At 42.7% G+C, this 68,428-nt stretch overlaps 1 protein-coding gene across 1 annotated transcript; it reads left to right on the top strand.

Annotated features, from left to right (window-relative positions):
• The first annotated feature begins 7,691 nt into the window (after positions 1–7,691).
• On the top strand, positions 7,692–48,755 carry LOC111956158 (potassium channel, subfamily K, member 9). Its single transcript, XM_023976608.2, has 2 exons — positions 7,692–8,343; positions 47,745–48,755. The coding sequence occupies exons 1-2, from the start codon at positions 7,743–7,745 to the stop codon at positions 48,665–48,667; spliced, it is 1,524 nt and encodes a 507-aa protein (XP_023832376.2). The 5' UTR covers positions 7,692–7,742; the 3' UTR covers positions 48,668–48,755.
• The last annotated feature ends 19,673 nt before the right edge of the window (positions 48,756–68,428 follow it).

Raw genomic sequence — 68,428 nt, 5'->3', positions numbered from 1 at the left:
AGGGGGTCGAGATTACATTATACTTATGTGGTTTAATGCAGTTTTGGGATGTATTGGAAATTTCCAAATAATAAAGCCTCTGTGTGTTAAATACAATATACTGTACTACTATGGACAAAAAACAATTATTTAATTTTGGTAAGATTCTAAAAATAAATTGCATTATGTGAAATATATGATAAATCATGCTATGTGCACATAGTGTAAATATCTTTCAACCCTTTTTCTCTCTCTCATCTCTCTTCCCTCTTTCTGTTAGTTTCATTCACCTTTTTCTCTCTCCTGTTCGTTTTATTCACTCTGTCTCTCGATCTCTTCCACTCTCGCTCCCTCTCTATTTCTGTTTGTTCATTCACTCGCCCGTCTCTCTCTCTCTTTCTCTCTCTGTTCGTCTCTCTCTCTCTCTCTCTCTCCTCTTTCTCCTCTCTGTTCGTTTTCCTCTCTCTCTCTCTCTCTCCCTCTTTCCATTCGTTTTTCACTCACTTTGGTAGTTCATTCACCTTTTCTCTTTTTTATCTCTCCTCCCCTCTCTACCCCTTTTCTTTCCCGTACAGTCTCACTAACTTGTCACCTTCAGGCACTTTGCGTAAATCTCCAAGAACCAGACTGCTGTGAGCGTCCTCTCACAATTTTTCTCTTTCCGCTCTTTTTGCCGAGCTTGCGTCTGATTTCTTTGATTTTTCCATGATGTCAAGCCAAAGTATGCACTGTAGTTTAGAATCTAAGCCTTGTAAACATCCAACAGGCTACACCTCCACACATCTTTCCTTGCTGGTTTAAAGAAACAGTCAACTTAGTGTATGTTCAGTACTTTCTGAGCCCAGGAATTTTGTTAAGTATTTCAGTGTGAGTTTTCAAAATATTAACAAACTCTCTTTGTCTTTAAAAACAATGTGTACATAAATCCCCCCCCCCCATGCCCTTTCTAGCTCTGGCTTTGCTGATAGCTACTCTATTGAGGAAGATATTCACCCTCATCTAGTGATTCACTTTGTCTTTACCATGGAGACTTCCTCTAAAGTACTGGAGGCTCCTGCTGCTGTTATCCAACTTCATTTTGACTCTTCTCCAGGAATATGTACAGCTCTGTAGGTGGGAGGAGAGCAGAGACACGAGAGATGAGTAGAAAATATGGAGTTATATATAAATGGTAGAACACTGGGGCTCCCGAGTGGCGCAGCATCTCAGTGCTAGAGACGTCACTACAGACACCTTGGTTTGAATCCAGGCTGTATCACAACAGGCCGTGATTGGGAGTCACATAGGGAAGCGCACAATTGGCCCGGCGTCGTCCGGGTTTGGCCGGTGTTGGTCGTCATCGGAAATAAGAATTTGTTCCTAACTGACTTGCCTAGTTAAATAAAGGTTAAATAAAATAAAGAACCATCCAGACAGTGTTGATTGAAGTAGCTATTCAGACTCCAAATGGTTTCGGTTATGCACGGCTTGAAACTTGATTTATGCATTACAGTGTAGAAACGTCGTTATTTTCCATTGAATGTACCCCATCACCACCCCTCTCTCTTCCTAAAATTAATTCAGATGGGAGATTCGTTTTTTTCTGAGTGCAGTGTTTGTATGTGTACATGTACAGTGAGGAGAACAAGTATTTGATACACTGCCGATATTGCAGGTTTTCCTACTTACAAAGCATGTAGAGGTCTGTAATTTTTAGCATAGGTACACTTCAACTGTGAGAGACGGAATCTATAACAAAAATCCAGAAAATCACATTGTATGATTTTTAAGTAATTACTACTCACTAACGAGTTCCAAATTACCTCTGGAACCAACGTCAGCACAAGAACTGTTCGTCGTGAGCTTCATGAAATGGGTTTCCATGGCCGAGCAGCCACACACAAGCCTAAGATCACCATGTGCAATGCCAAGCGTCGGCTAGAGTGGTGTAAAGCTCACCTGTTTATATAAGGTCCCACAGTTGACAGTGCATGTCAGAGCAAAAACCAAGCCATGAGGATGAAGGAATTGTCCGTAATTCTCCGAGACAGGATTGTGTGAAGGCACCGATCTGGGGAAGGGCACCAAAAGATTTCTGCAGCATTGAATGTCCCCAAGAACACAGTGGCCTCCACCATTCTTAAATGGAAGAAGTTTGGAACCACCAAGAATTCTTCCTAGAGTTGGTCGCCCGGCCAAACTGAGCAGTCGGGGGAGAAGAGCCTTGGTCAGGGAGGTGACCAAGAACACGACGGTCACTCTTGACAGAGCTCCAAAGTTCCTCTGTGGAGATGGGATAATCTTCCAGAAGGACAACCATCTCTGCAGCACTCCACCAATCAGGCCTTTATAGCAGAGTGGCCTGGCGGAATCCACTCCTCAGTAAAAGGCATATGAAAGTCCGCTTTGAGTTTTCCAAAAGGCAAACTCTTGATGAAACCAAGATTGAATTGTTTGGCCTGAATGCTAAGCCTCACGTCTGGAGGAAACCAGGCACCCTCCCTATGGTGAAGCATACTGGTGGCAGCATCATGCTGTGGGGATGTTTTTCAGTGGCAGGGACTGGGAGACTAGTCAGAATCAAGGGAAAGATGAACGGAGCAAAGTACAGAGAGATATTTGATGAAAACCTGCTCCAGAGCTTTCAGGACCTCAGACTGGGGCAAAGGTTCACCGTCCAACAGGACAAAGACCCTAAGCACACAGCCAAGACAACGCATGAGTGGCTACAGGACACATCTCTGAATGACCTAGAGTGGCCCAGCCAGAGCCCGAACTTGAACCCGATCAAACATCTCTGGAGAGACCTGGAAATAGCTGTGCAGTGACCCTCCCCATCCGACCTGACAGAGCTTGAGAGGATCTGCAGAGAAGAATGTAGAAACTCCCCAAATACTGGTGTGCCAAGCTTGTAGCATCATACCCAAGAGTACTCGAGGCTGTAATCGCTGCCAAAGGTTCTTCAACAAAGTACTGAGTAAAGGGTCTGAATACTTATGTAAATGTTATGTTTTTGCTTAGTCTTGATGGGGTGTTGTGTGTAGCTTGATGAGGAACGTTTTTTAAATACATTTTAGAATAAGGCTGTAACATAAAATGTGGAAAAAGTCAAGGGGTATGAATACTTTCCGAACGCACTGTACATATAAATTGGTTAAAACAGTATGTAAATGTTATTAAAGTGACCAGTGTTCAGTCTACGGTGCAGGGTAGAGTATCGGGTGGTAGCTGGTTAGTAACATTGACTAAGGTTCAGGTCAGGGTACTCGGCGGAGGCCGGCTAGGATCCGAGCTTTGATGCACATGTACTGTCTCTGCTTTCTAGATGGTAGCGGGTTGAACAGGCCTTGGCTCAGATGGCTGAGGTCCTTGATCCTCTTCTTGGCCTTCCTGTGACACCGGGTGCTGTAAATGTCCTGGAGCGCAGGCATTTTTCCCCTGATGATGGGTTGGGAGGCTCTTAATGGTGCATCGGTAGAAGTTTGTGAGGGTCTTAAGGGCCGAGCGGAATTTATTCGGCCTCCTGAGGTTGAATAGGTGCTATTGCTCCTTCTTCACCACAATGTCTGTGTGAAGGGACCATTTCAGGTCGTCAGTGTTGTGCACACCAAGGAACTTGAAGCTTTTGACCCTCTCCTCTGTGGCCCCATCAATGTGGATGGGGGCGTGCTCTCTCTGCTGTCCATGATCCTTAATTTTGTTGAGATAGCTGTGCTACCCATCAGTAACTTACAACAGAAAGCACTCTTGGATAATTAAAATGTGAAGGGCACTTCACTTAATAAACTTGGAGGGACTCATTGATCGTTTTCATCCCAGTAACTCTCAAATGATGGTAAAAATGTACTAGGGGGTAGCCAGTCACCCTATTCCTGGGGATCTATAGTACAGCCCTCCTGTAGGTTTTTGCTCCAATCCTATTTTAACGCACCTGATTCTACAAATTAGCTGTTTGTTTTTTTACCTTTAATTAACTAGGAAAGTCATTTAAGAACAAATTCTTAATTACAATGACGGCCTAGGAACAGTGGGTTAACTGCCTTGTTCAGGGGCAGAATGACAGATTTTTACCTTGTCAGCTCGGGGATTCGATTTTGCAACCTTTCGGTTACTAGTCCAACGCTCTAACCACTAGGCTACCTGCCGCCCCTGCTGCTTGTCAGGACCTTGATTTTCTGAATCAGATGGGAGTTGGACTAGATCAAACCCCTACACACTCAGTATCTCTCTAGGAGGAGGGCTGGCCATCTGGCATAGACTAATATCCAGTACGACCCTTCTCAGAAAGGACCAAATGTTTTGTTTTCTGATTAGCCATGGTTAACATTAGATCATGTGAGCCTTCCTTAGGGATGAGTTTTCCCTATGGCCCCTTAGAAGGCAGAGAACTGACAGTTGAGCGTATTTAAGTGTGCTATCATGAAGTTCAAGGGGATTTTAAGTTCACACTTCCCTCAAAAGACAAAAGACAAAATTATAGAGTCAGAGTGTATTGAAGGATTGGCACTACATTGCCTTGATTACAGTGAGTGGATTGGGTGCACTCTGAGGCCTGTCTTCCATACAAATGAAACTGACATCAGACCAGAGAATAGCTGTTTTTAATTTCTGACAAAATATTGATCCTGAGAATGTGAAAGCTGTGATCTTATGTAAATCCTGTAGATCATTCATTTTGATACTTGGATTTCAAACTGTGGAAATCTTAAGGTTTTGTTTTTGTTGGATAAGGAGGGGCATGTGAGCGGGATGGTTGATAGGTCTATCTACCCCTTGGAATGATCAGTTCACCATGTTAAAAGAGATGCTGAACAAAAATATCAATGCAGCATGTAAGTAAAGTGTTGGTCCCATGTTTCATCAGCTGAAATAAAAGATCCAAGAGATGTTTCATACACACAAAAAGCTGATTTCTTTCAAATCTTGGCACAAATGTGTTTACATCCCTGTTAGAGCATTTCTCCTTTGCCAAAATAATCCATCCACCTGACAGGTTTGAAGAGAGCTGATTAAATGGCATGATTATCCCACAGGTGCACCTTGTGCTGGGGACAATAAAAGGCCAGTCTAAAATGTGCAGTTTTGTCACACAACACAATGCCACAGATGTCTCAAGTGTTGAAGGAGTTTGCAATTGGCATGCTGACTGCATAAATGTTCACCGGAGCTGTTGCCAGATAATTTAATGTTCATTTCTCTACCATAATCCGCCTCCAAAGTTGTTTTAGAGAATTTGACAGTACATCAAACCAGCGTCACAAACGCAGACCATGCATAACCACACCAGCCCAGGCCACTGGCACACTGGTGTGCTCTTCATGGATTAATCCTGGTTTCAACTGTACCGGGCAGATTGCATTGTGTGGGTGAGCATTTTGCTGATGTCAATGTTGTGAACAGAGTGCCCCATGGTGGCGGTGGGGTTATGGTATGGGCAGGCATAAACTACGGACAACGAGCACAATTGCATTTTATGTAAATTTGAGATAATGTGATGAGATCCTGAGGCCCATTGCCGTGCCATTCATCGGCCACCATGACCTCATGTTTCAGCGCGATAATGCACGGCCCCATGTCGCAAGGATCTGTACTCATTGAGCATGTTTGGGATGCTCTGGGTCGAGGTGTACAACAGCATGTTCCAGATCCCGCCAATATCCAGCAACTTCGCACAGCCATTGAAGAGGAGTGTGACAACATTCCACAGGTCACAAACAACAGCCTGATCAACTCTATGTAAAGGAGATGTGTAGCGTTGCATGAGGGAAATGGTGGTCACACCAGATACTGACTGGTTTTCCGATTCACCCCATCTATTTTCATTAAGATGTCTGTGACCAATAGATGAATATCTGTATTCCCAGTCATGTGAAATCCATAGATTAGGGCCTAATTATTTTATTTAAATTGACTGATTTCCAAATTTGAACTGTAACTCAATAAAGTCTTTGAAGTTGTTGCATGTTACATTTATATTTTTCTTCACTGTAATTCATTTAAACTGAAATTCGGAATTTTGCAATGTTACAATATTTGAGTTGTTAATTACACAATCAAGGAAATACAGACTTATATCATATCTAATTACAGAAAAAGAACAGGAGGAATTGACACAGATACCGTTTCTTTGAACACCCATCTTCATAGATGGATGCGTTCTTCTGCCGCAACACGGTGCTTCCTAGTCCTTCCATTGCACATGCTTGCGAACTCGGACTGTAAACTAGCACCATGGACAGCAGCTACTGGCTACCGGCACAAACAACGATTTAGCGTTTCATTAGATTTGGGCTAAGCAGAGCAATCATATGTGAGGCAGTCATGTATTTGAAAGTAAACTCGTAATGAGTGGTAGTGGTCGCTGCCGGAGGTGTGGTGAGGAGAGGGGTGGGGTGACAAGTGGGGAGGGATATTAAGAGATCTCCCTGGGGAGGAAGACGGATTGAAGTAAACATGTTCAACAATTGGAATGTCTTCAAATAGAGTGTACTAAAATAGAACAGATGGATAATCAGATCGCAACGGTCTCTTAAATGATCTAGCCTGCCACACTTCTCACAGGAGATAACTTTGATGCAGAGAGAATCCACACACTCAGCATCAGTAGCCTGTGAGGACACGCAGTGTTCGGCATCATCATCTCTGTCTCTCTATCCTCTGAAAGTAGCGTTCATTCATGGCCTCAAGTAACTTCTACTAACGAGGAAAAAACGATGTTTTTTCTAATTCAACTCCAGTTGATTGGAAGCCCGCGGAGAATTCAGCTCAAGCCTCGAGGGCACTTGGACGCTCGCAGCTGAGCCGGTAGTCACCGCGCGCCTAATGGGAGACATGCACCAAGATCATTCGTTATTTGGATTTTGTGACATTTCCAATTCTGTCATTTATCAGTTAGGCTATACCGATATTTTGGGTTCTCCTGCTCCTGGTTGCTAAAGTAGGCTACACAGTGACAATGCACTTTTGGTCCTGAGGCAGAACACCGCGTCAATATTCTAGGAAAGGAACATTTGAAACTGAACCTGTTGTCAATGTTGATTTATTGATCACGAGGTGGTTCTTCGAGTCACGGTTTTGATCACGAGGTGGTTCTTCGAGTCACGGTTTTGGGATAGTTTTATCTTTACAATAAAGCATGGCAATATGATCCGATATAAGGAAAGGAATCTGTAGTAAATAATTGCGCAATGGACACGAATTATGCTGTGCACAGTGTTACATCTCTGTTTGGTTAAATTTGTTGATCATTGCCTGGGTTCAGATCCCCACAGCGCGAATCAATTGGGTGAGTAGCCTTTTTTCTCCCGGATCCTCAGTTGTGTTGCTCTCCTCATTTACCTATTTGTCTTATCGACGACTCAACACAGCACATTGTGAATCAAATGGAAATAACTTCGAGCGATGTCTTCTATTTCTGAGCTGTATTTCTGGATTCCACACAGTCAATTGATTATGTGCGAATGGGGGGATGGTTCGTTGTTAAAAATAGCCTGCCACTTGAGGATGAGGCGCCGAAATGAACAGGTTGCTGCTTACTGAAACTTACTGGGAGCAAATGCGAAAAGATGCTTCACCCTCATCTGACCTCTCGTGGATCTGTTCACTTCTCTTTAAATCTTCCAGGAATGCATGATACACAACCTGAAAATACCGCATCAAACATTTACAGATTCACAACGAAAATAACCGATCATTCATTTGCCATATGTGTTTCATTGAATTCGTTATAAAAACGTTGACTCTTGGATAAGAAGACAACAGAGGAATCTAGCAGCTGCTTGTTGATGGCACTACGCGCCGGGAGGACTTGGTTTGGGCAGGTTTTGCGCAGAGTTTCTAGGCTGCAGGGCTCGTGGTCCCGGCGATCGAGCAGTCTCCTGTGTCTCTCTGCGAACCCGGAGCAAGATCTGGGGACCTGTTACAGGGATCACACAGATAGCAGTCTCCACTACTGCTCCTCCGTCCAGCGCACCCACCGTCACCAACACGCGCCAGTCTGTCCCTCCTCTTCCAGCCGCTGCCAACGCTTTCCCGATTGCTGCGCAGCCTTCCCGGGGGATACGAGGGGACATGAGCCCCTCACTCGCCGGTTCCTGGTGGTCATGAAGCGGCAGAACGTGCGGACCTTGTCCCTGATCATCTGCACGTTCACGTACCTGCTGGTCGGGGCCGCGGTGTTCGATGCCCTGGAGTCAGATTTCGAGATGCGGGAGAAAGAACAGCTGGAGGCAGAGGAGAAGCGTCTCCAAGGGAAATATAACATTAGCGAGGACGACTACCGCAAACTGGAGACCATCATTATGGAGGCCGAGCCCCACAGGGCTGGGGTTCAGTGGAAATTTGCTGGATCTTTTTACTTTGCCATCACAGTCATCACCACCATAGGTGAGTCTGCAGTCTACACTCCATGGAGGTTTAATTGCGTAACAGCATTACGCACAACCACTGTGTCAAGATAATGCTAGTTATGCGGTGATATACAGTCTATAGCCTAATCACAGTCAGGGTCGTGGTGGTAGGTGGAGAAAAGGCTCAATTTTAAATAGCTACATAACTTATAACCACTATACAGCACAAGGAATTAAAGTCGACACAGCATTGTGCAGACAAGTGTTTCACTAAACTTAGTCCAGCAACATGTAGTCAGTCTATACCCACTACCCGCTATTAACCCTTAAAACCTGTTCATTATGCAACATATATTGTTTTAGAAAAGTAGGTCAAATGTCGTTTTAGCTAAATAACTCTGGTATGTTAACAGGCGAAACAGAATGATGATGCAATAACAGTAAAATGCCACCTGTGCATGGCAATATTTCTGCACATCAACTTTATAGATAATAAAAACATATTTACTACCATCAGTAGCATCAAAATAATGCGTCTGCATAGATAAACGGACCATTTCCGTTATACATTTCAGCAGATAATCAATTTAATCAGAAAGGATAAGTAGCCTACACAAAATTTGACCTATAGGTTACTGTATGCAATCATTCCCTCGAGTACCACATTGCACCATCAGCCTATCACGCCACTGAGATAGGTTAGAACACATTTTTGGAAACCAAATAATGACAGGCCTACATGTCTAATAATTTCAACTGCACGACTGTTGCTGCATCTGCATTGCCCCTGTAGAAGACAGGTTTGAGTCCTTTACATTTCCGTCATGATTTAATGACAGATCATGCAAGTGGTAGGTTACAAGATGTTGTGATTGATAAAGCGTCAACACAAAAAAAAACTGTGGAGGCATCAATACGTTGACATTCACACTAAAAATTCGATATTAAACTGATTATGGCATGAGTCATGTTAACACCTTACTCTGCTTATTTTAATAGTCGGTGTAAGCATACACCGATAACACACCTGGTTTTCTGAGCAATATTTCTACGCATGTGCAAGTGGATAGTTTTCACATACAAACTTTACATGTCCGAACTCAGAATCAAATAGTCTTCACAAAAATAATGGTCACTGTGGTAGAACGTTTATTTTGATTGGCGATTTTCTGCATTTCCCATCAGCCTGATTTCAGATGTGTCCATGTAAACATATTATTAGGGAAGTCGTTCTTCTTGCAAAGTATGTAAACCTATTAAACGTACTATTATATTAACCAGCCTATCCACAACAATCGCATTATTGTGTGAACGTAACTTTATCTGAAGTTCATTCTGTCAGTTGTTGCTGCAGCTTGAACATGAGCTGAGCTGCTGAAAGGACAGATCCTCGAGCTCCTGCAGGCTGCGCTGCCTACAGCCACGTCATGAGGGAGGATCTGCAGCTGGCCATGTACGAGCTGCCTGAATAAAACGCAGATAACCTTTTCTCAGCCAAATGATCAGGTCCTTCCTTTTCCTACAACGAATTTTAGCCTGATGTCACTATATCCAATTTGATAGAAGATAACAGATGTATATTCTCTAGGATATACGGTAAGGCCTACAAGTTTAGCACATAGCGAGCAGGCCTTTCTAATCGACCTGGAAGGATATTGACCTCATCCAGTCAGTAGAGGATGCCTGGTTATTCTTTAAAAGTGCTTTCCTCACCATCTTAAATAAGCATGCCCCATTCAAAAAATGTAGAACCAGGAACAGATATAGCCCTTGGTTCACTCCAGACCCGACTGTCCTTGACCAGCACAAAAACATCCTGTTTTTACTGCATTAGCATCGAATAGCCCCTGCGATATGCAACTTTTCAGGGAAGTTAGGAACCAATATACACAGGCAGTTAGGAAAGCAAAGGCTAGCTTTTTCAAACAGAAATTTGCATCCTGTAGCACAAACTCCCAAAAGTTCTGGGACACTGTAAAGTCCATGGAGAATAAGAGCACCTCCTCCTCCCAGCTGCCCACTGCACTGAGGATAGGAAACACTGTCACCACCGATAAATCCACGATAATTAAGAATTTCAATAATTATTTTTCTACGGCTGGCCATGCTTTCCACCTGGCTACCCCTACCCCGGTCAACAGCCCTGCACACCCCACAGCAACTTGCCAAAGCCTCCCCATTTCTTCTTCACCCAAATCCAGATAGCTGATGTTCTGAAAGAGCGGCAAAATCTGGACCCCTACAAATCACCCGGGCTAGACAATCTGGACCCTCTCTTTCTAAAATGATCTGCCGAAATTGTTGCAACCCCTATTACTAGCCTGTTCAACCTCTCTTTCGTATCGTCTGAGATCCCCAAAGATTGGAAAGCTGCCGCGGTCATCCCCCTCTTCAAAGGGGAAGACACTCTAGAAACCCAACTGATTACAGCTATATCTTCCTACCCTGCGCTTTCCAAAGGTCTTCGAAAGCCAAGATAACAAACAGTATCACCGAACCATTTCGAATCCACCGTACTTCTTCCTCTATGCAATCTGTTTCAGAGCTGGTCATGGGTGCACTCAGCCATGCTCAAGGTCCTAAACGAATTCAATAACCGCCATCCGATAGAGACAATACTGTGCAGCTGTATTCATCAACCTGGCAAGGCTCGACTCTGTCAATCACCAATTCTTATCGGCAGACTCAACAGCCTTGGTTTTCTCAAATGACTGCCTCGCCTGTTCACCAACTACTTCTCAGATAGAGTTCAGTGTGTCAAATCGGTGGGCCTTTGTCCGGACCTCTGGCAGTCTCTATGGGGGTGCCACAGGGTTCAATTCTCGGGCCGACTCTCTTCTCTTGTATACATCAATGATTCGCTCCTTGCTGCTGTATTCTCGATCCACCTCTACGCAGACACACCATTCTGTATACTCTGGCCCTTCTTGGACACTGTTTAACTTCTCATGGCGCAGGGGCAGTAATTGAGTAGCTTGATGAAAGGTGCACAGAGTCGCCAGAGTAAACGCCTCTCCTCAGTCATGGTGCTAATATTTGCATATTGTTATTAGTATTGGATAGAAACCACTCTGAAGTTTCTAAAACGTTTGAATTATGTCTCTGAGTATAAACAAACTCATATGCAGGCAAAAACCTGAGAAGTTCCACTTCCTTTATTGGATTTCTTCTGAGGTGTGCAATTTCAACCAAGCTCTGATTGAAATTACAGCGAATATATGATGAAATTCACTTCCTACGCTTCCCACTAGATGTCAACAGTCAATAAACTTGTCTGATGACTCTAATGTGAAGGGGGGCCGAAGGAGACAGGAATTAGTCACCACTTGCAACAGCTGACATGCATTGACCACGCGCGTTCACGTGATAGAGCAGCTCCGTTCCATCGCTCAACTGAAGTCAATCTAATTCTCGGTTGGAACGTATTCAAGATGTATGTTAACAACTTCTAAAGATTGGTTCAGTACATCGTTTGACATGTGTTTACTGACTGGATATGGAACTTATTGGACATTTCGTCACGTTATAGTGACGCCTTTGAACTTTGGAATTGTTTCCAAAACGTGCTAACCAAGTAGCTAATTGGAGCATAAATAAACGCGACATTATCGAACAAAATCAAACATTTATTGGACCTGGATTCTAGCGACTCTATTCTGATGAAGTTCATCAAAGCTAAGGAAACAATTTATCAATGTATTTTCTGTTCTCTGTTGACTCCAACATGGCGGCTAAATTGGCTTTTTTCTGACTCCGTCCAGCAATATTGCCATGGTTTGCTTTTCCTTAAAGTTGTTCGAAATCTGACAACAGTGTGCATTAAGGAGAGTTATATCTAAATCTCCAATGTGTTATAACTTGGTATTATCAGTCTACATATTATGATGATTTTCCTGTTAAACCGATGTGCTAATGCAAATCACTTTGTTTTGTAACTATGTGAATGTAACGCGCACGAAGTGTAAACTCCGATTTTTGATATACAGTGGGGAGAAACAAGTATGATACACTGCCGATTTTGCAGTTTTTCCTACTTACAAAGCATGTAGAGGTCTGTAATTTTTATCATGGTACACTTCAACTATGAAACGGAATCTAAAACAAAAATCCAGAAAATCACATTGATGATTTTATTAATTTAATTTCGCATTTATTCATGACATATAATTATGATACATCAGAAAAGCAGAATCTTAATATTTGGTACAGAACCTTTGTTTGCAATTACAGAGATCATACGTTTCCTGTAGTTCTTACCAGGTTTGCACACACTGCAGCAGGAATTTTGGCCCACTCCTCCATACAGATCTCTTCTTCTAGATCCTTTCAGGTTTCGAGCTGTCGCTGCGGCAATACGACTCTTTCAGCCTCCCTCCAAAGATTTTCATATTGGGTCAGGTCTGGAACTGGCTAGGCCACTCCAGACCTTGAGATGCTTCTTACGGCGCCACTCCTTAGTGCCCTGGCTGTGTGTTTCGGGTCGTTGTCATGCTGGAAAAGACCCACCACGACCCATCTTCAATGCTCCTTACTGAGGGAAGAGGTTGTTGGCCCAAATCTCGGCGATACATGGCCCCATCCATCCTCCCCTCAATACGTGCAGTCATCCTGTCCTTTGCAGAAAGCATCCCCAAAGAATATGTTTCCACCTCCATGCTTCACGGTGGGATATTGTCTTGGGGTTACTCATCCTTCTTCTTCCTCCAAACACGGCGAGTGAGCTTTAGACACAAAAGCTCTATTTTTGTCTCATCAGACCACATGACCTTCTCCCATTCCTCCTCTGGATCATCCAGATGGTCATGCAAACTTCAAGACGGGCTGGACATCGCTGGCTTGAGCAGGGACCTTGCGTGCGCTGCTGGATTTTAATCCATGACGGTGTAGTGTGTTACTAATGTTTTCTTGGACTGTGGTCCCAGCTTCTCTCCAGGTCATGACCCAGGTCCTGCCGTGTAGTTCTGGGCTATAACTCACCTTCTATGATCATTGATGCCCCACGAGGTGAATCTTGCATGGAGCCCCAGACCGAGGTGATTGACCGTCATCTTGAACTTCTTCCATTTTCTAATAATTGCGCCAACAGTTGTTGCCTTCTCACCAAGCTGCTTCTGCTATTGTCCTGTAGCCCATCCCAGCCTGTTGCAGTCTACAATTTTATCCTGATGTCCTTATACAGTCTCTGGTCTTGGCCATTGTGGAGAGGTTGGAGTCTTGTTATTGAGTGTGTGGACAGGTGTCTTTTATACAGGTAACGAGTTCAACAGGTGCCAGTTAATACAGGTAATGAGGAACAGGAGGGCTTCTTAAAGAAAAACTAACAGGTCTGTGAGAGCCGAATTCTTACTGGTTGGTAGGTGATCAAATACTTATGTCATGCCAATAAATGCAAATTAATTACTTAAAAATCATACAATGTGATTTTGGATTTTTGGTTTTAGATTCCGTCTCTCACAGTTGAAGTGTAACTATGATAAAAATTACAGACCTCTACATGCTTGTAAGTAGGAAAACCTGCAAAATCGGCAGTGTATCAAAATACTTGTTCTCCCCACTGTAAATATGAACTTTATCAAACAAAACATGCATGTATTGTGTAACATGAATCCTATGAGTGTCATCTGATGAAGATCATCAAAAGTTAGTGATTCATTTTATCTCTATTTATGCTTTTTGTGACTGCTATATTTCGCTGGGAAAATGGCTGTGCTTTTTGTGTTTGGTGGTGACCTAACATAATCGTTTGTAGTGCTTTCGCTGAAAAGATATTTGAAATCGGACACTTTGTGGGATTAACAACAAGATTACCTTTAAAATTATATAAGACACATGTATGTTTGAGGAATTTAATTATGAATTTTCTGTTTGTTTGAATTTGGTGCCCTTGCAACTTTCACTGCTGTTGTCATATCGATCCCGTTAGCGGGATTGCAGCCATAAGAAGTGTTAACTAACCTCTAGACGAGCTTCAATGCCATACAACTCCCCTTCCGTGGCCTCCAACTGCTCTTAAACACAAGTAAAACTAAATGCATGCTCTTCAACCGATAGCTGCACACACCAGACCGCCCGTCCAGCATCACTACTCTGGACGGTTCTGACTTAGAATATGTGGACAACTACAAATACCTAGGTGTCTGGTTACACTGTAAACTCTCCTTCCAGACTCACATTAAGCATCTCCAATCCAAAATTAAATCTAGAATCGGCTTTCTATTTCGCAACAAAGTATCCTTCACTCATGCTGGCAACATATCCTCGTAAAACTGACTATCCTACCGATCCTTGACTTCGGCGATGTCATTTACAAAATAGCCTCCAACACTACTCAGCAAATAGGCTGCAGTCTATCAAAGTGCCATCCGTTTTGTCACCAAAGCCCCATATACTACCCACCACTGCGACCTGTATGCTCTCGTTGGCTGGCCCTTGCTTCATATTTGCCGCCAAACCCACTGGCTCCAGGTCATCTACAGTGGGGAGAACAAGTATTTGATACACTGCCGATTTTGCAGGTTTTCCTACTTACAAAGCATGTAGAGGTCTGTAATTTTGCATGACATAAGTATTTGAACACCTACCAACCAGTAAGAATTCCGGCTCTCACAAACCTGTTCATTTTTCTTTAAGAAGCCCTCCTGTTCTCCACTCATTACCTGTATTAACTGCACCTGTTTGAACTCGTTACCTGTATAAAAGACACCTGTCCACACACTCTATCAAACAGACTCCAACCTCTCCACAATGGCCAAGACCAGAGAGCTGTGTAAGGACATCAGGGATAACATTGTAGACCTGCACAAGGCTGGGATGGGCTACAGGACAATAGGCAAGCAACTTGGTGAGAAGGCAACAACTGTTGGCGCAATTATTCGAAAATGGAAGAAGTTCAAGATGACGGTCAATCACCCTCGGTCTGGGGCTCCATGCAAGATCTCACCTCGTGGGGCATCAATGATCATGAGGAAGGTGAGGGATCAGCCCAGAACTACACGGCAGGACCTGGTCAATGACCTGAAGAGAGCTGGGACCACAGTCTCAAAGAAAACCATTAGTAACACACTACACCGTCATGGATTAAAATCCTGCAGCGTACGCAAGGTCCCCCTGCTCAAGCCAGCGCATGTCCAGGCCCGTCTGAAGTTTGCCAATGACCATCTGGATGATCCAGAGGAGGAATGGGAGAAGGTCATGTGGTCTGATGAGACAAAAATAGAGCTTTTTGGTCTAAAGTCCACTCGCCGTGTTTGGAGGAAGAAGAAGGATGAGTACAACCCTAAGAACACCATCCCAACCGTGAAGCATGGAGGTGGAAACATAATTCTTTGGGGATGCTTTTCTGCAAAGGGAACAGGACGACTGCACCGTATTGAGGGGAGGATGGATGGGGCCATGTATCGCGAGATCTTGGCCAACAACCTCCTTCCCTCAGTAAGAGCATTGAAGATGGGTCGTGGATGGGTCTTCCAGCATGACAACGACCCGAAACACACAGCCAGGGCAACTAAGGAGTGGCTCCGTAAGAAGCATCTCAAGGTCCTGGAGTGGCCTAGCCAGTCTCCAGACCTGAACCCAATAGAAAATCTTTGGAGGGAGCTGAAAGTCCGTATTGCCCAGCGACAGCCCCGAAACCTGAAGGATCTGGAGGAGTGGGCCAAAATCCCTGCTGCAGTGTGTGCAAACCTGGTCAAGAACTACAGGAAACGTATGATCTCTGTAATTGCAAACAAAGGTTTCTGTACCAAATATTAAGTTCTGCTTTTCTGATGTATCAAATACTTATGTCATGCAATAAAATGCAAATTAATTACTTAAAAATCATACAATGTGATTTTCTGGATTTTTGTTTTAGATTCCGTCTCTCACAGTTGAAGTGTACCTATGATAAAAATTACAGACCTCTACATGCTTTGTAAGTAGGAAAACCTGCAAAATCGGCAGTGTTTCAAATACTTGTTCTCCCCACTGTGTAAGTCTTTGATAGGTAAAGGCCCGCCTTATCTCAGCTCACTGGCCACCATAGTAGCACCCACCCGTAGCACGCGCTCCAGCAGGTATATTTCACTGGTCACCCCCAAAGCCAATTACTTCCAGTTCACTGCTGCCAATGACTGGAACGAACTGCAAAAATCACTGAAGCTGGAGACTCATATCTCTCTCCCTAACTTTAAGCACTAGCTGTCAGAACAGCTCACAGATCACTGCACCTGTACATAGCCCATCTGTAAATAGCCCATCCAACTACCTCATCCCAATACTGTTATTTATTTTATTTATTTTGCTCCTTTGCACCCCAGTATCTACTTGCACATTAATCTCCTGCACATCTATCACTCCATTGTTTAATTGCCATATTGTAATTATTTCGCCACTATGGCCTATTTATTGCCTTACCTCCCTTATCCTACCTAATTTGCACACACTGTATATAGACCTTTTTCTATTGTATTATTGACTGTATGTTTGTTTATTCCATGTGTAACTCTGTGTTGTTGTTTGTGACGCATGGCTTGGCTTTATCTTGGCCAGGTCACAGTTGTAAATGAGAACTTGTTCTCAACTAGCCTACCTGGTTAAATAAAGGTGAAATAAAGAAAATAAAACAAAACATATTCAGAGTAGTCTGGTTCCTTTTATGTACAGATTTGCATGGCCTATAGTTACCTTAGGGCCTATAATGAACATGTTTGTTAATTGATTGAAGTGGTATTGCCAACCTTAAAGTGAAAGGTTCAGCCTCCTTTGATCTTTGCCACAATATGGACATCTCTTTAAGCAGCTCTCATCCCCAAAACAATGGATTTTAAGGTGAATCAGCATTTCTATTAAACAAGACAAACTCATAATGGTTTTTGTAGAGGGCCAAGAAAAGACAGACAGTAGATTAGATAGCATTGTTTCTACACTGAGAGTAGGCCTACATTTTAACCTATTTTCATTTATTTTATTTGTTTACATTTATTTAAAGCAATAACTCCCCTCAATGTATACTGATCATTTAATGATTCTAGGACCAAGAAAATATTTTCTAAATTGCTTCTGAAGTTTCATAATTGTATTTTCGTTAATGGGAAAATATAGTCATTTTTTCAAATTCCTGAAAAGTTTCTGTTTTGGAGAGAAGAGGTTTTCATCAGACAGAAATCAATATCAATAATTAATTTCCCCCAAACAATATTTGATTAAACTGTATCGAAGATCAGAGCAGGTGGGCTTTAGGCCTACATTAGGGAAAAGGGATACCTAGTCAGTTGCGCAACGGAATGCATTCAACCGAAATGTGTCTTCTGCATTTAACCCAACCCCTCTGAAGCATAGAGGTGCAGGGGGACACCATCTACGTTATGGACACCATCTACGTATTATATTATTCAACACGGGCACTTAACGGTGCAAAGGAAACTAATGCACTAAGCACGTCTTCAGATAAGCCTAGCAAAACTTATTAACTGGCTACTGGAGAGTGTAAATTCAGGTAGTACACTTCCATTGTATTTTATAAGTTACAGCGGCTAAAGAACATTCAAATGAATGGGCTTTAGAGTTGTATCTACATGTAGAATGAGCTGGTTAGATCTATTTGAATGTGAAACGATCCCTTTAGAGTTTGGCCATATTTCCGTTGTTGAATGTAAACCACAGGAAATTGGTGGCACCTTAATTGGTGAGGATGGGCTCCTGGTAATGGCTGGAGTGGAATAGGTGGAATGTTATCTTATTTACATGTGTTTGATGGCACTCAAGGACATTCAGAGACTTGTCCCGAAGCCACTGCTTCGTTGTCTTGGCTGTGTGCTTAGGGTCGCTGTCCTGTTGGACGGTGAACCTTCACCTCAGTCTGAGGTCCTGAGCTCTCTGGAGCAGGCTTTCATCAAGAATCTCTCTATACTTTGCTCTGTTCATCTTTCCCTCGATCCTGACTAGTCTCCCAGTCCCTGCCGCTGAAAAACATCCCCACAGCATGATGCTGCCACCACCATGCTTCACCGTAGGGTTGGTGCCAGATTGCCTCCAGACGTGACACTTGGCGTTCAGGCCAAAGAGTTCAATCTTGGTTACATCAGACCAGAGAATCTTGTTTCTCGTGGTCTGAGTGCTTTAGGTGGGTTTTGGCAAACTCCAAGCGGGCTGTCAAGTGCATTATTATAAAATAAATGTATTTCACCCCCAATTTTGATTTTGTCTCATCGCTGCAACTCCCCAACAGGAATTAAATTGTTTTCTTTCCCTCATCGAGCTACACACAATACCACAAAATGACAAAGCAAAAACAGGTTTTTAGAAATTTTTGCAAATGTATTCAAAAGAAAAAATGGAAATAACACATTTACATAAGTATTCAGACCCTTTACCTAGTACTTTGTTGAAGCATCTTTGGCAGCGATTTCAGCCTTGAGATTTCTTGGGTATGACGCTACAAACTTGGCACACCTGTATTTGGAGAGTTTCTCCCATTCTTCTCTGCAGATCCTGTCAAGCTCTGTCAGCTTGGATGGGGAGCGTCGCTGCACAGCTATTTTCAAGTCTCTCCAGAGATGTTCGATCGAGTTCAAGTCTGGGCTCTGGTTGGGCCACTCTAGGACACTCAGAGACTTGTTCCGAAGCCACTCCTGAGGTGTCTTGGCTGTGTGCTTAGGGTCGTTCTCCTGTTGGAAGGTGAACCTTCACCTCAGTCTGAGGTCCTGAGCTCTCTGGAGCAGGCTTTCATCAAGAATCTCTCTGTACTTTGCTCTGTTAATCTTTCCCTCAATCCTGCGTGTCTCCCAGTCCCTGCCGCTGAAAAACATCCCCACAGCATGATGCTGCCACCACCATGCTTCACCGTAGGGATGGTGCCAGGTTTCCTCCAGACGTGACGCTTGGCATTCAGGCCAAAGAGTTCAATCTTGGTTACATCAGACCAGAGAATCTTGTTTCTCATGATCTGAGAGTGCTTTAGGTGCCTTTTGGCAAACTCCAAGCATGCCGTGTGCCTTATTCATTTTCTCCCCAATTTCGATCTTGTCTCATTGCTGCAACTCCCCAACGGGCTCGGGAGAGGCGAAGGTGGAGTCATGTGTCCTCCAAAACATGACCCACCTGACCGTGCTCCTTAACACCCGCCAGCTTAACCCGGAAGCCAGCTTCACCAATGTGTCGAAGGAAACACCGTTCAACTGCCGACCGGGGTCAGCTTGCAGGCACCTGGCCCGCCGGAAGGAGTTGCTAGGGCGCGATGAGCAAAGTAAAGCCCCTCCGGCCAAACCAAACCCTACCCGGCCAAACCAAACCCTACCCTAAGCCGGACGACGCTGAGCCAATTGTGCGCTGTCCTATTGGACTTGTGGCACAGCCCGGGAATTAAGCATCTGTAGTAATGCCTCTAGCACTGCGATGCTGTGCCTTAGTCCGCTGCGCAACTCGGGAGGCCTGTCATGTGCCTTTTACTGAGGAGTGGCTTCCGCCTGGCCACTCTACCATAAAGGTCTGATTGGTGGGGTGCTGCATAGATGGTTATCCTTCTGGAAGGTTATCTCATCTCCACAGAGGAAGTTTGGAGCTCTGTCGGAGTGACCATCGGGTTCTTGGTCACCTCCCTGACCAAGGCCCTTCTCCCCCGATTGCTTAGTTTGGCCGGGCGGCCAACTCTAGGAAGAGTCTTGGTGCTTCCAAACTTCTTCCATTGATGAATGATGGAGGCCACTGTGTTTTTGGGGACCTTCAATGCTGCAGAGATGTTTTGCCTCGACACAATCCTGTCTTGAAGCTCTACGGACAATTCCTTGGACCTCATGGCTTTGTTTTTGCTCTGACATGCACTGTCATCTGTGGGACCTTATATAGACAAGTGTGTGCCTTTCCAAATCATGTTCAATCAATTTAATTTACCACAGGTGGACTCCAGTCAAGTTCTAGAAACATCAAGGAGGATCAATGGAAATAGGATGCACGTGAGCTCTATTTCGAGTCCCATAGCAAAGGGTCTGAGTACTTATGTAAATAAGAAGAAATTTGTTAAATTCAAAAAACCTGTTTTCGCTTAATCATTCTGGGTTAATGTGTGTAGATTGGTTGGGATTTTTTTGGGATCAATTTTAGAATAAGGCTGTAACGTAACAGATTATGCAAAAGGGAAGGGGTCTGAATTCTTTCAGAATGCATTGTAAATACACAATGAGTAACGATAACATGGCTATATACATGGGGTACCAGCACCGAGTCGATGTGCAGGGGTACGAGGTAATTGAGGTGCCTGGTATAGAGGTCCTGGATGGCAGGGAGCTCGGCCCTAGTTATGTACTGTGCCGTACGCACAAACCTCTGTAGCACCTTGCGGTCGGATGCCAAGCAGTTGCCATACCAAGCGGTGATGCAGCCAGTCATGATGCTCTCAATGCAGTTGCCAAATCTTTCCAGCCTCCTGAGGGGGAAGAGGCGTTGTCGTGCCCTCTTCATGGCTGCGTTGGTGTGTGTGGACCATGATAATTCCTTAGTGATGTGGACATGTGAAACATGGGACACGTTTAGAACCTAAATGTCAGTGTTTAAAACTTAACCATTAGCTATATAGATTTGCCAGTAAGCATTCTCATCTTAAACACAGGCGTTTAGAATGCAAGACTAAACATGACAGTCAGCTGTTTCCAGTCAGTTTCCAACCAGGAGAACACCTATATCTCCTTAGTGTTCAGATTTTAAACACTAGTGTTTACTTTCCCATCGTGGAACACATTTAGTCATTAGAAATTGGTGTGACTTTCCCTGTCTTTAATTCAGATGAGGGTTAGGAACGTCTGTCCCCTTACCTACGTTTCAGCACAACTGAACAGGACATTTGATTCAAGAAATCTTGGTGTTGTTGTTACTCGACCATGTTGACTTAATTTCCGTTAACTCTCTCAGAGTGAGAATATATGGGAAGGGCCTCATCATATTTCCCAGCATGATTTTTTTGCAGGTAGATTTTTTGAAAAAGTTTCTTTGAATATCTGTTTCCTCATGCACATTGACTGATGAATTGATCTTATACTATACAGAGACAAATAACTTCTATTGTTCTAAACTAATCCAATCGGTAAGGGGTTGGATTTATTGCACCTGCTGCTGAGATGGTTGTTCCAGTTTAGATGGTTTAGGTAGTCTGGTTTTGTTAAGTCCTTCACCATAGCAGTCACTCAGTGCAGCTTGTGGTTGATAAAATATTCTAATTGTTGGGTGTCCTCCCTCAAATCACTTCACAAACCAACGTATTGTGACTGGCACGTCTGATGTGGCCCATGAGCCAGGATTTTCAGACCACAATGTTGAGGATAACTAGGCCATCACTAAAGGCCTTATGAAATGTATAATACAGTATGTGGTTAGAAAAGGTTCACTTTTAATTGAAACACATTCACTTAGGCAGTCACTTTGTGAAGGCCTCAGGGATATCATTTATTGAACGCAGCAATCTATTTCACTAACAAACACGGTCATGGGTGGGTCTCGCTCACATTCACTTGAAAGGCATGCTTGGAAATACGCAAACAACTTTAACCCTGTTAAAACAACATCCCCAGTTTTAGTGTTGAATAAACGTGTTCATGTGTTTAAAAAGTGTTACAGCGTATAAACATGTTCTGGTCTTTACAATCGAAACATTGTGACACGTTTTCATTGAAACTCTAAATACATTGGCGCGTTTAAAAAGTGTTACAGAAAAGTGTTTAGTTATGTGTTCAGATCTTAAACACTTGGTTTTATCTAGATAGGTATGGAAACTCAAATTATATACAAGTGTTATTACATTGTAATGAATCTGTACGAGATACGTTCCATGAATAAAGAGTTCATATGGATGTAAGCCACAACGTAGCAGTTTTGACTAACTATTTGATTTTCCATAAAAACATTCTAGCCATCTGTTACATCACGTTCCAGGTCCAGTGAAACCTGTTCAAAGACACGCAACACAGCCTGCTGTACAGAGGCTAGAGAAAGCAGCTCCACTTGCTGATTCATTACAGATTATGTCATAACCCATGAGCCTTTCACAAAGTATGTTGTCGTACAATCCAGGAGAAATAGAAAATATTCCTGGGCTGCATTCCAAATGTGGAGGCGTGGTAAAATTAAGGTAACAGCCTACAAACACCTACAAGCACGCATGTATTCACACACACACACGGATAGACGGACAGGCGGACAGGCGGACAGACGGACGGACGGACGGACGGACGGACGGACGGACGGACGGACGGACAGACGGACAGACGGACAGACGGACAGACGGACAGACGGAACAGAACGACAGACAGACAGACAGACAGACAGACAGACAGACAGACAGACAGACAGACAGACAGACAGACAGACAGACATCACCTATGGCCTAGGTAATGATAATGATTATGCATAGGTAATGGTGACAATAATGCTGTAATGCATTTGGAGTAAAGCTGAAACAAATAACATTTAGTAAACCCTAGACCTTTAACGAGGTCCGGAGGGCCACACTGATTTCAAATATATATTTCCTCGCGGCCCAAATTTGCGAAAGATAGTCCTCTGTCTATGGTTTTTATAAAGTGTATAAATGTAGGTCCATTATCATTTCTACACAGTTTCCATTTTGGTTTTAGTCATTTAAAGTATATATATATATATATTTTGTTTTTACTCGATCCAGCCGTTGACCTGATTGGACCCCCTCATGGGCTGGATCCAGTGTCTCAGTGCAGACTGAGACATCCCATAGGGAAGTGAATGATAGGAGGAGCACTGAGCCTCTCATGATAACAGAGAGGTCAGCAGTATGAACACAATTTCCTTTTCTTAGAATTTGATAAAGGACCAGGGCCACTACAGGGAGAGTACATGTATAACCTATAGATATAGTATTGTACACTGTGTTTTATAAGTGGGTCAGCCCATGGCTATGCATGGCTGTAGAGTGTATTGATGGCTTGCCTTATAATGAGTTTACCTGACCTGGCTCATACTCAGCCCATGGCTCATGCGTTTCTGGTTTCCAGATGGAGAAGGGGTTAGGAGCCAGTTATGTTTGAATAATACGAACATGTTTAAAATATTATCCAATGATTCAAAGTCTTGCTATAGCCTATCTACATGAGCTGGATAGTTATGGAAATGATATTGTAGTTATTACATTATAATTACACTGTAAGAGACACGTTCCATATACAGATGAAGAAAGAGTTTATGTGGCCACAGCGTAGCAGTTTTGCCTAACCATTTTCCCCCCCATCAAAACATTCCGCAGGAGGATGTGTCACTTGACTTGACACTAACGGCTTGCCATGTGAGGGGTACACGTTACGAACGGTACACGTTATGTACACAAGGCTGATAATACTGTATCCATAGGCTGATAATATTGGCTGTAGTTGTTAGTGCTAGCTGGATAGACAGACATCAGAAGGGCAGAATGAACCTTGGGAACCTCTCAGGGTGCCTGTGTGTGTGTGTGTGTGTGTGTGTGTGTGTGTGTGTGTGTGTGTGTGTGTGTGTGTGTGTGTGTGTGTGTGTGTGTGTGTGTGTGTGTGTGTGTGTGTGTGTGTGTGTGTGTGTGTGTGTGTGTGTGTGTGTGTGTGTGTGTGTGTGTGTGTGCACTGTAAAAACAATAGTTTAAACTAAATATTATTAAGTACCTGATTCCACAGCCTTTTTTTTGTTTACTCAACTTTTCGGTCAAAGTGTCACCTGAATTTAACATTTTTAGTCGGCCCAAACTTAGCTCCAACATGAGGAAACGTAGACAAAAATTAAGTCAACTTTAGAAAAATTGTTTTCTCAATTCAAATAGAATGATTATTTTTGGCATTTTACCAGAAAGGAGGCTGTGGAACTAGTTTCAAACACAGTGCTTTTAACATACAACGTATTCAACATACATGATTACATTGTGCACATTCATGGATATTTATACATGAATTAGTATTCAACATGTTGTCCCCTGGGATTTGAACTCACAACCTCTGGGTTCACAGCATTTCAATCTTCCTGCTACACAACTATGTCTGTGTCAATAACTGATTTCAATGGTATTGCTACACTTTTCACTTCAAAGTAAACCTCTGCTATGTTAAAAGTACACTCAAGAAAAACGATTTTATTTATCATAGTGATTAAGGAGTAACATTAAAACAAAGAAATATGCCCCACCAACATTAGACAACTATACAGAAAAACTTCAAATTGATTAAATAAGTAAATCAAATCAATGATGAGAGAATAGTCAGATGAACTGGTATTTGACACAGACATGGTGGTGTAGCAGGAAGTTAAGAATGTCATGAAACAAGAGGTTGTGATTTCAAATCCCAGGTGAGGACATGTTGAATAATAATTACTGTATAAATGAACATGTACAATGTGTGTCAAACATTGTATGTTACAATCTGTTTGTGTAACTAGATACAGTACACAGACTTTTCTTTAGTTAAGATACCAAAAATAAAAATTGGGGTTGAATGAACATATACAGTTGAGAAAATAAATTATTTTAAGTGGACAGAATTGTTTCCTACATTTTCTCAAGTTGGAACCAACTAAAAATGTTAAGTTCAGGGAACACTTTGACCGTAAATTTGAGTAAACAAAAAAAAGTCTGTGGAACCAGTTACTTAATTATAATGAGTTGAAACAACTAGATTTGTGGGTGTTTTTGTAACTGTGCCTGCACAGCATATGTGAACAAAGAAGTCGATATTCACAAGTCTGGACACAGAACTGTCATAATGATTTTGAGAAGTCATACAAGAGAGAACAACTACAGACTCCAGTAAACATTTTGGCTGTGCTTGTTGTGTGTAAAAAGAAACCAAAACTGTAGAATTATTTCCTGAATTTGACTATAGTTGATTTTCAAATCAAATCCTCATCGTCATCATCATCATCATCACCATGGCCACCAACACTGCCAACTGCTTGTAATCTATAAGTAGCGTGTGATCGTCCTGATTTAGGAGGGGAGATGAGCACATGCGCGAACAGCTGTAGCGACGTGGCTGTTGCCGTGGAGACACTGCATGACATGTCGTGGTGGTAATTCTGTTCTGTTTGCAGTTCTAACTCACGTTTCCACTGTGTCCAGATTGGCCCGGGGGTTGGTTCCTCTCATTTCTCTGACTAATTGCTCGGAAAGTGAAGACGTTTCTTGACTCTGTGCATCAGTGTGTAAAGAAAGACAAAGGGGCTTTGGTAATGGATGAGGTTCAGATGGCGAACCACACTCACGTAACTATACTGAACAAAAATATAAACGCAACATGAAAACAATTTTGAAGATTTTACTGAGTTACATTTCATATAAGGAAATGAGTCAATTTAAATAAATTCAGGAGGCCCCAATCTATGAATTTCACATGACTGGGAATAGAGATATGCATCTGTTGGCCACAGATACTGTACATTAAAAAAAGGTAGGGGAGTAGATCAGAAAACCAGTCAGTATCTGGTGTGACCACCACTTGCTTCATGCAGCGCGACAACTCCTTCACATAGAGTTGATCAGGCTGTTGATTGTGGCCTGTGGAATGTGGTCCCACTCCTCTTCAATGACTGTGAGAAGTTGCTGGATATTGGTGGGAACTGGAACACGCTGTCGTACACATTGATCCAGAGCATCCTAAACATGCTCAATGGGGTACTTGTCTGGTGAGTATGCAGGCAATGGAAGAACTGGGACATTTTCAGCTTCCAGGAATTGTGTACAAATACTTACAACATGGGTGCTGTGCATTATCATGCTGAAACATGAGTGCTGTGCATTATCATACTGAAACATGAGGTGACGGCGGCGGATGAATGACACGACAATGGATCTCAGGATCTCGTCACATTCGAATTGCCATTGATAAAATGCAATTGTGTTCGTTGTCCGTAGCTTATGCCTGCCCATACCATAACCCCACCGCCACCATGGGGCACTCTGTTCACAACATTGACATCAGCAAACTGCTCGCCCACACAACACCATACAAGTGGTCTGCGGTTGTGAGGCTGGCTGGACGGGCTGCCAAATTGTCTAAAACGACGTTGGAGGTCACTTATGGTAGAGTAATGAACATTCAATTATCTGGCAACAGCTCTGGTAGACATTCCTGCAGTCAGCATGAAAATTGCACACTCCTTCAAAACTTGAGACATCGGTGGCTTTGCATTGTGTGACAAAACGGCACATTTTAGAGTGGCCTTTTATTGTCCCCAGCACAAAGTGCACCTGTGGAATGATCATGCTGTTTAATCAGCTTCTTGATATGCCACACGTCTCAGGTAGATGGATTTCTGGGATCTTTTATTTCAGCTCATTAAACATGGGACCAACACTTTACATGTTGTGTTTATATTTTTGTTCAGTGTAGTTTACCTGAGACATAAGGCCTTGCCTTAGCTGAATAAGATAAGCGTTTAGTTCTACAGGCTAACACAGTCTTGTGGTGTGCAAGAGACACAGATTTGAAAAATCCTATGTCTTGCAGAAACTCAATGTTGGGGTCTGACTCGCTGAGTGTTATGTACAGAGACAGAGACAGAGACAGTACAGTGATGGATCAAGCACATGTTACTACAGAGGCTGTGATGTAACATGTTATTATAGGCTTCGTCCCAAATGACACTCTATTCTCTAGTTACTGCACTACTTCCACCAGGGCCAATATGGATCCTGTGGTGGGAAAACAGTTGTAGAGCTTTTCTCTGTAGTGATTTCTGTCCTTTGATTAAATCATGCATTTGAATTGGTTTCATGAGTAATGGGGTAACTGGTGAAACATGACAGACACAGACCGTTAGTCACAAAGCACTCTCTTCTTCAAAAGGCATGGTACAAAATGTATTAGTGTTACAGACATTTTACATTTAATTCACTGAAATACATAGCAACAAAATGGCGCTGCTAAATCAACTTTCAAAAAGCTGTTTCTATCTTACTGGAATACAGCTAAATGTGAAAACGGTGTATATAGATCGACATCTTTTAAGATCTGATGACTGTGTGAGATGAAAAAACTCCCTTTGCCTTGTGTGTGTTTGTGTGTGTGTGTGTGTTTGTGTGTGTGTGCAAGCGTACGCCTGAGTGTTGGACAGGTGCACTGATATTCTTATTGCTCTCAGAACAATAGCTTTTATGGGAGCCAGGAATAAGCTCTCGAAGCGCTGTGCTGCTTTTGTGTGTCACGACTAGTTAGATTCTCCAATACAAACACTGCCCACGCCTTTCTACCATAACAACAACTACTGGACCTATTGAAGTCTGAGCACCAATCATGTTCTGTGTACAGTCGCTGCAAAAGACAGGGGTTAAGCACTGTCAATGAGGTGCAGTTCAGCACAGCCTGATTCACTGTCACTTAACTACACTCTTAGAAAGAAGGGTTCCAAAAGGGTTCTACCTGAAACCAAAAAGGGTTTTTCAAAGGGTTCTCCAATGGGGACAGCCAAAGAACCCTTTAAGGTTCTAGATAGCACCTTTTTTTCTAAGAGTGTGGCTATGTGAAGTAGACCTCAGTATTGTAAAGAAGTCCTCTTATAAAAAGCCCTGGTCTCTATGTCTCCTAACACAATACAGTCGTATGAAAAAGTTTGGGCACCCCTCTGAGGCTGCATAATAATTTTCTCTGTCGTCACAGAAAATGATCACAGTGGCATGCCATTCATTTTCTAATAAAAGCTGAGTACTGGGGTATTGTCCAGACAAAGATTTTTAGTGTAGCAATATTAAGTTGTATGAAATTAAATCAGATGTGAAAAATAGGCTATGCAAAAATGTGGGCACCCTTGTCATTCTGTTGATTTGAATACCTGTAACTACTTAGCACTGATTAATTGGAACACACAATTGGTTTGGTGAGCTCATTAAGCCTTGAACTTAGACAAGTGCATCCAATCATGAGAAAAGGTATTTAAGGTGGCCAATTGCAAGTTGTTGTTCTCTTTGACTCTCCTCTGAAGAGTGGCAACATGGGGGCCTCAAAACAACTCTCAAATGACCTGAAAACAAAGATTGTTCAACATTATGGTTTAGAGGAAGGCTACAAAAAGCTATCGCAGAGATTTAAGCTGTCAGTGTCCACTGCGAGGAACATAGTGAGGAAATGGAAGACCACAGGCACAGTTCTTGTTAAGGCCAGAAGTGGCAGGCCAAGTAAAATATCGGAGAGGCAAAGGCGAAGGATGGTGGGAACGGTCAAAAACAGCCCACAGACCACCTCCAAAGACCTACAACATCATCTTGCTGCAGATGGTGTCACTGTGCATCGTTCAACAATTCAGCRCACTTTGCACAAGGAGAAGCTGTATGGGAGAGTGATGCGGAAGAMGCCTTTTCTGCACACACGCCACAAACAGAGTCGCTTGAGGTATGCAAACGCACATTTGAAGCGGGCTGTCCATGCTCGGCAACCATCAAACCTAACTGAACTGGAGATGTTTTGTAAGGAGGAATGGTCCAAAATACCTTCATCCAGAATCCAGACACTCATTAGAGGCTATGGGAAGCGTCTAGAGGCTGTTATTTTAGCAAAAGGAGGCTCTACTAAATATTGATGTGATTTTTCTATTGGGGTGCATGTAACGATTCTCGTTGGTGGAAGGAGAGGAGGACCAAAATGCAGCGTGGTACGTATCCATAATAACTTTTAATGAGAATGAATACAAAAAGAACAAGAGAATGAAAACCGAAACAGTCCTGAATGGTGAAAACGGAAAACAACTACCCACAACCCATAGTGGGAAAACAGGCTACCTAAGTATGATTCTCAATCAGAGACAACGATTGACACCTGCCTCTGATTGAGAACCATACTAGGCCAAACACATAGAAATATAACACACAGAACAAAACATAGAAAAAACAACATAGAATACCCACCCCAACTCACGCCCTGACCAACCTAAAATAAAGACATAAAAAAGGAACTAAGGTCAGAACGTGACAGTGCCCAAATTTATGCACCTGTCTAATTTTGTTTTGATGCATGTTGCACATTTTCTGTTAATCCAATAAACCTCATTTCACTACTGAAATATTACTGTGTCCATCAGTTATTTGATAGATCAAAATGAAATTGCTGATCCAAACACCCAATTATTTATAAATGGAAATCATGGAAATTGTCAGGGGTGCCCAAACTTTTTCATACGACTGTATGTACATTCACATCTCATTCACGGAATGTGGTGACAGTAGTAGCTGTGGGTGGGTTTCCAATCAAGAGTGTATATGAATAATTTAATGCTGCGTTTGGTGAGTATTATAAAGTGTGTCTGTCTGTGTGTGTGTGTGTGCGTATGTATGTGTGTGTGTGTAGGGAGGTATGTGTGAAGGCATCATGCAGAGTGTAAACGTTTACAGATTCCTTAATAAGACCAGTAGGATTCCCAGCTCTAAGCCTCATCCCTGTCAGGCATCATGTCAAATAGTATGTCATGTGTTTACCCTGGCCATATGTCTCTACATGCCATATGCTATTCATTTATACAGCAGAGAGGTGATGTGTCATAGGTATGACTGGTGGAGCGACACCACACCAGCTGATTCTCTGACTGCGTCTGAAATGGTACCCTATTCCTAGCATTATATTGTGTAACACACCCTATTCCTAGCATTGTATTGTGTAACACACCCTATTCCTAACATTATATTGTGTAACACACCCTATTCCTAACATTATATTGTATAACACACCCTATTACCTAGCATTATATTGTGTAACACACCCTATTCCTAACATTATATTGTATAACACACCCTATTCCTAACATTATATTGTGTAACACACCCTATTCCTAGCATTAATTTGTATAACACACCTATTCCTAGCATTATATTGTGTAACACACCCTATTCCTAACATTATATTGTGTAACACACCCTATTCCTACATTATATTGTGTACACACCCTATTCCTAACATTATATTTGTTAACACACCTATTCCTAGCATTATATTGTGTAACACACCCTTTCCTAACATTATATTGTATAACACACCTATTCCTAGCATTATATTTGTGTAACACACCCTATTCCTAACATTATATTGTGTAACACACCCTATTCCTACATTATATTGTGTAACACACCTATTCCTAACATTATATTTTTTAACACACCCTATTCCTAACATTATATTGTGTAACACACCCTATTCCTAACATTATATTGTGTAACACACCCTATTCCTAACATTATATTGTATAACACACCCTATTCCCTAACATTTATAGTTGTGTAAACACCCTATTCCTAACATTATATTGTATAACACACCTATTCCTAACATTATATTGTGTACACACCCTATTCCTAACATTATATTGTGTAACACACCCTATTCCTAGCATTATATTGTGTAACACACCCTATTCTAGCTATTAATTATTGTGTAACACACCCTATTCCTAGCATTATATTGTGTAACACACCCTATTCCTAGCATTATATTGTGTAACACACCCTATTCCTAACATTATATTGTGTAAAGCACCTTATTCCCTGTGGGCCTTGGTTGAAAGCATAATGAGGAGTAGGGAGCCAATTCCGCCTCTGTATCTCATCAGTCTGCCAGCGTGATGACATCATCTAGTGTGGAGAATGATGACAGTGGACACGCTGACTTTTCTGTCTGCTGCCAGCGTGATTGACAGCTCTCGGTAGCCAAAGGCACTTCCCAGCTGCATTCTGTCCCACCCTCCCTCCTTAGCTGTCATCTCCTACAGCCACATGAGCCGGACCATAACATTGACAGGGATTGTTTGGGGTGTGTGTACTGTGTGTGTGCGTACGTGGAAGGGCGTGTGTGTATCAGTGGCTGTCATCTCCAACCACTGTTGACAAGGCTTGTTTGGAGAGGACTTCTGTCAATGGGTGTCACGACTTCCGCCGAAGTTGGCCCTTCTCCTTGTTCGGGTGGTGTTCGGCGGTCGACGTCACCGGCTTTCTAGTCACCATCGATCTATTTGTCAGTTTCGTTTTGTTTTGTCTGTTTATACACACCTGGTTTCAATTCCCCCATCATGTTCCCTATTTAACCCTCTGGCTTTCATTTCTGTTTTGTCCGTGATTGTTTGTGCGTTAGGTGTTGTGATGATTACGTGTGTGTTTATGATTWTTTCCATTTGTGGAACTTTTGCCTATATTTTGAGTAAAACACTGTGGTTTCACTCAACACCTGTGTCCTGCGCTTGACTCCGATACTTCTCCGCACACAACCCTGACAATGGGGTAGTGTGGTCTTGACAGTGATTGTTGTTTGGTGGTGCTCTATGTGTGTATGTGTATGTGTGTGTGGTTCTGCCCATGAGGTTGTGGTCTTGATAGTGATTTTTTGGTGGGGCGAGGTCTGTGTGTCTGCGTGTGGTCTTGACAGCGATTGTTTGGTCAGTTTGTTTAGACGTTATTGATTACTTTGAGGACTAGAATTTTCCCAGAGACTCCTGGACCCGTATCCACAAAGCGACTCAGGTGCTAGGAATCCTGTTAAAACCTGTTAAGACAAAAACAAACTCCCAGCTCAGAGTAGGTTTTAGGATGATATGACACTGCCAAGACAAAGTCTGAGCCAAGAGTAAAATCAACTCATAACAGTTTCTAAGCTAGTAATAGGTACAGTTTGAGGTAACGCAAAGGAAAAATAGTAATGCTCTTTGACATTGTTGTAAATGATTGGGAATAACCAATTGTGATGAGGCATCACCAGCTGTGCACGTTTCAGACAACCACGGTGAATGTGACTGTCAAATGTTGCAATGGTAAAACGTTTGATAGAATTCGACTGATCACTTTGCCTACTCTTAAGTCTTTGCTAATATGTTGCTGTGCATAACATATATCAGGTATTTTTTAAATGGCTTTGGCACAGTTGGCATCAAATCACTTGCCGATAATGTTGCATAACATGTTTGAAAGGTCAACCATTTTCACCGAACACAATCAAAGTTAACATAGGCCCTAGATGCCTTTACTTTAGGCATATTTTATTATGTGTTATTGCGCTCCGAAGGGATTAGTTGAAACAAAGTGACGTAGGTTTATTAAATAATCAAAATATTTTTTTTATAATTTATGAGCTTATGTGGTTATAAGTATGTAGGTGTCACGTTCTGACCTTAGTTCCTTTGTTTGGTCTTTTGTTTTAGTATGGTCAGGGCGTGAGTTGGGTGGGTTGTCTATGTTAGTTTTTCTATGATTTTCTATTTCTGTGTTTGGCCTGATATGGTTCTCAATCAGAGGCAGCTGTCAATCGTTGTCCCTGATTGGGAACCAYATTTAGGTAGCCTGTTTTCTGTTGGGTTTTGTGGGTGGTTATTTTCAGTCTTTGTGTGTCTGCACCAGATAGAACTGTTTCGGTTTTCACTTTGTTGTTTTGTATTTGAAGTGTTCAGTTTTGGATTTATTAAATAAGATGAACACTAACTACGCTGCGCTTTGGTCCTCTCCTTCCACCGACGACAACCGTTACAGTAGGCATATCATGTGAAATAGGGCTCGTGAAATCATTTTCAAAAGTATGTCGGTCTAGCTTATTTATGGGTTGATCATATAGAAATATCAAAACATTCTTTCAACAACTCCAAAGCAATTGCCTGTAGAACAGGAACCACTGACATACATTTTCTATTATCAAGACATCTGCTGGTAACTCAACTCATGAGGTGTCCTAAATATCTGTCGACTAGGTGGGATTCCTATGACTATAAAGGCTTCCTCCATAGCTTTTATTTTTACCCATAAGAGTAGGAGTAAAATGTCTCTATTCTCAGCACTTACCACCAATTTTCTAGTCTGAAACACTTTGTGGATAAGGCCCCTGGTCTTAATAAGAGCCTTCAGTCTAATGTTCACACGGTGAGGATGTTCTTGAAACTTGCAGTGTGCTACACAGCGTGTTGCGCGTCTCATCAAACTCATGTTTCATGTTCTATTCATTCAAGTATCGCCCCCATTTTCAAAGAGCAGCTTGCATGGAACATCTATTACCAAAGGAGAGCTCCTCCTCTGTTTCACTCTTTGTGTTGAGTTTACAGCAGATATAGTTCGCTATCTCACTGTCTGTGAAATGGAGATTGTGAAGAAAGTGTAGCAAAATGGCTACTGCTTGTGCAGACGTTTTCTCCTGAAATCAAGATGTATGTAGAGTACCTGTGTGCGGAGTTACTTGTACTTTTTACATGTAATATTGCAGGATTCCTTTCCATCCAATTAACCTCTGTTGTCTTGGGTTCCCTGTGGTTAGAGACAGTGATTAAACACTTGAACTCTGCAGGTGTTGGGGAAAACAAGTGTACCCTTTAACTTGTGTTAGGGCACTTCTGTTCCCTTAAATCCTGAAATACTCCATCCAAATGAAAGTGTCTGTACCACTACTGAGATATATGAACAACAAGTAGGAACAACATCAGAAAGTAGCCATTTTGAGAGTTTTTTTATTTAATGAATTAACCTTATTCCCTAACAATCCTAGCCTTGAAACCATGTTAAAAAATGAACATATCAAATGCCATTAAATACATAGACTTGTTCTTATCCAACTGTACTCGTAAAAAATACATTAAAATATGCAGTAATCCTTAAACACTGGTGCATACTGGTGGTAAAGGGGTACCAATATTAATAATGCATAAAAATGAAGCAGATATATTTTAAATATTGATTTATGCACTTTAAATATTGCATATTGCCTTAAAACGTATAAGGTTTGATATATAGTGCCTTGCATAAGTATTCAGATTTCTTCACATTTTATGGTGACAAAATAGGATATAAATATTTTGTCAACAATCTACACAAAATACTCTGTCAAAGTGGGAAAAAAATATATAATAATATGAATAAAAATGTAATAACTAAAATATAGTCATTGCATAAGTATTCAACTCTCTGAGTCAATACATGTTAGAATCACCTTTGCCATCAATTACTGTTACTGAGTTTGTTTGGGTGAGTCTATAAGAGATGTGTACACCCGGAATGTGCGATATTTGACCACTATTCCTTACAAAATTCTTCAAGATGTTGGGGACCATGGCTAGACAGCAATGTTCAAGTCTTTCCCTAATTTTTCAAGCACTGCGACTGTAAAACTGTAACCAGGCCACTCAGGACATTCACTGTCTTCTTGGTACAGTAAGCAACTCCAGTGTAGATTTGGCCTTGTGTTGTAGGTTATTGTCCTGCTCATATATATTACTTTTAGAAAATAGATATCAAATTAATAATAAGTTAAAAAGAGCCCAATCACACCACAGTATGACGATTTAGAAGGCGTTTTGCGGTTGTTGCACCAAAGTCACTGATTGGATTGGATATTCATTTTCATCATATAGTTACTGACCAAACATGTTTCCACAGAACTTTCTCTGAACTAGAATATTACAAATCTTTCCATAGCAGTCTGATCTGGGGGATGGATGGAGGTAGCCTGGCCCGTGGGTGCTGCTGCGTTAGGAGCCGTGACATTTAGCCCATTAGGTCCAGGCCTCGGCCCATCCCCGCACTGCACTCCCAGTCCTACACCACGCTGCACCTCCGGTCCTGCTCTGAGCCCCCGGACCACCTCAGTGCTTCTCCTCTTCTGACTCAGAGTAGGCTATTGATCCATGAAGTTAAATCCCCTGGTCTACTCTGACCACCCCACCTCACCGGGTGAGCCAGCAGAATGCCACAACAATACCCAACAGCTTGGTCTTAGCTCACAGCCTTCTGCTTCCCAAGCATTCCTCTTCCAAAGTGTTTATGTGGTGTGTCAGGTCCGTGTTGTGTGCTCAACATGTGTTGATGTTGCCACTACTTTTCAGGGACGGAATGTGCTCTTCATTGCCTCCTATGAGGTTTATCTACACTGAGTGTGCAAAGCATTAGGAACTTTCCATGACAGACTGATCAGGTGAAAGCTATGATCCCTTATTGATGTCACTTGTTAAATCCACTTCAGATCAGTGTAGGGAGGAAGGGGAGGAGACAGGTTAAAGAAGGATTTATAAGCCTTGAGACAATTGAGACATGGATTGTGTATGTGTGCCATTCATGATGTGAATGGGCAAGACAAAAGATGTACAGTATATGCCTTTGAACGGGGTATGGGAGTAGGTGCCAGGCGCACCGGTTTAAGTGTGTCAAGAACTGCTGGATTTCCCGTGTGTTTCAAGAATGGTCCACCACCCAAAGGACATTTAGCCAACTTGACACAACTGTGGGAAGCATTGGAGTCAACATGGGCCTGCATCCCTGTGGAACGCTTTCACACCTTGTAGAGTCCATTTCCTGGGGGGGCATTATGTTCTTTACACTCAGTGGGAGGAATAACTGAGTTATCCATGTCCTGTCTCTTGGACGGAAGGTAGCCTAGTGGTTAGGTGCATTGGGCCAGTAACTGAAAGGGTCCTGGTTCAAATCCCCAAGCCAACTAGGTGGAAAATCTGCCGACGTGCCCTTGGGCAAGGCCCTTAACTCTAATTGCTCCAGGGTCACTGTCAATAATGGCTGATCCCTGGCTCTGACCCCACTCTCAGGGAGTGAGATACGCAACAATGATATTTCCACGGACAAATGGAAGCACCCACCTAATTAGCTTATCATTCTGTTCATTAAGAAGCAGTAGTTTGCCTTGTAAAAGCAGACTGGCGTACCACAATAGATGCCCTCCCCAGAGACATGGTGGTGGGCAGGGCACAGTGAAATCAGCTCTACCAGGACTGCTCTGGCAGTTTAGAGCATGCTGTGCTCTACAAGTGGTGTCTTGTGTCTGTGATACTAAACAGTGTGTCCCTAGGGGCTGGAAAACAAATAGAGCCACAGTAGTAATAGAGCACACACACACACACATGGGAGGGCTGCAGTACAGTGGATTTTCACAGCTTGGAAAGTCAAATATACCCCGGAGTTGATCAACACTGTGCTCACAGCTCTCCCTGCAGGTCACAGCAGGGAATAGCACTGCCTGTGTGTGTCCCTGTGTAAAAAGCTGAACTATAAATAGCCCTATGTGAACAGTGCCACAACAGACAGAAGTGTGAGGTAATGGGCATGTTGAGACATGTAACCAGTAGCGTAGAGTTAGACCATGTGTGTGAGCAAAAATATCCACTATAAAAAGCTTCTGTATGTAAAATATACTATTTTATACTTTCCAGCTTCTATTGAAAAATAACGACTTCACCAAATGCACTGTTCCTCTCTCAGGCTTATACAGAGAGGCTCATCCTCATGATTTTATTACAAGTAGGCTTGACTACTGTAATGCTCTCCTGTCTGGTCTACCCAAGAAAGCAATTGGTCAACTGCAAAACATACAGAATGCTGCAGCGTGGGTACTGACCAAGACCAGATGGAGAGCACACATTACACCGGTTTTAAAGTCTCTGCACTGCCTGCCTTTGAGTTTTAGAATGAGTGTGTAGAGGGGATAGGGAGGCAGGCACTGGTTGAATGAGTGTGTGTGTGTGTGTGTGTGTGTGTGTGTGTGTGTGTGTGTGTGTGTGTGTGTGTGTGTGTGTGTGTGTGTGTGAGTGAGTGAGTGAGTGGAGTGAAGTGAGTGAGTGAAGTGAGTGAGTGGAAGTGAAAGTGAGTGAGTGAGTGAGTGAGTGAGTGAGTGAGTGAGTGAGTGAGTGAGTGAGTGAGTGAGTGAGTGAGTGAGTGAGTGAGTGAGTGAGAATGTGATAGACAGAGGCAGAGAGAGAGAATATGCTCACTGAACTCTGAACTGAAATGCTTCACATCGAATTCTGAAATCCAAAACCTAATTCACCTCAGAATAATACAAAACATCCTTAATGTTATTCTGGGTCGAGATTGCCTACTAATAATTTATAAGCCTCCGTGACTTTAGCACAAATTACTGACCTTTACATGATTGACACCCACATCAATATTCAACCACACTGGTTGGTGAGCATCAATACCAAACCCAATTATGTTATTGCTGAACATTCTAATTGTCTGTGGAGCTGTTTCCATAAATACCTTCAGTATCGGTTTATTTGATAGCTTCTTGTAATTTAGAGGCATGTTAACAGTTCTGTCCACTGACCTTGACAAGGATTATAGGCAATTTATGCTTTGATCCAAAAATGTGTTAGGAGGCGGCGTATGGATTGTGTTGCGGAGCTTCTGGAGGCCAAATTGAGCTCTGTACCGCATCGCCGTGCACCTCTCCAATGATTTAACATTGCGGAGGGCTCCGTATAGCTTTGCATTGACAAGATTGGTTGACGGTAGGTGAGGGCGGGAGGTCCTGTTTGAACATAAACTCACTTCCTTGACAACTTCCTATACAACAGCTCTACGCTGCTCTGCGAAGCTCCAAAATGATGAATGCCCTGACTTCTGCAGAGGCCGTATCACCGTAAATGCAGACGTCGGATTGACCATGCAGCGCCTTTTAGAGGCAGTTGATGTGTAAGCAATATGGCAGTAGCTCCACTTTGGTCTAGGATTCCTGGAATCATGAGGGAATAAGTAGGAAATTCGCAATTCTCCAACCACGATTTATGGAAAACCAGAAAATTTATTGAAAATTCCTTGAATTTTGCAAACCCAACGTATACCTGTGTGTGTGTGTTTCTTTAGTAACTCAGGGTGGGCCTTCTAGCATCAGTCTAAGAGCACCAGACACCCAGCAAGAGAAAGACAAACTAATCAGGCCTCAGACTAAACACGTTAAAACCTGCTGATCCCAGCAGGTTTTAACGTGTTTAGTCTGGTCCCTTGTTGTTGTTAGAGGATATGTACATCCTATCCCTTGTTGTTGTTAGAGGATATGTGCTTTAACGCTGTAATATAATAACCTACCCAACCCCTGTGTTATCAGTAAGACGTGTGTGTGTGTGTGTGTGTGTGTGTGTGTGTGTGTGTGTGTGTGTGTGTGTGTGTGTGTGTGTGTGTGTGTGTGTGTGTGTGTGTGTGGTGTGGGGGTGTGTGTGTGTGTGTGTGTGTGTGTGCGCGCCTCACAGGAGATGGCAGAGAAAGGTAGAGCAGGTGAGTGGGTGAAGACGACAAGGTTATCTGATAACGTAAATGACACAGATATGATCAAATTTGATGTTTGAACAGCAGATAGTATATATCTTAACAGCCTGGTGTGTGTGTGTGTGTGCGCACACCTGCGCATGTGTGTACGTCCCTGCGTACTGGTATCTGTGTATGAGACTGTGTTGGAAGCTTCAGCATTAGCAAAATGATAAAAATAGACTTGTGTCCGTGGGAAGTTTCCTGTAATCTTAGATGACAGATACTGTTTCTTGTACTTTCATCAGAGAAACTAGATGCATCTATGAAGCAAATACTTTCAAGCATAGGCTTCGTCGCTCATAAAGCATTAGACTACACATACTCAACTTTCCATATCAAGGATCAGTGATTGCAATGAAGGGCTATTGATACTATTTTCAGTTAATGTCCATTGGCTTTCCTCTCTACCTCTCTCTCATGTTCTCCAGAACTACAAACACACATAAATGAATGTGTACCTACAGTAAATACATAGATTTAAGGATACTTCATTATGGGCCGTTATGTTAACATTGAGTTGGCCAGAGTCATGGAAGGAGTGTTTGAAGGTCTTCTCTGCAGGTGCTGTTTTGGACCGCTGACAGTTAGCTCACAGTTAGTTAGCTCACAGTTAGTTAGCTCACAGTTAGTTAGCTCACAGTTAGTTAGCTCACAGACAGTTAGCTCACAGTTAGTTAGCTCACAGTTAGTTAGCTCACAGTTAGCTAGCTCACAGTTAGTTAGCTCTTGTCAGTGTGGCAGCTGGTGATAGGCCATCAGAGGGAGGTGCACAAGGTGTTATCCAGTCTGACTGTTGCTCCGCCTCCTATCCTGCGGTCTAACTCCCCTGTCCTGACCTTCTTTATACATTCCATGGCTCACAGGCAATTAATGTCTCCGGGCCACTAGAATAATGTGAGGTGGATTAACCTCTCAGAACAGACGAGCTAATAGAGATTTGTTTTAATAACTACTCAAGTAACTAACACTTCTCCGCAACACCAACGAGGGGCCTCGATAATATCTGCCATTTAGCAGACGCTTTTATTCAAAGCAACTTACTTATGTGTGCTACATTACCATACATTTGACATGGTTAGGAATGACAAAGAGAGCAGGTTCACCAAGACCTCAGTATGAGATGGGTTGGGAGTCTAGCACTGTGTTGCAATACTGGGCATTTTATTCTCATTAACTAGCCTTGAAATATATGAGGAAAGTTGAGAAGATACAGGATTAGTTTCATGATGTTCAAGTTGGATAATACTGCGATTATTAAAGAGGTATCAAAAGCTTTGAGTTGACCAACACAGTGTGCATTGATTTCTATGGAAGTCTTGTAAGTGTCACATTCAGTTGCTAATTGTAAAGGCACAGGAGATTATTCAGCTATTTTATTGTCAAGTGCATCACTGTTACACATCTATCAACACACACAAACACCCACGTACGCAGGCACCCATCCACACACACAGGTCTTTGCTCAGCAGAATAAATGTGTCTGTTCTCTTGACAACAGCTAATATAGTCATAACAGGACAAACAAATTACAGAGTCCAGAAAGTATCCAATCTAGCACTAATATAGAACACAGTATCCAATCCCCAGTCCAACACTGCAACACAAAACCAGGTATCCAACATCAAACAGTCACTTTAGCAGGCCAGCTCAGAGAGGACAGATGTACTGTATATACTGTATAAATCAAGTCATTACTAAGACAACAATCCCTCTGCTCTGGACAATCTTGCAAAATGAAATCATATTTTACTGTAAGCGATATTTACAGCTGCAATAGGAAAACATAACAGCATGGTTGAACATTGTGATTAAACTTGATTATAGTAACAATTGCAGGGACAGAGGAAAGGAGAATAAAGTGGTCTTATAGCCAGTAGTGACTGAGAGAAATGCAGAAAAATGACATGTCCAACCTCTCCCCAATTATGGTTGAATCTTTTCAAGGACATTAGTAACAGCAGTTCTGGGGTCAGTGGGTTCCTTGACGTCTTAGTTAAAGACTCACACTGTACGTTAGAGAAGTGCATGCTGTCAGCTTACCAAGGTGTCTAGGCCCTCATCCCTTCTCTCTCTCTGAGACTGAGTACAGAGGACGTGAGGTTTGATGCCAGATACTCTGTGTGGATTTGAGTGAGGGAGACAGAGGTACTCAATGGGCTGCGCTCCTTGTTTCCGAAAGGGCAAAGCACACACTGCTTCGAGGAGCAGAGCAGAGCAGCTGAGCAGAGCTGTTGTGAAGGAAGTTGTCAAGGAAATTAGTTTGTGTTTATACAGGACATCCCGCCCTCACCTACCATCAACCAATCTTGTCAATGCAGAGGTATAGGGATATTCTGTATAAAAGAAGCCCTCCGCATTGTTTCAAAATTTGTGAGGCTCGCGGTGATCAATCAAGCTCCGCATGCCTCCGGAGGCTCCACCTCTATACGGAGCCTCCGGAGGCTCCACCTCTATACGGAGCCTCCGGAGGCTCCACCTCTATACGGAGCCTCCGGAGGCTCCACCTCTATACGGAGCCTTCGGAGGCTACACCTCTATACGGAGCCTCCACCTCTATACGGAGCCTCCGGACAGCATTGCCGGATCAAGCATAAATCAGCCATTACACAATAGGCTACAGACGGTGTTGAGCTAGTTTCAACACACTCTTGAACTAGTGCCACAAATCAAATATGATTTATCCATTCATTCATTGTCATTTCTGTCTGACAATGTAATTAATTACCGCCTGATTACTCCCCAGGAATAATTCCAGACATTAAAATCAATATTAATTAGGCTGTTTAATGTGCAAGAGGGAACGAAGACAGCTGGTTGCTGCTGCTAGAAGGTGTACACAATGTAATAGCTGTAAGAACCCATCCAGAGATGCTTCACTTAAAAGCAAACACTACAAATAGGCAATGGAATGTTATGAAGCAATTTTGTTACGGACATCCTCACAAACATCTAGTGTCCCTGTGGCAATGCCAAACATCCAGTGTCCCTGTGGCAATGCCAAACATCTAGTGTCCCTGTGGCAATGCCAAACATCTAGTGTCCCTGTGGCAATGCCAAACATCTAGTGTCCCTGCTGCAATGCCAACATCTAGCTGTCCTGTGGAAATCCAACATCTAGTGTCCTGTGGCAATGCCAAAACATCTAGTGTCCCTGTGGCAATGCCAAACATCTAGTGTCCCTGTGGCAATGCAACAACTTTAGTGTCCTGTGGAATGCCAAACATCTAGTGTCCTGTGGTGCATGCCAAACATCTAGTGTCCCTGTGGTAATGCTAAACATCTAGTGTCCCTGTGGCAATGCCAAACAACTAACTTCCCTGTGGTAATTCCAAACATCTAATTTCCCTGTGGTAATTCCAAACAACTTGTGTTTGTTTTGGCTCTCAGTTTGGTCTCATGAAATCCATTTACAGTTTAATCACTTAGAGGTTGTTATCTCTCCCAACCTGATTAAAAAACAGAGCACAGAGATGATGATAATAACATCACTCCATCTAAAGGTGATGAATAAGCACTGGCAAGGGGAGCAGCACAGCAAGGTGATGGAGTGTACACGGGACGTCTCTAGTAACATCTTATATTACACCTAGCTACTGAGGTGGTTCTCACTGTGTTTTGAAGCCAGAGATTTCAAAGTAAATGCTGTGGAACTGAGTAATATGGTCACTTTGAGAAAACAATATCAGTGTTGTCATTGGGGTCCTAACTGTATTTTAATAATGCATACTGTATCACAATTCTACTAGCAGCATAAAGACACCATCAACAAAACAGCCCCATACGCTGTAACTGATCTAAATCCTAGTTGGCAGATGTTCAACTTCTCCCTCCGCTCACACACAGACAACACTTTCAGACACCTCTTTGTCTGAGAAATAGATATAGCTGCGGAGGTTCATTGATTTGGTGCAAAACGGAGCAAGACGAATTCCCACTGACAATGTGAGATTTTGATTTGCACCTTTCTGTCATCAGATTCAAGTCGGCTATCCAACTCTGGTGGCTGCTCGGAGAAACATTGTCAAGCTGTACACAACCATTACATATGTAAATGCAGTGGGAGAGACAGAGCAAGAGAGATTGAGAGAGAAGAGAGAGAAAGAGAGAGATAAAGGGCAAAAACGAAATAGAGAGAGGGGTACTATAACACACTACCGACCAACATGAAGTAGAAACTTTTAAGAAACTTTGAGGAGGAATATGAGAATCAGTCTGACAGAATAACTGTGTTTCATTTGTTCAGACAGAACATGTAGTGAGTCGACCAGGCTCTGGGTTAATAATGCAGTTCATTCATTTTATGAATACCGCAGGGCTACTGTATCACTGAGAGGACTGGGGCAGGAACATGAATAAATAAAGATATGAATGAGGGCACAGTCATAGCTGCCGTTACACTATTTGTCAGCCTAACATTTCTGGATACATTCATAGTGCTAAACTTTTCACCTCGCAGAACGATAGACATAATCATAAATACAGTGCCTTCAGAAAGTATTCATACCCCTTGACTTATTCCACATTGTTTTTACTAATTCAAAATGGATTAAATATTAACGATTTCTCACCCATCTACACACAATACCCCATAATGACAAAGGGAAACCATGTTTTTAGATTTTTTTGCAAATTAATTGAAACTTTTATACAGAATATCTAATTTACATAAGTATTCACACCCGAGCCAATACTTTGTAGAAGCACCTTTGGCGGCAATTACAGCTTTGAGTCAACCTGGTTATGTCTGTATCAACTTTGCACATTTGGGATTTTCTCCCATTCTTCCCTGCAGATTTTCTCAAGCTCTGTTAAATTAGATGGGGAGCTGTGGTGAACAGCAATCTTCAAGTCTTTCCACAGATTTTCAATGGGACTCAAGTCTGGGCTTTGGCTGGGCCACTCATGGACTTTCACAATCTTGTTCGGGAAGCCATTTCAGCATTGCTTTGGTTGAATGCTTGGGCTCATTGTCCTCTTTGAACGTAAATCTTTGCACGCCCAGTTTAAGGTCATTTGCACTCTGAAGCAGGTTCTCATCAAGGAATATTGCCATTTGGCTTAATTCATTGTTCCCTCTATTCTTACTAGTCTCCCAGTCCCTGTCGCTGAAAAGCATCCCCATAGCATGATGCTGCCACCACCGTGCTTCATAGTAGGGATGGTGACGAGCTGTGCCTTATTTTCTCCAGACATAGCGCTTTGCATTCAGGCCAAATAGTTACATTTTTGTCTCATCAGACCACACCATTTTTTGCCTTATGCTCTCTTTCACGTGCCTTTTTGCAAACTCAAGGCATGATGTCATGTGACTTTTTCTCAGGAGTGGCTTCCGTCTGGCCACTCTCCCATAAATCGTCGGATTGTTGAAGTGCTGTAGAGACTGTTGTCCTTCTGGCAGGTTCACCCATCTCAGCCATGGAACTCTGTAGTTCTGTCAGAGTGCTCATTGGGTTCTTGGTCACCTCCATGACCAAGGTCCTTCTTGCCTGGTCAATCAGTTTGGTCGGACGGCCAGCTTTAGGCAGAGTTTGGGTAGTTCCATATTTTGTCAATTTCCCAACGATGGAGACCACTGTGCTTTTGGAAACTTTCAACACTCTATAAGTTGTTTTATGCCCTTCCCCAAATATATGCCTCATCACAATGTCTTGGAGTTCTACAGACAGTTCCTTGGACTTCATGGTATAGTTTCTGCTCTGACATGCACTGTCAACTGTGCGACCTTATACAGCATAGACATAAATCATGTCCAAACAATTGAATTGGCCACAGTTGGACTCCAATCAAGTTGTAGTGACATCTCAAGGATGATCAAAGGAAATTGTATGCACCGGAGCTCAATATGAAGCATCATAGCAAAGGGGTGTGTATATCTACAGTACCAGTCAAAGGTTTGGACACACCTACTCATTCAAGGGTTTTTCTATATTTTACTATTTTCTACATTGCAGAATAAAAGTGAAGACATCAACACTATGAAATAACACATATGGAATCATGTAGTAACCAACAAAGTGTTAAACAAATCAAAATATATTTTAGATTCTTAAAAGTAGCCACCCTTTGCCTTGATGACAGCTTTGCACACTCTTGGCATTCTCTCAACCAGCTTCCTGAGGTAGTCACCTTGAATGCTTTCCCAGCAGTCTTGAAGGAGTTCCTGCATACACTTATTTTCTGCTTTTCCTTCAATCTGCAGTCCAACTCATCCCAAACCATCTCAATTGGGTTGAGGTTGGGTGATTGGGGAGGCCGGGTCATCTGATGCAGCATTCCATCACTGTCCTTATTGGTCAAATAGCCCTTACACAGCCTGGAGGTGTGTTGGATCACTGTCCTGTTGAAAAACAAATGATAGTGCCACTAAGCGAAACCAGATGGGATGGCATATTGCTGCAGAATGCTGTGGTAGCCATGAGGTTTAAGTGTGCCTTGAATTCTAAATAAATCACTGACAGTGTCACTAGCAAATCACCATCACACCTCCTCCTCCATGCTTCACGGTGGGAACCACACATGCAGAGATCATCCGTTCACCGTTCATCCGTCTCACAAAGACACGCCGGTTGGAACCAAATATCTCACATTTGGACTCATCAGACCAAAAGGACAGATTTCCACCGGTCTAAAGTCCATTGCTTGTTTTTCTTGGCCCAAGCAAGTCTCTTCTTCTTATTGGTGTCCTTTAGTAGTGGTTTCTTTGCAGAAATTCGACCATGAATGTCACGCTCGTCATAATAACTGGAACAAAGCGCAGCGTGATCTGGGTTCCACATCTTTTTATTACTAGGTGAAACTCACAGCAAAATAAAACAATAAATCGCAAAACGAAACATGAAGCTACTATAGTGCTCGCAGTCAAGATAGTCAAGATCCCACAAAGCACAAAGGGGAAATGGCTGCCTAAATATGATCCCCAATTAGAGACAACGATAAACAGCTGCCTCTGATTGGGAACCATACCAGGCCAACATAGAAATATAAATCACCTAGATGACCCACCCTAGTCACTGTCATGCCCCAACCAACAAAGAGAATAAACAGCTCTCTATGGTCAGGACGTGACAATGAAGGCCTGATTCACACAGTCTCCTCTGAACAGTTGATGCTGTGATGTGTCTGTGAAACATTTATTTGGGCTGCAATTTCTGAGGCTGGTAACGCTAATGAATTTATCCTCTGCAGCAGAGGTAACTCTGGGTCTTCCTTTCCTGTGGCGGTCCTCATGAGAGCCAGTGTCACCATAGCGCTTGATGGTTTTTGCGACTGCACTTGAGGTAACTTTCAAAGTTCTTGAAATGTTCCGTATTGACTGTCATTTCCCTTTGCTTATTTGAGCAGTTCTTGCCATAATATGGACTTGGTCTTTTACCAAATAGGGCTACCTTCTGTATACCCTTGACCTTGTCACAACACAACTGATTGGCTCAAACACATTAAGAAGGAAAGAAAATCCACAAATTAACAAGGCACCTGTTAATTGAAATACTACCTCATGAAGTTGGTTGAGAGAATGCCAAGAGTGTGCAAAGCTGGCAAAGGGTGGCTACGTTGAAGAATCTCAAATATATTTTGATTTGTTCAACACTTTTTTGCTTACTACATGATTCCATATGTGTTATTTCATAGTATTGATGTCTTCACTATTATTATACAATGTAGAAAATAGTAAAAATATAGAAAAACCCTTGAATGAGTAGCTGTGTCCAAACTTTTGACTGGTTCTGTATGTTGGGTACCATAGATTTTCAAACCAGTTTATCCTTCCATTTGTTTGCTAAATAAGTCAAAATTACCCAATCTAGTCCAGAGAAGCTGCGGGAGTTTATCAAATGCAGTCAGATCAACTATTGACCCATAGTCCATCTTTGATTTTCATCAAGAAGTTTAGCACTTGAATTCTACGGGTAAAGCATATAGGGTCACGGGAGCACACTTTATATGCACATAAAATTCCATTCTCTGCTTGCTGCAAATCAGTCCTGAGTCTATAAAAATATTAATTCCTCATGTGCTTGAGTGGGTGGACACCCATCAGGGAATGTATGAAATCAATAGTAAAGAAACAGAAAGGCCAATGGACTAGTTCAGGTTACAATGGGTCTGTGAAAAATAGGAGAGCAATGCATCTTTGTCAAAACATTTCTTTCTGTATCCATGTATAAAAATGGTGGGTGTTATTTGGTTACAGTGAGTTAGGCCTAGATACAGTATCTGAGCCAGATACAGCAGAAATGTATTACAGAAATGTAACGTATTCTCAGCATGGCCTTTCATACTCAAAACCATTCATATACTGTACTGTACTGTACGGTACGGTAGTGTATAACAAAGCATGTATAGCCTACCCAACCTCTGCGTTAGATCTAATCATATTCCATATCTGGATGGTCAACAAAACACTATTATTTCCTCTTTAGTTATCACCACAGGTTGCATTTAGAACAGCACCGTTGTATGTGTGTGTGTGTGTATGTGTGTGTGTGTGTGTGTGTGTGTGTAAGCACCTACAGGCCTAAAGATGAAGTCTACTTATCCTAAAAGCATTATTGGCTCCTGTACGACTCCTTCCTCATCCAATAACTCCTACGTTTCCCACACTCCCCTGCAGCTCACAGGACTGGAAAGGAATGTTGCACTAAATTGGATAACCTTATAATCTCTGGGCCGTACTCAGATGAATGACTGGACCCATTTCTGTGCTGCCCTCTTATTCAATACCGGCCCTATCTGTGGGGGTTAGCTCTTATTCAATATCGGCCCTATCTGTGGGGGTTAGCTCTTATTTCAATACGGATACGAGCTATTGTGGGGGTTAGCTCTTATTCAATACCGTCCCTATCTGTGGGGGTTAGCTCTTATTCAATACCGGCCCTATCTGTGGGGGTTAGCTCTTATTCAATAGCCATGTTGGCAGAGGAACAGCAGGATGCTTTGGGGATTTTTCACTGGGTCAAATTTGTAAACAAAGCCAGAAGTCAAACTGGGGAGTTAAGTTTATGGAAAGTGGCTTGGTGGGCTGAGTTCTATTTTCAATTCAATCAATTGAGGAAATGTTTGGGCTATTTATCCTTCTAAATGTACTGAATTGAAAAGTGATTTGACCCCAACCCTGGCAGTTATCGAGCCATCGCTGTAAAATACTGGTCCTGGTTTCTGGTTTGTTGTCTCTCTTTCAGGTTAGGACCATGCTGCTGCACCATAGATGTTATGTCCTGATCAATGTCTCCGTCTTCTCTCCCCTACAGGTTATGGCCATGGTGCTGTACCATTGATGTTACACCCTGGTGACTGTGGTCTGTTGTCTCCCTACAGGTTATGGACATGGTGCTGTACCATTGATGTTACACCCTGGTGACTGTGGTCTGTTGTCTCCCTGCAGGTTATGGCCATGGTGCTGTACCATTGATGTTACACCCTGGTGACTGTGGTCTGTTGTCTCCCTGCAGGTTATGGCCATGCAGCTCCCGGCACAGACGCGGGGAAGGCCTTCTGCATGTTCTATGCCGTCCTGGGGATACCCCTGACCCTGGTCATGTTCCAGAGCCTRGGCGAGAGGATGAACACCTTTGTCAAGTCCCTMCTGAAGCGCATCAAGAAGTGCTGTGGCATGCACATCACCGATGTTTCCATGGAGAACATGGTGACGGTGGGGTTCTTCTCCTGCATCGGTACGCTGTGCATTGGGGCAGCCGCCTTTTCCCACTACGAGGACTGGAGCTTTTTCCAGAGCTACTACTACTGCTTCATCACACTGACTACCATCGGCTTTGGGGACTTTGTGGCTCTGCAGAAGAACCGGGCCCTGCAGCGGAGGCCCCTGTACGTGGCCTTCAGCTTCATGTACATCCTGGTGGGCCTGACTGTCATAGGAGCCTTCCTCAACCTGGTGGTGCTGAGGTTCCTGACCATGAACAGTGAGGACGAGAGGCGGGATGCCGAGGAGAGGGCCTCGCTGGCGGGGAACAGAAACAGCATGATCATCCATATCCAGGAGGAGACACTGGGGAGAGGAGGTGGTGCCAGGAGGAGGCGCAGGGAAACGCAGGGCCAGTACTGCGCTGAGGTCACCGACCTGCCTTCTGTATGCTCCTGCATGAACTACCACTCACATGAGTTTGGTAGCTGTGGGGGAGGGATGGGAGGAGGAATGGGGGGCGGAGGGATGGGCTGTGCCTTCTCTCACCAGAACTCCTTTAGTTCCCAGTTGAACCCCCACCAGTACTTTCACTCGGTGTCATACCGCATCGAGGAGATCTCTCCCAGCACCCTAAAGAACAGCTTCTTCCCCTCGCCCATCAGCTCAGTCTCCCCAGGCCTCCACAGCTTCACAGACAATCGCCGACTCATGAAGAGAAGGAAATCTATCTGAGCCTAGTGCATCATAGTGTTTTGAACTACATGTTGCATTTCAACGTTTTTGCCTAAATGGTAAAACGTTGAATTGGAATAGATCATCAGACTGGGTTGGCCTATCTACACAGGCAACTCCTAGCTTTCCTTTTTTTATATAAGTACAATGCATCTCCAATGCTGCTCCTAACCAAATCTCCTTTTAGTACTTTTGTGTTGTTTCTTTTGGTTGGTCTAAGGATATAATATATTGAAGCGATTCACAGGGATTGATTGAAGAGGAAGGAGCGTTGGAAAGAAATGGCAAACTTGTTGGACATGAATTATTACATTCATTTCTTGTGAGGGATTCAAAGCATGAAGCATGGATACTTATTGTCCCAGGAAATTGTCCCATCAGAGAAATATTAACCAGAACCAACAAATCTTGTTATACATTTTCTTATTGCCGGCTCACAAAGATAATATAGCACCTTGGTAACAATGTACCAAATGATGCACACTTAGCATTATAAGGGGGATATGTATTTTTTTTAAAGTGAGCATGCCTGTTTCACCTTAACTTAAAATGATTGCAGTTAAGTGCTTTTCCTCCATTGCATCACTGCAGACAGAGATGATACAATTTGAAATGACATCAGGTATTATTTTCTATAAGCAATTCTAGGGGAAAAAAGTGTAAATGATTTGTTCACAGAACATCATGCCAAAATATTGTTGCCAATCTTAGCATGTGCATTAGATGTCATCAAATGAGTGTGTCATTATTTTATTTCATTACTTTTTTTGTCAATTTTTTTAAACAGCAGATTTTGTATTATTATGGTTTGTGTCTGTAGATGTTTTCTTTCTGGATTTCAGATAGTGTAAAATATGAGGATGTGAAAAGGAATAAGCAAGGATTTTAAGGCTTTCCAGTTTGAAAAGTTGCTAAGTGCATGTACTTTGTGAAACTGGTATGCATATAGATGAATGGAGAAAAACAATAGCCTTGCAGTTGAAATGAATTTTGATGGCAAATAATCATAATAATTATTTAAAAATATACTTTATTTAGCCACTTAAAAGTAATGATGTATAGTGTAGGCTGAACAGTTTATTCGCTTTCCCATAATTTTTTTCATTCAGAAAAATTGTACAATAACCTTTGCTCTCAGGTTTTGAATGGATTGCCTCTTTAGGTTCTGCTCCCCGAATCAAATCACAGAAGAAATCCCATAAATGCGAATGCACCTGCCAAACAAAACAATACATATTAATTCATGAAAAAAACATTGTACTAATTTTCCAGGAAAAGGATATTGAGATGCATCATCTTACTAAGGGAAACTTCCTGTACTATAGAGAAGCGTGGGCGGACACACACACACACACACACACACACACACAGCACACACACAACACACACACACACACACACACACACACACACACACACACACACACACACACACACACACCACACACACACACACACACAACACAACACACACACACACACACACACACACACACACACACACACACACACCACACACACACACACTCCCCCCCTTCACTGTATCAAGCCACAGAGGAGCAGGCCAGGGAACCTCTGCTATTCTGTAAGGATGTTGAGCCACTGAGAATATATACACGCCTATAGCCCACGAACACAATGACAGGCATTTGAGATGTATACAGTGATGTTATCACTGGCTGTCATTTAAATTCAATGACAGCCAAATGGCAATCAATGGGTAAAAAAGGACCAGATGGATTTCTGAAGGAACAATGCAATACTGGGCATTGATTCATTTAGCACAACATGTGTCATTTAAGTCACCCACATTGAGAAGGGATAAATGCCATGGATACCATTAGGCAGATTTCCATTGGTTTATTTATAATCAAAAGCAATGTTGAAAAATAAATATTTGTGACGTGTAATGGAAACGGCAAATATTGGAGAAATTGTCTAAAGATCGACAAAAATTGTATCCATTCTACAGGGGTGGATTTTTATTTTGTCTAACTTTCTTTATTGTGACAAATGGTGATTTACGAATAAATGATGACTGCCAAATCATTTTGAAGGTACGCGGGGTATGTGATGTCATCACGTAGGTTAACTATAAAGCTTTACTTCACATTTCATTCTAAATGCCAACTGCTTGCAAAATGTATTTTTTCAACTATAAAAAATGGTTTCTTTTCAGAAAAAGGATTGTCCTGACTTTCAAGAATGCCTGAATTACTTTGCCTTGCTTTTCTGGTTGGCTGGCAACTTTCACCATCCAATTATATCAGATCTACAGGAGTTTCACCATGGCAAGGACCTTGGCGATATGTTGGCACATGAGAATTATTACAATATGGCAAATATTAGTCAATTATTGCATTCTATCCATGCTGGCTTTCGCAGGCTACCTGAGACATGAAACAGATAGGTGGGAGGGCATACAGGCTATCGCCAATGTATTAACAAGCAATTTGATTAAAAGGGTAAAGGAAACAATTCAACCACTACATTTTTATTCGACACTAGGGTTCTGCAAAAAATGTTTTTTGTTGTTGTTGATGTGATGTCATTTCGTCCTTCTGTTTTTATCGACAAGATAGTTAAATGAAAACGCACCCTAGCAGACAACTGTCACACAAACAATATTTTCTATGCGAACTTTCTAAATATCGACAAAAAATCCCTGGACAAGTTAATGGAAACATAGCTTGTGTCTGTCTTGAATGAGAATAACAAAAAATATTGTAACATTAACATCCAAGGTTCTAGAATGTTCAGATGACCCCAGGAATACACATGTAAATATACAGTACTTTATATCATATATTGTACGTTTTCATCCTTTGGAATAAAACGGCCTTTCCACAGCTCCGATGCGTTAGCATTTTTACACATTTTAGAATATGTGCCTTTAAGAAACGATATTTCAATGTTTCTATACATGTAGGCACATTTTACATCTGAGAAATAAATCCAACCCTTTTCCTTATAAAATATGTCGCCATCTCTAAGGATTCATGTAGCTTCATACAAATACAAACCAAAGCAAAAATGTTATTTTTTTTCGGCAAACCACACAGACACAATCCAGCTTATTTACAACGTCCAAATAATTTATTTAGGCAGAATTGCCGCAGGTTCTAGGTTTGTCCAATTATTGAGGAGAATGATTTGGTATAGCTGGAAAATTCATTCTTTTACATTTTTGCTAAGATACCACATTAGTGTTTTCTTGGTGTCACTGGTGGACATGCACATGGATATTAAGGGTTGGGAGTCAATGTTAAAGCCATTTTTATCGATTATGAGTCAGTATTGCATATATTCAATACATCTCTGTAATTGTATTTGTATAAAGTGCATACCAGCATTTTAATGACTGATCATGCCATAGTGAGGTGATGCCAACATGATAATGATGTACAATGATTAAAATGAGTAAAACAATAATTGTTACTGCCATGAAATGTGCCATATTAACATGCATGGATTAATGCTGAGTGAGTCAACAGATAAATGTTTGTTAAGAACGATATAAAATACATTGTACGAAATAAATTGATTGTTGGTGTCAGCCTTTATATTAGTTGTTGAGTTATCCCCGCTCTCTTGAAATGATATGTTTACCTCCAAGCTGTGCAGCCAGAAACAGAGATAGTACCTGTATGGCTTGGCTGATCTGGATTGAGATGGTTACTGGTCGATCGTTCTGGATTCTGTACGTCCTCCTGATGCCTGGGGTTTAATGTGGCAGATATCTCCATGTGCTGGCCAGATCTCTATCTGTCCAGATGTTCACAGTGTCAAGTTCTCCTATCACTGGGACAAAGACACACATATTGCACAAGTAACTAACTATCTGTGTCATGATAAACTCTAGAAGGCTGTTGGGTTATTTGTATGATTCCATGTTACTTTTTCTTAATATCTCTAATTTCTTTAATAAAAAAAATTATCCTTCCTTTGCAATATAATATTATTTTAATTTTTTTAGGTCTGACGAACAAATGCCAATGTACCATGTTTATTTGAAAATGATGAAAATGATAAATGCATACCATCTCCAAATGACAATGTTATATCAATTTGGTTCAACAAATGACCAAATTGACCCAATGAACATTTTTGTTTCACAGTTTTGGAAAACAAATTTCACTCCTAATGTCAATACATGCAGTGATATGGGCTTTCTCTTTTCAATAAATGGGAAAGAGGAACTTGTTGAGAGAGTAAACAACCATTTATGTTCATGTTTTCATTTTTTGTGTGTGCATGATTTGGTGTGGTGACTTCCTGGTCAGGTGACCTGGGTGAAGCAATGACACCACTGGAATAAAAACTATGAGCCTCCTTCTCACAAGCCCCAAACCCTCTGACTCTGGTCTGTCTGGTCTTATATTACTGTAAATCTATTCCAACACTACTACTGTAAAACAAATGTAAATGTAAGGTATACCCACCACACCACCACTCCCCACCCAACCGCCACTCTAACCCCACCACACCACTACGTCTAACCCCAACCCACCACCACTCCCCACCCACCGCCACTCAACGCCACCAACCATACTCAAACCCCACCACCACCACTTACCTCTAACCCACCACACCACTACTCTAACCCCCACCACACCACTACTGCTAACCCCACCACACCACTACTCTAACCCCACCACACCACTACTCTAACCCCACCCACCGCTACTCTAACCCACCCCAACACCGCTCTAACCCCATCACACGCCACTCTACCCCACCCCCCACACTCTAACCCCACCCCACCACACTCTACCCCACCCCACCACCACCTACCCCACCGCCACCACACGCTAACCCCACCACCACCACTCTAACCCACCCCACCACTACTCTAACCCCACCCCATCACTAAACAACCCCCACACACCACTACTCTAACCCCACCCACCACCACTCTAACCCTTCCACACCACTACTAACCCACTCCACCACCACAAACACCATCTACCCCACCCTAATCTAACCACACTCACCACTAATATAACCCATAACCCCCACTAATCTAACCCCACTCCATCATAGCTCTACCCGCAACAACACTCGACACCACCACTCTAAACCCCACCCCACCACACTCTAACCCCACCCACCACCACACTCTACCCCACACCCTCCACCAATCTAAACCCACTCACCACTACTCTAACCCCACCCACACCTACTCCACCCCAACTCACCACCACTCTAACCACCCCAGCAACCACCCCCACTCTAACCCCACCCAAAACACTATTATAACCCACCCCATACTACTCTAAACCCACCCACAACCACTTCCCCCAGCCCCACCACCACTCTAACCCACAACACCACCAACTCTAACCCCACCCAACGCCACTCTAACCCAATCCCAACGCCACTCTAACCCCACCCAACGCTACTCTAACCCCACCACACCACCACTCAAAACCCCACCCCACCACCACTCTAACCCCACCACCACTCTAACCCCACCACACTCTACCACCCCCCACTCTAACCCCACGACCACTCTTAACCCCACCCACCCCCCACTCTAACCCCACCACCACTCTAACCCACCCCACACTCACGGTAACCCCACCCCACCACCACTCTAACCCACCCCACCAACCCCTCTAAACCCACCCACACCCACCCCACCACCACTCTAACCCCACCCACCACTACTCTAACCCAACCCCACCATCTACCACCCCACCACTCTAACCCACCCCGCCACCACACCTAGACCCCACCCACCCCACCACTCTAACCCCCACCCATCCACTCTCAGACCCACCCCACCACTAGCTTAACCCCCCCCATCACTAAACAAACCCCACCACACCACTACTCTAACCCCACCCCACCACCACTCTAACCCTTCCACACCACTACCCTAACCCCCTCCACCACCACAACACCACTCTAACCCCACCCCTAATCTAACCACACTCATCCCACCACTATAACCCCATAACCCCCCCACGATCTAACCCCACTCCATCACTACTCTAACCCACCACCACACCCTCCCCACCACCCACCACCAAACCACATCTAACCCCACACACAACCACCGCCGACTTCCTAACCCCACCCCACCCCACCAACCCACTCTAACCCCACCCCAACCACCACTCTAACCCCACCACCACCACTCTAACCCCACCCCACCACCACTCTAACCCACCCACCACCACTCCAACCCCACTCCACCACCACTCCAACCCCACTCCACCACACTCTAACACCACCCACACCACCCCACTCTAACCCCACCCAAACACTATTATAACCCCACCACTACTACTCTAACCCACCCCACCACTACTCTAGCCCCCCACCACCACTCTAAACCCCACACACCACCACTCTAACCCCACCACACCACAACTCTAACCCCACCCCAACGCCACTCTAACCCAATCCCAACGCCACTCTAACCCCACCCCAAAGCTACTCTACCACACCACCACTCAAACCCACCTCACCACACACTCTAACCCCACCCCACCACCACTCTAACCCCACCCCACCACTACTCTAACCCCACCCCACCACCACTCTAACCCCACCCAACACTACTCTAAACCCACCACTACTGTAACCCCACCATTCCACTACTAACAACACTGCTGTATACTGTATGTCAACTACCAACACTGTGGCCACATCCCACTGATATAGCCAAGGTACAGTATTTACTATTCATCCCATAACAGACTACACTGTATCAAGACTATACAGGAACCAGTCTACAAACTCATACATTTCCAAATTAATTCCTTAACAAGACACATTAGTTAAAATACTTGAGTTCACAACCTTGCCTGTTGGGGCAATTACATTTTACTCCAAGAAGAAGTTATTAATTAATTAATCTTGTGATCGGTATCTCATTTGAAGCTCAAAAACAAACTGAAGCTCATATTTATTTAAGGCTTCCAGATAGATAGTGGGGCTTAAAAAGTCATTTTAGTGTTGGCTAATGGAGATGTGAAGCGAGTTAGAACATCTCTAGCCAAGAGAGATTGACCCCAGACGTCTACACTGATCAAAATACAAGACACTTTGAGCCAAGTAAGATTCAGAATGACCTAGAGGAATCTGATTTCGACTGGATAAAAATGTGAGTGGGGATCTTACTCACTGACTTAATCCTCCGTTCCTCTCTATCCTTTCTGTGATTATAAAGAGAAACTGGAATAAACCTGTGTGTGCTCGTAATTAAAGCACAAGACAACTATCGAATTGATTTTAATTCACACCAAACACTAAAGAGATTAACTGTTGTGCTGAAATGCCACAGGAGGCCGATACTTGTCTAATACAACGTCTGGGTGCAGAGGAGATGGGTGGAAAAGTATTGAGAAAGTCACCTTATTACACAGAAAGAAATCAGGAGCAAAGTTCCCCAAGCGTGGTGTGAAATGTAAATGACCCACAGAGACAGACTGAGAACTCGTCCTGCCTCAGTGAAGGTGTGTGTAATGACGGGGAAATACAGACACAGGCTGTAAATTGCACTATAGGTCTATATCTGGACGTAGCTGTCAATGTCTGGGGAAGATGCGCATGAATGTATACTGTGCTCTGTGTGTGTGTGTGTGCTTATGTGTGTGTGTGTGTGTGCTTATGTGGGTGGTGTTTACAGAAGGGGTTCAAACCCAGGTCTCCCACACACTAGAAGAGCACATTAGCCCGCTAAGCCAAAGTCTAGGCATTGAGATGCAGGAGGGGGTGCCGGAAAGAGGACGCTGACAGACAGAGAAATGAGCAGTGCTCAAGAAAGAGGCCTGTGTTCTACCACTGGATGTTCCCATGCCCTTTTTCAGCAGGTGGGATCTCTGCAGTGCAGAGCGTGGTGATCACTGCAGTCCTATTTATCCAGCCCCTGTTCTTATTGTGTCTTCCTCCTCATCCCACACCATGATAATTACACTGCCAGAGCCACGGACGTTATGGATGGAGGAGGACAATAACAACAGCCTGGGTGGAGGGGCGTTGGAGTGGCATTGCATCGTGGCCCTCTGTTCAAAGCCTGGTGGGGCGGTGGTGATGCTCTCTGTTCAACATCAAGCCTGTCATTTCACCACAGCTCAAATGATCATCTAAGCAGAGCCATGTTTCCTCTGGATGGAGGAGGGGTTTTTATATACCAGCAAGCAGGTGCTGATGGTGCAACAGAGACAAATGTTAATTTAAGTAGGATTATTTGGGAAATTAGTGAATACATGAATGACTAACAGGGAAGGTGGAGTAGGTGTGTGGCGCATGAATGACAAGGTTTGGGAGCAAAACTGACTCTACCAGCTGGCAGAAAACCACCGGAATGTGAGAATTCATGAAAACAAAAATCTGTGGCGTAGGCAGACATACAATGATGGCAAGGCCAGCAAAAATCTTGGTGGGACAAAATTTGGGCACTCATTAAATTACCATAAAAGCCTACTCTATACCCTACTGTAATTGATCACACACACAACTAACGTGTGACTTCGCAATACAGACCAAATAGTCATGTAGGTCGACAGTATGTAAATCAAATTTTACAAATTTTGCATTTAACATGCGACTCACATAGATCTACACATAATACCCCATAGGCCTATAATGAATAGATTATGAGACTAGAACATAATGCTCTGATATAACAGTAATAATCACAATAGGCAGCTGTAGCCTATTAAGACTAGAACCGTGGTCACCAACCTTTTCTTGCTCGAGATCACTTTATGAGTCAAAATGCAAATCGAGTGCAATGAACAATAGTTTATAGGGCCTAACTATAGCAAATGGGTGGAGAAGCACAGGGCAAAGATCTATTTCCAAAACTCTTCAGCTAGGCTATTCTACCGGTCAAAAGTTTTAGAACACCTACTCGTTCAAGGGTTTTTCTTAATTTTTACTATTTTCTACATTGTAGAATAGTGAAGACATCAAAACTATGAAATAACACATATGTAATCATGTAGTAATCAAAAAAAGTGTTAAACAAATCTAAATATATTTTATATTTGAGATTCTTCAAAAAACCACCCTTCCACTGTTCCCCGGGTGCCGAAGGCGTGGATGTCGATTAAGGCAGCCCCCCCGCACCTCTCTGATTCAGAGGGGTTGGGTTTAATGCGGAAGACACATTTCAGTTGAAGGCATCCAGTTGTACAACTGACTAGGTATCCCCCTTTCCCTTTGTCTTGATGACAGCTTTCCACACTCTTGGCATTCTTTCAACCAGCTTCATGAGGTAGTCACCTGGAATGCGTTTCAATTAACAGGTGTGCCTCGTTAAAAGTTCATTTGTGGAATTTCTTTCCTTCTTAATGCGTTTGAGCCAATAAGTTGTGTTGTGACAAGGTAGGAGGTTGTGACATGACAAGACAGCCCTATTTGGTAAAAGACCAATTCCATTTTATGGCAAGAACAGCTCAAATAAGCAAAGAGAAACAATAGTCCATCATTACTTTAAGACATGGTCAGTCAATTCAGAAAATGTCAAGAAATTTGCGCAGTCACAAAAACCATCAAGCGCTATGGTGAAACTCTCAGAGTTACCAGCCTCAGAAATGTCAGCCGAAATAAATGCTTCACAGAGTTCAAGACACATCTCAACATCAACTGTTTAGAGGAGACTGCGTGAATCAGGCCTTCATGGTCGAATTGCAGCAAAGAAACCACTGCTAAAGGACACCAATAAGAAGAGACTTGCTTGGGCCAAGATACACGAGCAATGGACATTAGACCGGTGGAAATCTGTCCTTTGGTCTGGAGTCCAAATGTAAGATTTTTGGTTCAACCGCCGTCTTTGTGTGACGCGGTGTGGGTGAATGGATGATCTCTGCATGTGTGGTTCCCACCGTAAAGCATGGAGGAGGAGATATTATGGTGTGGGGGTGTTTTTTGCTGGTGACACTCAGTGATTTATTTAGAATTCAAGGCACACTTAACCAGCATGGCTACCACAGCATTCTGCAGAAATACGCCATCCCATCTGGTTTGGGCTTAGTGGGACTGTCATTTGTTTTTCAACAGGGCAATGACCCAACACACCTCCAGGCTGTCGTCTCCCGGGTGGCGCAGTGGTCTAGGGCACTGCATCGCAGTGCTAGCTGCGCCACCAGAGTCTCTGGGTTCGCGCCCAGGCTGGGCTGGGTTCGCGCCCAGGCTCTGTCGCAGCCGGCCGCAACCGGGAGATCCGTGGGGCGACGCACAATTGGCATAGCGTCGTCCGGGTTAGGGAGGGTTTGGCCGGTAGGGAGGGTTTGGCCGGTAGGGATATCCTTGTCTCAGTATGTAAAAAAATGTATGCACTCTACTGTAAGTCGCTCTGGATAAGAGCGTCTGCTAAATGACTAAAATGTCAAATGTAAATGTAAGGGCTATTTTACTGAGAAGAAGAGTGATGGAGTGCTGGATCAGATGACCTGTCCTCCACAATCCCCCGACCTCAACCAAACTGAGATGGTTTGGGATGAGTCGGACCGCAGAGTGAAGGAAAAGCAGCCAACAAGTGCTCAGCATATGTGGGAACTCCTTCAAGACTGTTAGAAAATAATTCCAGGTGAAGCTGGTTGAGAGAATGCCAAGAGTGTGCAACGCTGTCAAGGCAAATGGTGGCTATTTGAAGTCTAAAATATATTTTGATATGTTTAACACTTTTTTGGTTACTACATGATTCCATATGTGTCATTTCATAGTTTTGATGTATTCACTATTATTCTGCAATGTAGAAAATGGTAAAAATAAAGAAAACCCTTGATTGAGCAGGTGTTCTAAAACTTTTGACCGGTAATGTATATGATAAGTGTCACGATCGTGTGGAGAGACGGACCAAGGCGCAGCGGGATATGAATACATCTTCTCTTTATTTTAATGACGAAGATGAACACGAAACGAAACACTTATACAAACTAAACAAAACAACAAACGATCGTGAAGCTACAAACGAAAGTGCACACACAAGCTACTTACGTTAAACATAGACAATTACCCACAAATACATGATGCCTATGGCCACCTTAAATATGGCTCCCAATCAGAGACAATGAAAAACATCTGTCTCTGATTGAGAACCACTCAGGCAACCATAGACATAGCTAGACACATTCACTCAACCATAGACTTCCCTAGAAACATTCACTCAACACAAACCCATACACTCTAACAAAATCCCCCTAGACACTACAACCACCCAAGACAAGACAAAAACACAAACATACCCCATGTCACACCCTGACCTAACTAAAACAATAAAGAAAACAAAGAATACTAAGGCCAGGGCGTGACAATAAGACTGGTCAGAGGTCAATTGTTGTAGCCTATTACTTGTGAGGCACATCGGAGCATAAATTGAAATAACTTTATTAATTACACTGGACTGATGGTCGAAGTGGAGAAGCGCGTTTCATGATTTCTAAAAGTGTTGAATAAAAATGTAGTGGTGATCATTGAATCTGAATGTACTGAAACTGTCTTTAAGGCCCTCGATTAGATCAATGCAATCAGTGATTGATAGAGGGGGACTGGAGGTCCTTCATGGCGAAATCACTGATATCAAATAACTTGGCAAATGCTCCAGCATCCTCTATACAGTGTCTCTTGAAAAAATGATTTTCCACTTAGCTCACCACTCACTAGTTAGCTAATGGTGAGTAGCCTACAAAGTGTAATCTAGTCTACACAGCGATAGCTACGGTTTACTGCACATGGTATCAGAGCGAAGTGACACGTGTCACAACCTGCCCATTATTTTGGAATTCATGAGTAATTTTGTTTTTACTGGGTTTTTTTCATGGTAAATAATGAAGCATAATTCAAATTCATTTACATAGGCCTAAATTAAATATATATAATGTACAGCACTATATTTTATGTAAGACATCCTTGAGTGTCCTGAAAGACATCTGACAAATAAAATGTATTATTATAACTACTTTTATTACTGAGTATACAAACATTAAGAACACCTGCTCTTTCCATGACAAAGACTGACCAGGTGGATCCAGGTGAAAGCTATTATTCCATATTGATGCCACTTCAATCAGTGCAGATGAAGGGGAGGAGACAGGTTAAAGAAGGATTTTTAAGCCTTGAGACAATTGAGACTTGGATTGTGTATATCTGCCATTCAGAGGGTGAATGGGCAACGCAGCAAATGTAAGTGCCTTTGAACGGGGTATGGTAATAGGTGCGAGGCGCACCAGTTTGTGTCAAGAACTGCAACGCTGCTGGTTTTTTCACGCTCAACAGTTTCCCTTGTGTATCAAGAATGGTCCACCACCCAAAGGATATCCAGCCAACTTGACACGACTGTGGGAAGCATTGGAGTCAACATGGGCTAGGATCCCTGTGGAACGCTTTCGAGGCCCTGATGAATTGAGGCTGTTCTGAGGGCTAAAAGGGGTGGGGGGTACAACTCAATATTAGGAAGGTGTTCCTAATGTTTGGTATACTGAGTGTATATCCCTTTAGTTTTCCACCCCCTCCCTGCTGCTTAAATATGAATTCTATCTGATGGTGTATGCATGTTCAGGCCAGGGCTTGACTTGGACTGACAGAGGTGCCGGCACCTTTTATATTTAGATGCAGGAAATGCTCAATACTTTTTAGCAAATATTCTATAAGAGGTGCAGGAACATTTTAGGTGCCGGTACTCAGTTCTTGTGAGCTCCTGCCCAAGTCAAGTGCTGTGCACAGGTAAAAAGACAACTCTTGCCCCGTATGGAACACTGACAAGTAGAGCATACATGTCTTTTTTGCCCAATCTGATTGGGTGGGCCTTGCTCCCAAGTGTGTGGGTCTACGCCCACCCAGGACCACGCCCCTGCAAAGATCTACACCCCCTTGTTGACAATTAATAAAAGTCACATTTAGGTAAACTGGAGGAAAATAATGTACAAACTTACTGCTGTTTGAGACTGATGTAGAGATACAGGAACTCCTGCAGGCAGCACACTAGAGTCTCACGTCTAATCTAACCTGTCCAAATAGATTTACACAGGAATGTGAGTAGGTAACTGCATGCCATATGCAATAGGCTACCGATTACAACAGGATCACAGACACTTTCACTGTTCGAACCTATATTACTCCCATGCATAGTGGCACACACACAATACACTGTAGCCTGCTGTCAGAGAGACAACTCATCTCCCTCTATCAGATTATATAGAAATTAATTCTCGATTCAATCCGTTGCACTGAAGTTCTGCGTTACAGCATGATTGATACGTAAAGGCAATGTTCCCGTGTTAGCAGAGACTGCATTCATGGTAAGCTCTGCGTATGTCGGCTCAATGGGAAATTACCTTTACATTTTTTTTGCACTATAACGATACAGATTGAATCAAGCGCTAGGATATTTTATATACTGACAGACTACATCACGTACACGTCCCGAGCTTCCTCTGAAGTTCTCCAAACCCATATCTCTGGAATCACGACTACACTTCTATCCAGTGATGCAGTGAGATAAATCACACAGAGAGATCCGCAATTCAGATCAACTTCAGTAGCCTCTGGCAACATCTAGTGGTGATAACACCACACTAACAGTCCCCATTCATTATGATTCACTCCTAAATGAATTTGATTTGAACAAAATGCCATAAGATCTCATGTCTTGTTCTAATCAATAGGCTTTAATCAATAAGTTATTAAAGAGTGAAAACTGCACTTGATAAACTACCCTGCATGAGGAGCCATTGACACACTACCCCGGTCTGCTACATGTTGACTAACTGTTATCAACGATCAAACCAGTACCAGTCCCCAGGCTGGATTGCAAACTGCTGTCTAGTACCATCACCCTGACTCTGTATTAAACCACTACCTTCATGGTTCTCTCCAGGTGTCCCTGAGCTGGATTTGGGATCATTACAGATGACCCTGCTGCCCGCTGACCCTAATCCTCCTAATGATCTTATAGCCAGTCAGCAAGCAACTAAAGCCTACCTGCCTGCCCTGCCTTTTACTGTAGTGTTATCCCAACCCCTGCTTTCAGCCCAGTGCTGGACATAGCACGGGAAGTGAAAACAACAACAGCCTTTCCTCCTGGACTCTCTCAGGGAAGAAATGATTCGGCAACAATTCAAGCTAGAGGAATTTGTCAAACCTGTGAGTATTATAGATGTATATCATCATCACTTCCTCCTTCCTAGTTGTGTCTTATTGGGATTAAACATATACACTGAGTATACCAAACATTAGAACCCTCTTCCTAGTTGTGTTTTATTGGGATTATACATATACACTGAGTATACCAAACATTAGAACCCCTCTTCCTAGTTGTGTTTTATTGGGATATTACATATACACTGAGTATACCAAACATTAGAACCCTCTCCTAGTTGTGTTTTATTGGGATTATACATATACACTGAGTATACCAAACATTAGAACCATCTTCCTACTTGTGTCTTATTGGGATTATACATATACACTGAGTATACCAAAACATTAGAAGACCTCCTTCCTAGTTGTGTCTTATTGGGATTAAACATATACACTGAGTATACAAAAACATTAGAACCATCTTCCTAGTTGTGTTTTATTGGGATTATACATATACACTGAGTATCAAACATTAGAACCATCTTCCTACTTGTGTCTTATTGGATTAAACATATACACTGAGTATACCAAACATTAGAACCATCTCCTACTTTGTGTCTTATTGGATATATACATATACACTGAGTATACCAACATAGAGACCTCTTCCTACTTTGTGTCTTATTGGGATTATACATATACACTGAGTATACAAACATTAGACCATCTTCCTAGTTGTGTCTTATTGGGATTAAACATATAACCTGAGTATACCAAACATTAGAACCATCTTCCTACTGTGTTTTTATTGGGATATACATATCACTGAGTATACCAAACATTAGGACCATCTTCCTAGTTGTGTCTTATTGGGATTAAACATATACACTGAGTATACCAAACATTAGACCTCCTTCCTAGTTGTGTCTTATTGGATTATACATATACACTGAGTATACCAAACATTAGACCATCTTCCTACTTGTGTCTTATTGGGATTATACATATACACTGAGTATCCAAACATTAGAACCTCCTTCCTAGTTGTGTCTTATTGGGATTATACATATACACTGAGTATCACAAACATTAGAACCATCTTCCTACTTGTGTCTTATTGGGATTATACATATACACTGAGTATACCAAACATTAGGACCTCCTTCCTAGTTGTGTCTTATTGGGATTAACATATACACTGAGTATACCAAACATTAGACCCTCTTCCTAGTTGTGTCTTTTGGGATTAAACATATACACTGAGTATACCAAACATTAGGACCATCTTCCTAGTTGTGTCTTATTGGGATTATACATATACACTGAGTATACCAAACATTAGAACCATCTTCCTACTTGTGTTTTATTGGGATTAAACATATACACACTGAGTATACCAAACATTAGAACCATCTTCCTACTTGTGTCTTATTGGGATTAAACATATACACTGAGTTACCAAACATTAGGACCCTCTTCCTAGTTGTGTCTTATTGGGATTATACTACATACATCAGAGTATACCAAACATTAGGACCTCCTTCCTAGTTGTGTCTTATTGGATTATCATATACACTGAGTATACCAAACATTAGGAACCTCCTTCCTATTGTGTTTTATTGGGATTATACATATACACTGAGTATACCCCAAACATAAGAACCGCTCTTCCTAGTTGTGTCTTATTGGGATCTATACATTGCCACTGAGTTATCCCCCCCCAACATTAGGACCTCCTTCCTAATATTGAGGCACTCCCCCCTTTTGCACTCTGAACAGCCTCAGTTCATCGGGGCATGGACTCTACAAGGTGTTGAAAGTGTTCCACAGGGATGCTGGCCCATGTTGATTCAAATGCTTCCCCCAGTTGTATCAAGTTGGCTGGATGACCGCTGTTGGTCAGCTCACGTCCTGACCAACACTAAACAAGCAAAACAGATAATAACTCTGGTCAGGACGTTACAACCGTGCGTGAAAAACCCATCAGCGTTGCAGTTCTTGACACAACCGTTGCGCCTGGCACCTACTACCATACCCATTTTAAAGACACTTAAATCTTTTGTCTTGCCCATTCACCCTCTGGATGGCACACACACACAATCCATGTTTCAATTGTCTCAAGGCTTGAAAATCCTTCTTTAACCTGTCTCCTCCCCTTCATCTACACTGATTGAAGTGGATTTAACAAGCGACATCAATAAGGGGTCATAGCTTTCACCTGGATTCACCTGGTCAGTCTATGTCATGGAAAGAGCTCAGTGTATATAATGTTTTGTAAACTCAGTGTTTATTGGCAGTAGGACGCATTGTATGATGCTTATTAGTGTACACATGCAGTGAAATGATCAGGCATTGCTTGTTATATGCGGTCTATAACCTTCTCAGGAGTGAATGACACTATGTAGAAGAGGCAGAAATGATTGGTTAAATGTGTACAATGTTTGCATCAGTTCCTGTGATATTCAGTTATATTCTAGGTTTAGATTTAACTACTATCTTCAGGAGATGGCTATTCTGATTAATTTGCTGATTAATTTGTTTAATGTTATACAAATTATTTATGAGCTATACTTTAACAGTCTTTATGAGAAATCAACTAAGAATATCACATTTTCCACATAAAACTAATGCGAATATTGAGGTCTCATTATTGATATCGAGTTTTTTTTATTGAACAATCATTCCATTTTGAATGTTCCATTCCTATGCCAATGGTTTTGAATGAGTTGAAGCGTTAAATTGGTTATCTTTGTGGAAATCTGCAGTGGATTGTTGGACTCAAGACATTTACAACGAGTATACAAAGCAGACAGTATGACAATACCTCTAAGGCAGGTATTCCCAAACTGGGAATACCTGGGAGTACCAAGGGGTACGCACAATGCCGTCGGGGGTATGCCAAATCAAAATGTGATTCACATTTAAAAATAACAACATAATTATTATTAATATATATTTTTTTCCACTTTTTTTCTTCACATTTTCAATTTATGAATATATTTTTACGGGGCTATACATTTGAGTGATGTTTTTTTCTCGCCTGAGTAGCCTCGTTTCACTGCCCAAAATAAAATTAAACTATCTAGTGTTCAGCGAAATAACAACACAATGTCAAATACAGGTAGCCTAGTCAAATAATTAACATCCAATTCGAAACCATTACACTCTCGCGGGAATTCCATTAATGGTCCAAACGTAGCTGCTGCTCATGTTTGTATCTGGACTGTTGGCGCAAAAGCCATGACAGGGAGACACAGTGGAGTGGCATGCAAGCAGTTGCTCCCGACGCCACTTGGGTACACTGCAGCATCCACCGAGAGGCTCTTGCTGCCAAGGGAATGCCTGCCAGCTTGAAAGACGTTTTGGACACTACAGTGAAAATTGTTGTTAACTTTGTTAAAGCAAGGCCCCTGAACTCTCGTGTATTTTACATACAGAAGTGCGCTGGTTATCACGGGGCAAAGTATTGTCACATTTTTTTAAATTGAGAGACACGCTTAAAGTTTCCTTAACTGACCATCATTTTCACTTGTCTGACCGCGTGCATGATGACGAGTTTCTCACATGACTGGCCTATCTGGGTGATGCTTTTTCTCACCTGAATGATCTGAATCTAGGATTACAGGGACTCTCTACAACTATACTCCATGTGCGAAAAATTTAGGCTATGATTAAGAAGTTGGAGCTCTTCTCTGTCTGCATTAACAAGGACAACACACAGGTCTTTCCATCATTGTATGATTTTTTTGTGTGCAATTGAACTCAAGCTTACGGACAATGTCAAATGTGATATAGCGAAGAACCTGAGTGAGTTTGGTGTGCAATTACGCAGGTACTTTCCCGAAACGGATGACACAAACAACTGGATTTGTTATCCCTTTCATGCCCTGCCTCCAGTCCACTTACCGATATCTGAACAAGAGAGCCTCATCAAAATTGCAACAAGCGGTTCTGTGAAAATTTAATTTAATCAGAAGCCACTGCCAGATTTCTGGATTGGGCTGCGCTCAGAGTATCCTGCCTTGGCAAATTGCGCTGTTAAGACACTGATGTCCTTTGCAACCACGTACCTATGTGAGAGTGGATTCTCGGCCCTCACTAGCATGAAAACTAAATACAGACACAGACTGTGTGTGGAAAATTATTTAGGACTGAGACTCTCCAATACAACTCAACATTGCAGAGTTATGTGCATCCTTTCAAGCACACCCTTCTCATTAACCTGTGGTGAGTTATTCACAATTTTCATATAAGGTTTTATATGTAAGATGGTTAAATAAAGAGAAAAATTATTGATTATTATTATTTGTGCCCTGTTTCTATAAGAGATCTTTGTCACTTCCCACGAGCCGGGATGTGAAAAAAACACACACTCATTCTTATGTTTAATAAATGTATAGTATAGTGTGTTGTTTACAGGCATACAATGATGGCAAAAAACAAAATTTGAGAGTGCCCTGGTGCTAGAGGGGCTACGCAGCTGGAGGTTGAATGTTTGAAGGGGTACGGGACTATAAAATTGATGGGTCTACTTTATAAGTATTCAATACTATGCTATAATTTCATCTGTTGGCTTTTCAGTGTTGCCTGGCAATGTTAGATATTCATGTAATGTAAGCAAGTGAGTGATATTAATTTGTGAGCTATGTGTGTTTTGTCACAGGTCTTGCCCCGACCAGAAGACCTGCTGACCTCTCAGGCTAAAAATACCATGATGAATCTCACCGGCCAGAACCACCGTCTAGCCTCTAAAAATGTATGTAATTCCAAAACACCTAAACTCCATCTGTCAGCCACACAGGGAGGGGAAGAGGAGGTGGTGATGGTGGGTCCGCTTAAGACTGGCTCTGCCATGCTGCCAATGCTCGGCCAAGAGGGCCCTGCCACCCAGAGAGACTCCTCGCTCCTAGTCAGGTATGTATTGTGTACTGTTGGCTCACTTGGCTGAGGCAGCTATACATGTATTTTACATTTGTAAAAAAATAAATAATTCATTAACGCAATCGTTCATTTGTTCGTTCCTTCATTCCTTCCTTCCTTCCTAACTTCCTTCCTTCCTTCCTGTCCAGGTCTTCCCTGCCTGGCTCGTCCAGAGCAAGGGAGGGGGAGAACCTGCCCCATCGGCGGCCTCTGAAGCTGGCCCCTCTGGAGCTGCCCAGGGAGGTACAGAAGGCCCAGAGACAGAAGATGAAGAGGATTGGGCTGGAGACCAAGGCTGCTTCCCGCAAACTGGACACTATGGTGGGGGACCAACCCTGCCCCAGGAAGGTGAAGGCCTGTGGGGTGAGAGGAGAGAGACCAGAACTGGTTAAGGGTGCGGCAGAGTGTGTCTCCACCCCATCCCCACGTCCCCTGCCCCTGACTGAAACAGCACCCAGAGTCCAGCGGCAGCAGAAGGTTCTGAGAGCGGAGCTTGCTCATGCCAACCCAATCCAGAGATACACAGGAGGCAGGCCCTCAGAAGATATTGGCTCTACCATTAAAGACCTCCATCCTCCTCCTAGAAGCAAACCAGTCTCTCCCTCTGCCTCTTTTCCCATCAGTGCCAAAGCTCAGGCCCAGCAGGCGCTAGCACCACATGGCGAGGAGAGCGTATGCCAAGCGGCCGGCCCGTTCCAGCAGGAGACCGGCAAAAAGAGGCTGCGTCTGAGGAGGGCAGAGTGCCTCGAAGAGGATCAGAGCAAATCTAACATGTCAACAGGAGGATTACTTGGGGAAGAGGCC

The sequence above is a fragment of the Salvelinus sp. IW2-2015 genome, linkage group LG31 (genome assembly GCF_002910315.2).
Source record: "Salvelinus sp. IW2-2015 linkage group LG31, ASM291031v2, whole genome shotgun sequence".
Lineage (NCBI taxonomy): Eukaryota > Metazoa > Chordata > Actinopteri > Salmoniformes > Salmonidae > Salvelinus > Salvelinus sp. IW2-2015.
This window is presented reverse-complemented; position numbering and strand designations above follow the sequence as displayed.